This window comes from Chelonoidis abingdonii, chromosome 19 (genome assembly GCF_003597395.2).
Source record: "Chelonoidis abingdonii isolate Lonesome George chromosome 19, CheloAbing_2.0, whole genome shotgun sequence".
In the NCBI taxonomy this organism is placed as follows: Eukaryota; Metazoa; Chordata; order Testudines; family Testudinidae; genus Chelonoidis; species Chelonoidis abingdonii.
The window spans coordinates 8,530,836-8,602,924 of record NC_133787.1 but is presented as its reverse complement, the minus strand read 5'-3'; the positions used below and the strand labels follow the sequence as shown (position 1 = coordinate 8,602,924).

The following is a 72,089-nucleotide window of genomic DNA, read 5'->3' as shown; positions in this document are numbered from 1 at the left end:
AGATGTCCTGGAGACTGATTTCACTGCTATTCAAGCAGAGGCCATGTAACTCATCCAGTCCCCTTGCGTCTCGGGGGAAGCTCGATGCTCTGTCACCCCTCCCAGCTACTGGTTCACCTCTGGAATCCTGTGGCTTCTTGCATCATTTGACCTAAGGAATGGCAGAGCTGCTGAGATCACCTGTACAGTCCTCTCCCTCAACTCCAGAGGCCCAGGTCTCCATTGCCATCTATGCCTTTTGCCAACAAGCTGCTGGCCTAGTGACTGGCTCTGGCGAGAAAAGCAACTCTCCCCAGCAGTTGTCGTAAACCATCCAACCTCAGGGTTATACCTTGAATTTGCATTCCCAGGGTGAAATCTGGGCCTCACGGAAGTCAATGAAAGTTTTGTCATTGATTTCGGGGGGTGAGGGGTGCTAAGATTTCACCCTTGATAGGCAACACACTTTGCTGGTTGCGGGAAATACAGCCAACCCCATACCATTTAAACAAATGCCCCAAGATGCCATCGAGAAATCCTACACCAGATCTGCTGATTCTCTTCCAATGCCACCCGAGGGGCAGCAAGAGGGCGGGCAAGGAGGTATCCTTGCCCTGCCTTTTTCACAGCAGTGGTAGGGGTGCTGTAGGTCCAACAGCCTGTCTGGTGGGACCCCCAATCATCTATTTCAAGATTTCACATTCACTTCGGGGACGAAGGGTTGCAAGAAATCTGACTGGGCAGAACTTGGCAATGAACCCTCAGGCTTCTCTAGCTTTTCCAGCTAGCCACAGAGGGCTGGAGGGGTCTAGTTTTGTTGGCAGAGCAGCCTGAGTGATATAAAACCATCCCTACTGTCATAGCTTGAACCTACCAGCTTCAGCTAGTCCCAGGAGTGAGACGCTGCACCCAGATAGCAAAACTTGCTCTTCCAACACAGAAGCACATTGCACTATTAATTCCGTTACCCCACAGCCACGCTCTTGCTGCAGGCCTGTGTACCTAGGGGTAGAGATTTTCTGCTTGCTTTGATATCACCCTAGTTTTTGCTGATGCTGACTGGTGATGAATACTCAAGAAATATAAAGGGATCTGCAGGACTCATCAGAATCTTGTTGGCCAAGTTCAGTAACAGGACCTAGAGAGCTTTTCCCACACTGACAAATTCAAACAGAGCTGACTCCTGGCTAATAGCCAAGCCAGGATGAGTGCTGTAAAAATATCCAATATTAACACAAAGGTCCATCTAATTTGATATAGGATCAGGGCTAGCAAATTCCTTTTAAATTAGAAGTTTATATTCAGCATTAATCTGTTTTATTGGAGCATCATATTGCTGTATCTCAGAGTCCTTTCCTTCAGTAAATGAAAACACAGAGAAGGATTGGGCCATCAGCCCATGCATGTAACAATCCAGGATTTTTTTTTTTGGCTCCTTCACAAGGATTCTATTGCCAGACTCCACAGTTTTGGCAGGATAAATCTGTAAGTCATGGAAATTTCTAGCTTCATGACACACACATTTTATTCCAACTCCTAGTCGATAAAATTAAATGCAGTAAAGAGCCAGCTTTTTGTCCAAAGTCCTTAATTATCATCTGGAATCTGAAAGCTGATGTAAGATCAGACATTTACACAAAAGAAAAAAAATCCTCTCTCAAATGGGGAAGGAGACGGGATTTTATGAAAAACACTGCCAGCTTTTAACTTGATCTGAGATACATAATCACTTGCCAATATATCTTGGATTTTCTCACAGAGGGACCAATCCTGAAAGGCACTGAACAGCCTTAACTCATTCTAAAGTCAGTAGTTTTGGAGCTTAAATCCCATTGACAGTCAATGGGGTTTAGGCACTTTGGAGCCTAAATCCTTTTTAAAATAGGTAGCAATGCCTAAGCACCTTCAAAAATCTGGGCCTTCAAGGCTTAGAAGTCAGCACTGGCACCTTAAACGGTCCCTGGAAACCCAGAGGCAGCCAGTGCAGACCTCAGAGCACTAGAGTAACATGTTGACAGTGAGATCGCCAGTGACAGGGTGACAAATGGGCTGTGGCTTTCTGCACCAGCTGCAGCTTCCAATTGTAATTCAGGTTTCGCCCCACACAGAGCACTTTGCAGATGTCTAGTTGGGTGTATTGAAAATAAATCTTGTCATATGAAATTGACATTTGTTTTTGATCTGCTTACAAGTTTGGTTGATAAAAGATAATGTTGATGTAATAGACTTCTGTAAGACATCTGACTTGGTATGCACAACATTCTGATTAAGGAACTAGAATGAGACAAAATTGGCATGGCAAACACTAAACAGATTAAGAACTGGCTAACTGAGAGGTCTCAAAATATAATGTTAAATGGGGAATCATCACTGAGCAGGTGTGTTTCTAGAGGGATTCCACAGGCATCAATTTTTGGTTAAGCAGGAGGTCAGACTAGATGATCATTCATAATGGTACCTTCTGGCCTTAAAAATCTATGAATGTAAATTAAGGCAATTATAGGATTTGTGATCAGATATCACTTTAATATTGTGTGCGTGTGAGTGAAAGAGTGTGTATCAATCATAACGATCTTTTAAAAGATCCCACTGGTGTAGATAGTTCTCAGATTCTGATCACCACTTCCCCCTGGGTGTGTAGGGCTTAAATAAATAGATACACCCTTCTCCGGGGAGAAAGGGAACCAATTGCTCCTAAGGATAAGTTGGAACAACTCTCGCCATCAATTTGCTTCTGTTCCACTTAGTTATTTAGCCACTGTGGGAAACAATGTGGCTATATGTACTGCGGTGAAAAAGGATCTGTGTTTGTTCCAGCTATAGACACATGACCAATTCTTTCCCTGGACTATATTTAGATATTGCTTTCTGCATCCTTGTAACTCTTATTTTTCTTCTTGCAGTTTAGTTACTAATCTAACTGAATAGAAGAGCGGTTCTCAGACTGAGAGTCGGGACCCCAGAGTGAGTCATGACTTCGTTTTAATGAGGCTGCCAGGGCTGGCATTAGACTTGCTGGGGCTCGAGACAAAGCCAAAATCTGAGCCCCACCACCCGGGGCTGAAGCCCTCAAGCTGCCTTCAGCTGCCAGATTTGTGTCTTTGCTTTTGAATGTCATGGAGGGGACTTAAGAACTAAAAAAGCCACTTAATATTATCAAGGGTTTTATTTATATGAGACAAGAAGAATGGTTTTGATAATAGTTTTGCTCTCTGTTCTTCTAGGACACAATGGCAGGATCTTTTGTGGTTTTGGAGGGGCACGAATCAATCATGTATCAGCGGAAAAGTTGGGTTTCCCATAGGTAACTTGAACAGCAACATGGTCTAGAGGTCAGAGCAAATGACTGGAAGTCAGGCCTTCCTGAGTTCAACTCCTAGCTCAGTTACTGGTTTGCTGTCTAGCTCTTGGTAAAGCACTTAATGGGTCTCAGCATTGCCACTGGTAAAACAAGAACATTAATACCTCCCTCCTGGGTGTCTTGTAGTTATTAAATTAAGTTTTTACCAGAGTGCTCTGAAGATGTTAAGTGCTCTTAACTGATGTATGATGTGTTTATTTGCAGATGGACGTGGGTTTTGAGCAGCTCACCAGGCACAGCTTTTAACACTCCTTACAAGAAGTGCGGAGACAATGAGAGTTCAGCTCAAAGGGGATGCAATCTGCACCCTTTTCCTGGTGGTAGTGCTTTGCTCTTTACTCTATTCCCAGTTGGAGCATACTTCCCCAACAGGAAACAAGGAGCAAACGCACAAGAAACCTTCCCCAACGCAGAAGATCCTCCCAGGACCCGAAGCCCCCAAGTGGCATCCTCAAGCGGAGGTGACATTTGGCCGACCCAGAATCATTTCTATCGCTAAAGATGCAGAGGTGGCAAGTAAAAAGGCCCAAACTACCACTTCCCCACCACTGGCTCATTCTGCCTTTGACTTCAAGCGCTACCTTCTAAACAAGGACAATCGGAACTTTGATCTTCTCATTAACCAGCCCAAGAAATGCCTGAGAACACCCGAAGGTCCCTTCCTGCTTATAGCCATCAAATCAGTGGTTGAGGACTTTGACAGACGTGAGATCGTCCGTAAGACCTGGGGCAGGGAGGGTTTCGTGAACGGGGTGCAGGTTCAAAGAGTTTTCCTCCTGGGAATACCAAAGAATAAGACAGCACTTGCAACATGGGAGATTCTTGTCCATCAGGAGAGTCTGATGTACCAGGATATTTTACTCTGGGACTTTCTGGATACTTTCTTCAATCTGACCCTGAAAGAGATCCACTTCTTGAACTGGGCTGATGAGTTTTGTTCCAGTGTGAAGTTCATTTTTAAAGGAGATGCTGATGTTTTTGTCAATGTGGAGAACATCATTGACTTCCTCGAGAGACATGACCCTGCAGAAGACCTCTTTGTTGGGGACATCATCTACAATGCTCACCCAATCCGGGTGCAGAAGAGTAAATACTACATCCCAGAAACGATGTACGGGCTAGGCACATACCCACTCTATGCAGGGGGAGGGGGCTTCTTATTGTCCAGGAGCACCATGAAAAAGCTCTTCCGGGCTTGCAAAGAGGTGGAGCTCTTCCCCATTGACGATGTCTTTTTGGGCATGTGCTTGCAGAGAATCAATCTCAAACCTGTTTTGCATGAAGGATTCAAGACGTTTGGCATCGTGAAACCCTCAGCTGCCCCACACCTGCAGACGTTTGACCCCTGCTTTTACAAAGATCTCATGGTAGTCCACAGTCTAAAAGTAGCCGAAATCTGGCTAATGTGGAATCTGCTTCACAGCCCACGGCTTTCCTGCACCCAGAAGAAGCAGGTGAAGAAGCCTTTCCAGTGGAAGAGGAAAAAACCTGAAGCAATGACGGACAGCAGCCTTCTGATAAAGCAGACTAAGCATGGCAGAAGTAGGTGATGAATGAAGCTCAGAAGAACCTTGGGGGGCTGCAACCCAACAGGCTGATTTAGCGCATCTCATATAAACTATTAGGAGATAAGGCCACCCTATTGCGGACATTTGCCAGAATTCCACATCTGCACACACTATATGCAGTAGGATTTTTCCCCTTAACCTGATTCCAAATAATTCACAAAACTAGATTTAATTTATTGTTATTTATTAGTATCGCAGTAGAGTTTAAAGACCCCCAGCTAGGACTATTCTGCTATACAAACATACAGTAAAAGACAGCCCCAAAGACTTATAATCTAATTTGAGACTTAACGTGATAAGTGAATGTGACATAAAAGGAGCAGGGTAAGGGGGGAGATGAGGACAAGGATCGTGAAGATAAAAAAAAATCATTGCTACATAGGTCTGGGATTACTGAAAGCCAGCAAGAACCACCAAATTGTGCAGTAGCTAAAATAAAGAAAATCAGCTCTCCCCAACTGATGCACAAACCAAACCCACAATCAGCTGGCTCCTTGGAGGTGTTACAACAGAGGTGGGTTGTGAAGGAGAAGAGGGCAGTGGCATTATGGATTAATTCAGGGAGGGGGCTCTATGCAGAATGGGGAAAGGAGAGGAGACAAAATTGGAAGCGGGCTTTACCAGCAGACCAGAGAATGGGTGAGGGGGCAACATGATCAGAGACCTGCAGGTAAATAGGAAGGGTCAGAGCTGTGAAGGGCCTTGAAGGTGAGGATAAGAAGTTTCATTGTTGCCCCTCCCTATGTACTGATGTCTCATTCATAGCAACACGCCAGTCAAACTCCTGCTAAACTGATGCTGAATCAGGATACAAGTTGGGCGGGTTCATGGCAGCTTTCAACTATTTATGTTGTAAATTGATTTACAGTCAATGGAAGCTGAAAATCATCTGATAACAGCTGATCATCTTCTCACCTTGATGGTCCAGATCCCCCATTTCAGACCTCTGCTGGCAAGCAGAGCAATGGCAAATGCATACTTCTGCCCCATGTGTGTCTCAGTGTGCTCTTTGATCTGGAAGAAATTACTGACATACGGGACTAGTTTATAGAGATTCAGGCCTTTAGTATATTGAACGCAGTCTAATATGAGAAGTAGCTAGGCCTTCTCAGACACGGGGGGGGGGGGGGGGGGGGGGAAATACCCTTCAGACACAAAGGCTTTGAAATAAAAGCTCTTCAGGACATTGCAGCAAAACACAAGCAAACAAAAACAAACAACTTTCTGCCACTAGGTGACATTCCATTTATCATTCAAAGTTTTTGAATAAGCATTTAGACTTTTGGAGAGGATCACTGGATTGCTTGATTCAACACAGCCTGGACAGCATTTTAGCACTTAAAGCATTATTTTCTGATCACAGGTAACCTTAAAAATAAGTACTCACTGGCCAGCACAAGTAGGAAGTGAATCTCTTAAAGAGGATTAGGAAAGGCCTTTTGATCCAGGAAGTTATAGGCCCCGATGCACAGCTGAAAAGCCAAGACTATGATTGTTAATTTAGGCACCTAACTCTTTGAAATCAATGGAAGTGAGGCCCCTAAATACCTTTCACAATCTGAGTCTAAGCCTTAAGCATATACTTAAATCCATCCTTATTGAGGAGAGAATTTAAGAACGTGCTCAAATCCCATTGACTTTAAGCTGATGTGTAAGGGCTGTCCTGCAGAGGGCTGTTTTTCCTGATTTGGGGCCTATCCCATAGGTCCCTTTCACAGCTGCAGGATAGTGCACAGTACCAGCTTTTTTTGTTTTTCCATTTGCTATACCATGGTCTCAATTCTAACTTTCACTCTGCTGCACAGTTGGAGGGGAGGGAGTCCGTTAACCTTTATTGATGCGCTGTAGCACTTATTGATGAAGTGCAGTGATGTGTTATCTCTTGGTTAGAAAGGGACCTTATGTACTTTCAGGAGAATTGTCAACTGTGGATGATATTATGATCCTTCTGTTTCTGTGATATGTTGGCAATTCTGAGAATACATACCTTCTGCATAAAAAGTGTTGACACAAAAAACATTGATGAAATATACGGTAGTTCTGCAGAGACTGGAAATCAACATACGAGGTTGGTAAACGTGCCATATGCATGTATTTATGAACTGTACAGAAATGCTTTATGTGGTGATCAATTTGCTAGTTGGGCAATTATTTCTATTGCAATTAAAAGACAGTACATGGATGTGCATGTCCACTTATCAAAATGAATATGGGGTGTGTGGTTTAGTAAAACTAATATACGCTTGCATTTCTGAGCAGAGAAAGAACCTGACAACATTGTTAGTGGTCTTGGATACCACAGCGAATTTTTTCCAATGGCAGTTTTTCATGCTTACAAAAGAAAACTGTGCTTAGCTTACCTCATGATTTCTTACCACATAACTAGTCAGGGTCCAGCAGTCCTTTACTTCAAGCTAGGGTGCAGAAGTAGACTGTATCCTTCCTCTCCTACACGGTTTCCATAGCCGCAGCCCACTTGTAATGTAGTGGCACAGAATCCATTGGATTCAATGTAAACCCTGCCCCCTAATATGATGGAGGGAGAATTATAAGGAGGGTCTTGCAGAGGAAGGAGCTAGGGCACAGCCTTGACGGAAGGGGTCTTGTTTTGGCCCTAGCTGAAAAGGAGTGGGAAACGCTGCTAGAAGACTGGCAGAGCTGCTTGCGACAAAGAAAGGCTCGCATTCAGCAGCTGCACACATGCCCTGAGGGCTGGCAGGGGTAGAACTGGTACATTCTCCTGGCCTCCATTTTCCCAGTCTTTGGAATGTCTCATTTCTTCACTTAAACACTAGGGCTGTTATCTATAGCAGGGCCAGAAAGTCCCTTTTATTTGTCAAAGCTTTCTGGGTCGCCCATTCAGACTGGGTTTAAAGCAGTCCATATGCTTGTAAAATGTCAGCATCAAGATACAAATTTATAGCAAAATAAAAATTGCCTTACCTGTGTAATTGTCACAAATTCCCTCATGAAAAAAATAGATCCAGTCATCCAGTATAAAACACATCTATTAACCCCCACTGAGGCTGTAACTCTCTTACTTTTATCAGGCTGATAAGCCTTTCATAACAGACTGAGATCCCAGACCCCATGATTTGTCTCTGTCAATATTTTGCCCTGCAGGCTACCTGGAAGGGCTCTACTCCCTCAAGGCAGTCTAAGGTCCTCAGGTTGAGAACTGCTACTAAGGAATCTGGGGGCCAGTTTTTCTGAATGTGAGGCCCTAGGTCCACACGTAAGGATAGATTCAGACTCATAGACCATAGACTTTAAGGTCAGAAGGGACCATTATGATCATCTAGTCTGACCTCCTGCATAACGCAGGCCATACAATCTCACCCATCCACTTCTAGAACAAACCCCTAACCTATGTCTGAGTTATTGAAGCCCTCAGATTGTGGTTTGAAGACCTCAAGCTGCAGGGAATCTTCCAGCAAGTGATCCATGCCCCATGCTGCAGAGGAAGGTGAAAAACCTCCAGGGCCTCTGCCAATCTGCCCTGGAGGAAAATTCCTTCCTGACCCCAAATATGGCGATCAGTTAAACCCTGAGCATGTAGGCAAGACTCACGAGCCAGCACCCAGGAAAGAATTCTCTGCAGTAACTCAGATCCCATCCCATCTAACATCCCATCACAGACCACTGGGCATACTTACCTGCCGATAATTTGGCAATTGATCTTTGATCAATTGCCAAAATTAGGCTATCCCATCATACCATCCCTTCCATAAACTTATTAAGCTTAGTCTTGAAGCCAGATATGTCTTTTGCCCCCACTACTCCCCTTGGAAGGCTGTTCCAGAACTTTACTCCTCTAATGGTTAGAAACCGTCGTCTAATTTCAAGTCTAAACTTCCTAGTGTCCAGTTTATCTCCATTTGTTCTTGTGTCCACATTGGTACTAAGCTTAAATAATTCCTCTGCCTCCCTAATATTAATCCCTCTGATATATTTATAGAGAGCCATCATATCCCCTCTCAACCTTCTTTTGGTTAGGGTAAACAAGCCAAGCTCTTTGCCTCCTTTCATAAGACAGGTTTTTCATTCCTTGGATCATCCTAGTAGCCCATCTCTGAACCTGATAATGCACTGATGGAAGCAGCTTTAGGAAAGGAGACCAATTTTTGGCTATGGTAAGTAAAGAGAATCTGTTAGTTTGAAGGCGCCACACATCAATAGTAGAGTGTGTGACACTTTGCCAGACAGCTGAGATTCTAAAATTTAGAAGAGGAATGTGGGAAGGAGGAATTAATAAAACCTATTGAATTTTATATATCTATCTGCGCATGCCCCAAAGTTTTTAAGCTAGTGAATCTACCTAAAATCCATATTTAGGTGCTTTAATTTGGCTCAGTTTCCAGAACTGCTGACTGAGCATCCACAACTCCCACAGAAACTAAAGGGAGTCTAGAAGTTACTGAACATCTCTGAAAGGAGGCCATTTTCTTTAGGTTTAAGATTTCAGGTGCTTACCATCAGGCACACACGTTTGAACATTTTAACCATACGTTTCCCAAGAAGCCAGTTTCTTTCTGGTGTTCTCCTGAAGTGCTAGAGCCCTAACCCCCTCCCCCACAAGGTGCATTATGTGCACAAGAATCAGAAACTGACCCTTCCACTTTCCCTCTCCAAGCAAAACAAACTGCAAAGAGTAAATTAAAAAACATACACATGGTGAAAGACAACATACTTTTCCAAAATACCATCCAAAATTAGACTTGCAACATGGCTTTGTTTTACTAACAGCCACTTGGGTCTCTGCAAATGGACTGAATGCATTAACAAAGCCTTTCCTCACACATTTGAAGCCGGGCCTGACTCTTGGCAAGGAATGAAGAACACGGTGAGAGGGGGGTTCTAACAGTAGCAAGAGATGCAAGTTGACTTCCATGAGACCAAGGCAAACATCTGAAGTTAATATAGTCCAAAGGGTTTTATTGAGTCTCAGGGGTCCACACAGACCAACCGTTTTCACACTATACGTTAAGTATCCAGGCTGGGTTGTTTAGTGAGTAGAGTGGGGTTGGACTCCACATTCAGCACCTCTAAGTCTGCCTGTCTCCAGGGTTATAAACTGGATGTGGAGGCGCATGCCAAGATCTAGCACTGGGTCGGGTTGATGGTTGCTTAGCTATCATACAAAAGAAAGCCAGAGAAGTTTCTGAAGCGAGCTGGTGTTATTCTCTGCTTGGCGTCTATTGCCTATTTTCTAACTGCTGGGCTGTCTCAAGCAGATAGAACAGAGCAGCCTCTGGAGAGTATGAAAAGGACAACCCGGTTAAAAAAAAATAAATTTAAACCTAAAACCTCTGTGGCCCAATTTTCAGAGGAGCTGAGCACCTCAACTGGCACCTGCTTCAGGTTTTGAAAACCAGCCCAGCAAGCTTCCTTCGGTATGTTACTAACACTACATTAAACGATAAAAACGGCAGGACTTGTAAAACCTAACTTGATTTTCACTACTTCTGCTGTTTATGTCCATTGTGCAAGCTGAATGCAATGCAAATATGAGTTAGTCTCAGGCACAAGCAAAGTGCTGCTGGGTTTAGGCAGCAAACTGTAAAGGCAACTGGGGAAATAAAAACAAGAACTGCTTTCACTGGAATCCTTTGAAGAACACCACTCACTCACAGCGTCTCCTTTGGTTCTATACTGCCTAACACTGTCCCTTCAACTCACTCCCCACTAGGCTCATGGACTGTGTCTAACAGTTCCTTCCTGTCTCCCTTTGGCAAGGTCAACCACCAGGCCAATGGCAGAACCAAGTTGATGCACGTCCCGGGGGGATGTCCAGATCTTAGGGAGCCTGCCAGTGTCCAGGTGAGCCACTCCCACAACCCTCTTTGAGACAGGAGGGCAGCATGGACCTGGTGGCAGTAAGATCCCAAAGGACAGTAGGGTAGAAGTGGCTTAGAGTGGCCATAGCAAGAACTGCTTAGGAGACAAGAGTGACGTAGGAAAGGACAGTGGAAGTGGGGCTGGGAGGGGGACTACCAGTAGCCTCAGAAACTCTTATATGAGAGAAGGGGGAAAAACCCTGCTGGGTATGGGGCATAAGTAGCTTTGTGCCTAACACAATGGGGCTTCAGTCCTGACACAGACAAAAGTGGGAGTGGGTTAAAGCAAGCAAGGGTTGGCCTGGGGTGGGCTTGTTCCACCAGTCTAAATTAATTTTATTAGATCTGTACAAACTCCCATTCTAGAACTCTTAAGCCGATTAAAAAAATGCACTTAAACCTGTTTAATTTGGTAATTTATTGAATTAAACTAACCTGGTATAGTGTCTATGTTAGGGAGTTCACACTGGTGTAGTGAAAGCTGTTTAGTTACATCAGCAAAGGTGTTAGATGTCTACACTGAGGTGGGGTGCGAGTCCCAGCTCAAATAGATGTACTTATGTTAGCTCTGATCCAGTTGGCATAAGAAAACCAGCGTAGCTGTGATGGGACGAGCAATAGAAGGGTCTAGCCACCCAGAGGACGTACCACCCAAGATGCTAAGTATACACTCAGAGCAGCAAGCCCTTTCTACCACACCAGCTACGTTGTATTTTTAGCACACTAGCTCCATCCCAGCTAGTGCAGGCACGTCTCCTGTGCTGGGAATGACACCCTCAGCTTGAAGTGGAGACATAACCTCAGGGCTTGGCTTTCTCAGGGTAACTCAGAAGCAGGGAAACCAATCGTTCAGGAGTATCAAGCTCCACTTCTATAAACTGGTGTCGCATCCTGAACATCACCCATAATTAAGGCTAAGTTTGTGTCATGGATAATTTTTAAGTAAAAGTCATGGACAAATCACAGGCAATGAACAAAAATTCACAGAAGCCTGTGACATGTTCCTGACTTTCACTAAAAATATCCCTGACAAAAGTGGTAGGTGGGTTCAGCACCCACTGCTGCTGGGGCTCCCGGGTCCCCCACCGCCATGGCTGGGCAGCTGCGGTATCCCCCAACAAAACGGGGGCTGGGAGCTCCAGCCCCAGGGCAGAAAATGTCACAGAGGTCAAGGGAAGTCACAGATTCCATGACTTAATTGTAGCCTTACCCATAACATTTGGGATGCCTTTAAAAAACAAACAAACAAAAACATGGAAAATTCTCTGTTAAGTGTGTTAATTGTGGAATGAGACTGACCATACTGATCCATTCAAGAAATTCCAATCTAGATTGGAACCTTTTGAACCCTTACAGTAGATTCCAAGACTGTAATCATACATAGTGCTTTAAAATGGTTAAACTGAGTGTGCATATATACACGGATGTAGAACTGGGAGGAAAAGAAGAATTAAATTTAGGGCATACATTTTGACCCAAAAGCAGAAGTTTAATGTTTTAACCTCATTTTCAAACAGGGGTAGGTCTGTAAGGGAAATGCCACGCTGCCTTTAAAATAGTACAGTCCATGAGCTGGGAGGAAATGGCTGTGACCCATCAAGAGAAATAGTTTGCTGCTGAATAAAGGATAGATTAGTGCAGGGATAGGCAACCTATGGCACGGGTGCTGAACGTGGCATGTGAGCTGATTTTCAGTGGCATTCACACTGCCTGGATTCTGGCCACTGGTCCGGTGGGGCTCTGCATTTTAATTTAATTTTAAATGAAGCTTCTTAAACATTTAAGTTTAAGTTTAATTATATATTATAGATTTCTAGAAAGAGACCTTCTAAAAATGTTAAACTGTATCACTAGAACGCGAAACTTTAAATTAGTGACTAAATGAAGACTCGGCACACCTCTTCTGAAAGGTTGCCTACCCCTGGATTAGTGTCAATTGGGGATGTGGAACTAGGTTAACAGCTGGGAAGCAGCTTTACATTCTTTTTGTGGCTGAAATTCACTAAGGTATAGCAGAGAATGATGCACAACTTAAGTCATACCAGAGTACTCGAAATAATGCATAAGTTTCCTGCAGGCCACCACAGGTGTACATTTCATCACGTGAATCAGTTGTGGCTTGGGATTGATCGAAGTCCCTCTATCTCATCTGCTCTCTGTCTGTTTTAACACTGAAGACAACTCTTCTACTTTCCCTTCCCCTCTTCCTTATTTTAGGTGATTACATTTAACTCTGAAGCATCTTGGAACGTAGTTTGTACTAAGGGAATGACTTGGAATGGAGTTGTATTTTATTGCAATTACCTCAATATTTATGCTTCCACCACAAAGAACCATGATATTTTGCTCTGACTTGGTTGAAAAGCCTATGTGATCGCACCACAATAAACAAATAGAGTATTAGTCTCAGTGCATAAGATGCAATACTGGTGCTTATGAAAAGTGATAACCCTCAATTTCAAGCACTAAACGGTGTTACAAAGAACAGCTTTTTCAATAAAAGATTAGCAAAAAATTCCTCCACTAAAGAGCTGTAAAATGTCATCAATCTGTAAGTGCTTTTGCTACATTAAATAGTGTCTTGGAGCCAGTCTTCATATTCTAGAGCAAAAAAACTTTAAAGCGCAGTCTTGGGCAGATCCAAAGGCAAGACTTCAGATGTGCAAGCTTATGCTTGTGCACAGTTTGTGGACTGCTCAGGCAAGCATAAAATCTTGATAAGGAAGGCAGGCTTGGATTTGCAAAGGAGCCTAAATGAGTTAGGTGCCCAAATTCCATTGAATTCCAACAGGAGTTGGGAGCCAACATGCACAAGCTCTCTTTGAAAATGCCAGCTGGAATCTTTGTCTTTTGAACCAGGCTCTGATAATGATGAATCACCATATGACCATGATGCTGAGCTGTAGGAAACATTTATGCAGTTCTGAAATGGGAGCAATCATTAGTGCATTTATCAGTTAGAACACACTGCTGATATGCCATTTCAGCATGAAATCTGTTTAGAACTAAAAGTAAAATGGTGCTTGGTAACAGAAAGTTGGATTTTCCCGATGGGAAGCACATTGCTGGAAACAGTGCACCCAGATCTATTAACTCTACTTGTCTTAATCATGTAAGTAGTCTAGTGAAGTCAATGGGCTGCTTGCAGAAGTAAAGAGAGTAGGATTTGGCCCCATATCTGATGACGAGGACAGGAGGATCAGCTTTATAAAGAGAGGGGGAATTGGGAAAAGGTCAGCACTGTAGGAGTTGCAACACACACATCAGGCAAAAGCGCTACTCATGAAACAAGGCAGCAACACATTCTGGAAAGGGCTGCACTTGGGAACTGGTTGATTAGAGAAATAAGATTGTTTTTCACACTATTTTGCCAAACAGAAAATATACACAACTAAATAAAATAAGGGGCTAATTTATTTCTCTTAAGCAGTAATGTGCTGTGGGGGCCAGAGAGTGCAAGGCTTGTGTAAAGACATAAATGGCTCCAGAGGCACCAGGGAGAGCAAAGCACAAGATGGACTTTGACACACATTTAAGATGTAGCTGTTTTCTGCAGCACAGCCATCCAGCTGCTATCCGGCGCTCAGGGGTGACCCCTCTAGGTGATTCGGAACTGCCAGAAGCTCCAATCCCCATATACTTGGCACACCAGAAGATAAATTACGACAAGATGCCATGCCATCTCCCCTAATGCACTTACCTTAGGGACAAGCATCTTTTGGCCCAAGACAAACAGCAGCAAATAAAGAAACAGATATTAAAGAGAAAAGGGTTATAAACAGCTACTACAAAGAAAGTAACCTGCTTCATTTTTGGCCTCCCTCACACCATTTTTAAGGCCCCTCTCTCCCCATCCACCCAAACATCCTCAACTCAGCTGATCAGCGGCAGGCGTCTGATAAAGCCAAGAAAGACAAGTTGCTGTCCCCATCCCCACTCATTTTAACTATTTGGTGTGAGCTTCTCTATAGCAGATCCCTCCGCCTGCAGATCAGGTCATTAAAAGCACTCCTGATGAACCCGTATTGGCCTCTTACTACTCTTTCTATTTTCTTCAGGATTGTTTTCAGCTGTGCCTTTAATATTGCCTCCTTGAGAAACTGCCAGCTGTCCTGAACTCCCATGGAACCTAACCTACCAGTTCTTGGAGTCTGTTAAAGTCTGCTTTTGGAAGTCCATTGTCCCTATTCTGCTGCTCTCTCTTTCCTTTCCTTAGAATCATGAAATCTGTCATTTCAAGATCACTTTTGCCCAAACTGCCTTCCACCTTCAGATTTGCTACTGATTCCTCCCTGTTGGTCAGAATCAAGTCTAAAATGGCTGTCCCCCTGGTTACTTCCTCCATCTTCTGAAACAAAAAGCTGTCCCCAATACATTCCAAGAACTTATTGGAAATTCTGTGTTTTGCCTTATTGTTTCCAACAGATGCCTGGCAGTTAAAGTCCCCCATTACTACTACGTTGTCTATTTTGGGTATTTGTTATTTTTTTTAGCAATATCTCATCAACCTCCCTTTCCTGATTTGGTGGTCTATAATAGACTCCTGCCATATTACCCTTCCTCCTCCCCCCATTTTTAGCCCTTTTATCTTTATCAGAGACTCTCTAAGTGGTCTGCCTCCCACTTCCTTCTGGGCCTCAGACCTAGTGTACATATTCATGTATAACATAACACCTTCTTCCTGTGCTTCCTAAACAAGCTATACACCCCTATACCAATATTCCAGTCATGAGATTTATCCCATCCAGTCTGTGACATGCCAATTAAGTAAAAATGTGGCTTATGTACTAATATTTCTATTCTTTCTGTTTATTCCTCATATTCCTAGCATTTGCGTATAGACATTGAGCAGTTTCTCCCACTGATTTCCCTGTTGTGGCTTATAACCACTGTGATGGGGATTGTCACCCCTGGGGTGCAGTTTGGGAGCCGTGGGAACCTCTATGTCCCTCTAACCACCCAGCTGGGCTGGCCCTGCTCATGCTGCTTTGTTGGAGATAACAGGGCTGGGAAAAGTTGGCTGTATCACCCAACACGACAACAGGTGGCGTCACACACCCAACTGAGTTTTCCAAGTGCCACTCAAAGACAGGCAGCCAATTTCCTGGCTCCCTGAGTATAAATCCAGAATTATACTGTCTTACAGTGCTCAGAGATCTGTACAATGTAAGCTCATTATTAAAGTTTGCCTTTCCCTCCATGTGGGAAGGATACGCAACAGCCTTTGCTCACAGAGCTGAGATTTTCCCCAGATACTTACTTCTCTTAAAGGCACACTGGTTTAGATAAAGCATAAAACAAGTTTATTAACTACAGATAGATTTTAAATTATTATAAATGATAGCAAACAGATCAAAGCAGATTACACCTAGCAAATAAACAAAACCGCAAACTCAGCCTAAAGTACTAGATAGGGTGAGAAATTGCTTATTCAAACCCTGATTGATGATACAAGCAGTCCACCAAGTTTCCATACACAGGCTAGAAATACCTTTAGCCTGGGTCCAGCATTTCCCACAGTTCAGTTCACCTCTTCAGGTTCCAGGAATTCTCGTGTGGGAAGTGAAGCCAAGAGATAATGTCACACCCCACCTTACATAGCTTTTCCATATGGTGGGAACCCTTTGTTCCAAACTCAGTTTCCAGTCCAGCTTGTGGAAAAATACAGGTACCAAAATAGAGTTTAGTGTCATGTGGTCTGGTCATAAGCCCTAGCATGCCCTGCTGAGTCATAGCAGCCATTACTCACAGGCTAGCTGAAACATTTACAGGAAGGCTAACCAGGTGGGTGATATGCTTCTCCTAAGGCCTATTGTTTCCCCTAATGCCCCATTACCCTGAACAGGCTGTCTAGACTGGAAGCACTTCAACAAGTGGGTGTCATCCAGGTGTAACCACATTGAAATACAGATACATAGTAAATATTCATAACTTTAGAAACAAAAATGCACACAAATAGAATAATTATATTCAGCAAATCACAACTTTTCCAATGATACCTCACAAGACATATCTTGTACCTGATATATAATTATATCATAATCATACAACTATGATGAATATGGGGTGCAGTGTCACAACCATAATATAGTTTCTTGTGCTCCCTTCCCCCTCCCCCTTCTGTTAAGGTCTTTTTTTATGCTTACCTGTGGTCTGCTGTCACCTGCCCCCTTTTAATCTAGTTTTAAACCCTCCTCACTAGGCTGGCAAGTTGGTGAGCAAAGAGGTTTTTCCCCTTTTTAGTCAGGTGGATTCCATCTCTTTCAGCAAACCTTCTCGGAACAGCATCCCGTGGTCAAGGAAGCCGACGTCCTCCCATTGACATCATCTGTGCAGCCACGCATTCATATCCAGGATGTGCGTGTCCCCGCATGGGTCCTTACACTCAATCAGGAGGATGGATGAGAACACAGCCTGTGTCCTCCCATCCCTCTTGCTCCCAGAGCTCAGTAGTCACTGCTGATCTGCTTGTGGTCAAACTAGGTAATATCTGATCATGTGGATGAGCAGCATGGGGTAGTGGTTAGAACAACAGATAAGCCTCAGCAAACTTGCTGTAACTTCTGGGACTTGGGCTCCAGGCAGGCAGCACATCTCCTGAGACATGTCAGGTTGGCAGAAGGATGCCTTCATCCCTTTCAGAAGGATGAGCCACGGAAGAGCGAAAGTCTGTATATTTCTCTCTAAGATGGTGAGAATTTTGCTAACACCAGGACAGAGCTTCTAATCTGGAGTCTCATGCAGGTCAATTTTCAAAAGAGATTTAAGAAAATTAACAAATAATTAGCAATCATATTTTAGCTTTATATTTAGAAACATGTATGAATTTATACAGCACCTTTTATTCTAATATCTTGAAGTGCTCTAGAAATACTTACGTTTCAAAACTCTGTGAGGTAGCTAAATTCTGAAATTAACACATTTTCATAAGGTTAAACTAAAGCGCAGATACTGACTTGTCCAAGTTTACACAAGCCAGTGCTAGAGATTGGAGCAGAATCCTGGAGTCTTTATTTCCAACTCCCTGGTAAAATTATCCTGCATACGATAAGTAAATGACATGAAATAAAGCAGAAGCATTCACCACTTTATTACAAAAACACCCAGCAACTGTATGCAACACCAAACAGTAACTGAGAGTCGCATTTTATTTGTCTTTCAGTGTACATGCTCATTATGTATTCTGTTTAATTTACAGAAGGGCTATGTAAACCAAAATGAAAATTTGAAAGGAAACAAAGAAATAGACGGAGGTGTAGAATTTTCTCAGCAAGCAATGACCACAGGAAACAGCACAGATTGAACAGGAATTCAACAGGAGTAACACCTAAGAATAACGAAGGTAAACAGTAACTTTTTCCTTAGATAGATTCTCAGCGGGGCTTTTTTGTTTTAGTAAAACACTCTAGAATGTCACAGTATACAGGAAGACTAAATGGCAAAGAATATCATACACACAAACTCTCACACTCACACAAACCAAATCACATTTATCCTTGCTACTGGTCCAGGATCCAAAACACTAGTTAACATTCTATTTCCTATCTCCCATTCATTGATAAACTATACAGGATTACACTGTACATGGCGTTAAAATTACAAAAATGTCATATTTACAAAATCTGTACACACATTGTAAAACTCACAAAATTGTTGTCTATGTATCACAAGTTGCTACACCAAAATATTAAAAATGGGACAAAATTATACATTTCTCTTTTCCATTTTTATAAAGGGTTAATATTTCAAAGAACACACGCTATTTTCCCCAATAAGACTGTAATAGAACTACAAACCCAAAGCATCCACTTGAGATAAAATGCAGTGAGCAGCATTTCCTGACTAGAGAAAAGCCTATATCCTGTTTCCTGGGGGTGGGGTGTGCAGTTAGATTATATACACAGAGATGGTGAAACTAGACTGAGGATATCTTTGGCTAAAACTTTGGCATTAAATAAAAGTTAAAGTTTAGGAGACATGGGAAGAGGTTTCCTGGTGCTGGATGAGTTGGGGAATTTTTCTTTCAATAATCTACATACTCACCACAAATTCTCTTTCCTTTTTCCTTTTCTACAGGAAATAGGGAGGAGCTAGGGGTTTAGAACAAACATATTTCAATATGTTTGTAGATGAGGCAACTGCATTTTCTTTTATGGGATGGATTTTTTATTTTTATTTTTAAGTACAAAGAAAAATGCTGTCAAAGAAAAACCTCTTTCAGTCATAGGAATAATCTCTTCCAGATTTTTGGGGTTTTTTTGGAAACGGCATATGAAAAAAAGTTAGTAAACCAGGCATGGCAGAAAAACAATTGCTTCAGCCTGTCAAGTAAATATTAGTGCAGGAAGGTGGACTATTCATCAATCCACCACATAAATAAGCTTAATGCGCAGTGTACATTAAATAACCATCACACCCCGTACACAGATGCTCCTCGGTGAAGATAATGTTTATCAAGTAATTAAAGTGTATGTAGTGCAAATGTTACACAACCAAGTATTATGCACATGCTACTTGCTTGTTCTGAAGTTACACAAAGATGTGGTGCCTGAAATCATGGACATATATACACCCTTTGTCACACTTGGTACCATGTCCTAAGCCACAGAACTATCTATGTGTTTATATTTGTGTGTGTGTGTGTGTGTGTGTATGTGTATATATATATATATATAATGTATGTATATATACTTGGTTTCTTAAAACAGGACCACCACATCAATACAGTAACACAAACACAGACTAATATCAATACCTGTTTCCAGATGCTCCAAGGCTCAGAATGTTTGTGCTTCTAATTCTTGCAGTCATTAATGCTCCTTCTGCCAGCTCAGGAAGGACAGACAGTCTCTTCGGGTCTGTACTGTGCAGGAGACGGCCAACCGAGAGGAGTAAAATGACAACACAGGCATCTAGCTGCTTTCCTCCATCACTAGTTCCATGCCTTATGATGAAGGGTTGAGAGAATTTTCCCTCCGCACCACGCATGGACGGGAGGAATTTTATTTTGAAAAAAAATCATACCATGCTTTCCATATAAGTGGCAGTAAATCAAGGCACGCTGTACTAGTTTTGTAGCATTTAGATTAGCTGATTTTGAAGGTAATGCTTCATTGAGGAAGGTCTGATGTTCTCAACTGGCTGCTGGGCCTTGCTGGCCCGTACAAAGTAACAGATGCTATGTGATTATTCTGCATCACCTGCAAAAGGAGGGCAGAGAAAAAGAGAAATTAAAAAAAAAAAAAAAATCCCATAGGCCAAAGGGAACTCAGAAAGTTGCCAGTGACACAGTTACAGTATTTATATGTTTGAAGTGTAGAGATATTAAAAAAAGAAATTTAAGCAACTGATAGGTGGAATTAAAACACTTAAAGATCTTTGCCAATTCTAAAAAATTACTACTAAATTTCCAGGTGTCCTTTAGAGTCACATTTGTTGTTTAACATGGGCACTCATCACCACCCAAAGTATTTAGTGATAACTAAGCAGGTCTTCCAATAGCATGAGTTATGGATGACAAGGCAGATGCACCAGCCTTAAACACAAAAGATGGATTAATCCCAGGGAGAGGGTTGGTAAATGTCCCGCTTATGCCATGTTCCCTGATATTACAGCCGCTCTCGAATGCTAGCTCTCATAGGTATATAGGAAAGACAAAAAGCTGCATTAAAACCCAGAAGCAAACTCCACACCATCTTCTCCCACACAAACAAATTTGTAAGTTTTTTCCTAACCTCAAAGATCATTCGTTGCAGTCCAAAACAAAAAGTTGATCCAAATGGGTTAGTATTATTTGGAGATGATGACCTTAAAAAAGAAGAAAAAAAATGGGTGCATAAGAGGTTGGAATTTCTTAATGTGAAATAATAGCCACCCGTGATTATGTGGCAAGTTTGTCACATTTCTCTTATGCCAAGATTATTTAAATGGGGAGGGATTACATTTATCTGTGCTATGATGCTATGCTGCTTTTGGATTTCAAACGGGTCACTCCTCAGAGTGGTGCTGAAGTATGGGGGGATTTAGTGGGACAAAATAAGCAGTTATTAGTGACTGCAGGAGATCGCTCCCATTCAATCAAGGCTGGAAAGGAAAAACTGAGTATAAACCAAGTAACAAAGAAGAAGGAGCTCAAGAAAGAGAGGACTTTTTTAACTAGACCTTTTTGTGCATGCACACGTATGCATCTCTCTCCCATGCCTTTTTCAAGTAAAAATGACTAGGAAGCCTATTTTTAAAGGTATCTTTTGCACAATGTATATTAATCTAGTCATTTTAAAACACTGAATCTCTAGCAAAGTAGTTATTTATGTCTGAAGTGACATGCCTAATTAAATTTAGTTACCTTTAAAAAAAATGCATTTCTTGACTTTCACATATGCTTTATAAACATTTAAGTTATACAAGAACTAAACACTGTTTTGTTTTTAGGAGAATTGCAGCAGTTAGTCAATATGGGCCCAATCAAAAGCCCCTCTGAAGTCAAAGGAAAGACTCCCATTGACTGCAATGGACTTTAGGTCAGATCCTTAAAACACCTGGAAAATATAAATTTTAAAGACTTGTTTATACTGTAGTTTCAGCATAGCTAGGACTGGTTTCTATTAGTAAGGTCTGGCTTCCTCTACAATTGGTGAATTTCTTTAACTGAATGTGACATAGCAAATGGCACATCATCAGATGGTAATGCATCTTATATTGATCTGAACCACTAACTTATGATGAAAGGGTCCATATGTCCATATGTCATCACTAATTCCCTGAGCCATCCAATCTCTCAACTACTCATTTTACACTGGAAAGACGTGATTGTATCTGAGTTAATTAAATGTAATAGGGGAAAGTGTCTACAAAGAGAATAGGTTCCTTAATTTAAAAAGACAGCTCCAATTTTTTCAATAAAAAGTGAAGTCTAAATTACGATGCCTACTACTAAAATGCTTATATTAGTGAATACGCTGGATTACAAAGAGATATTGTCAAATGAATACTTCTATGCACTTTCAGAGACTCAAAAAGTGTGTAAAATTACTCATATTCCAGAACTGGATGAGAACTACTTAAACTGACACTATTGTTTAGATTTATGCAGATTTACAATTGAACATGTGCATTCATGCTAGACTGCAAGCTCTTGGGAGCAGAGACTGTGTCATGCCATATGTTTAGTCCAGAATAGGCTGCTGCTCTTGATTAAAGTTATTTGGGCACACTCACTATACAAAAATAATGTATGTTATTTGTTAACATACACACACTCACAATGTTCTATATATACTCTCCACTGTGCAACAGAGGATGGATTTTGGCATTTAAAAGAATTGCTGGAATTCCATTGTTACATATTACAGATTCTTGATTTCTCCAAATGGTAGTAAGCTTTCCTAGCTAGAGGCAGCAGAACTGATGCTTCAGCAGCAAAGATGTAGCATAAATCCTGATGACAATTACTACCAGACCTATCCTTGTGGTAATCATCTGTCAGCAGCTCACTTCCTGCCAACCATACAGGATAACAAGACACACAGCATCTTTACCTATGAAGTACCACTGGCTTTTCCACAGGATGTCCCAGAAGATCCTGAATACTATCCCACTGTAATCATATTAAAAGGGTGTTAGAATAAGAGAGTCACATGAAAACTTTTCTTTATACAAAGGAGGAGGTTCATGCACATTTTGGTTGTAGTGTTGCTACAAACCACAAGGCAGCACAGAGTGCCATGAACTATGAAGGTTATGTTTAGAGAGTGTTTTGTGATTGGAGCCAGCTTTACTCAGCAGAACCTGCAGCTAGGAGGCTGCTCTTAGTTTAAAACTAGTTTTCATTTTAGGTGGAAAGTGGACTTTAATTGAATTAACAAAAAATAATGAAATACTATTGTAACCTCTGTAGGCTTGATGGCAGAAACACAAAGCACTGTGTCCATCATTTTAAGGAGATATTTCAAAGAATAAGGCATCTGAAATTTCCCACAGGAAGGCACTCTCTTGGAACTTTGCTGAGATCAAGTTCAGCATGCAAGACAGGCACTGTGTTTATTTGACTGAGAATTCCCAGTACTATCCACTCCTGTAGTATGACAGCTTATGAAGCTATTGCTTTATATTGAAGGGACGTAACAATGCAGTGAAGCACTGCAGTATATCAAATAATTCAATCAGAAAGCAAAGGAGGATACAGGCCTCCTGCCTTCAGTAAGCAGTCAATGCTCTGCAGCGGCATTTAGATACTCCAATTACCATAACACCTGGGTTCACCTCACAGGCCCAGTCTCATTCCCTAGACTGGCAGGAACCAGAAGTGCTACAGGGTAGAAGTGTGTGGTGTTGTTGAACAGCCCTCACTCCAGAAGCCAACTGAGTGGCATTTATGCCCACCTGGATGTCAAAGGCAACTCTATATGTGTAGTGGAAGCATTTTACTTAATGTTTCTCTTGCCCTGTTTGGTAAAATACATGATGTATTTAACCAAAAAGATTGATTTACTGTTATCTGTGGATTTTTTTTTTTTACACTATTTTCAGAAAGTTTGAATGATAGGCCATTCTTTATGCAATAGAAACCACTGTCAAAAGTTCATTACAAAGTGCAGACAAACCCCAAAACAAGTGCTAAAAAAAAATTCAAAGGTGCACCCTGAAACAAATACCTGGGTAAATGAAACTCCTAAGAGTGCAGTTATCTTGTCACTACTCTAAAAATATTTAATTAATCTGTAACAGTTATTGTCAAATCCATCCATGTAAAATTATTTCTAGCTAAACTCCTGATTTCCACCATTAATATTACATTTCAAAGGTATCTCTAATCTTTCTAACTCTTAGGTGTCTTAAAATTGGAAACAAAACATAATTTACTGGAAGACAAAGCCCAAGGTTTGACTGCACTATATTTCTGACTGTGTTAAGAGTAAAAAGTTTGAACTACAACAATTTAACTGAAAAAATCCAAATCCATAAAAAAATTAAAATTAAATTTTGGTGGGAGGAGAGTAATTTGAACTCCCTTATTTAAAAAACCATCTTTCTATATTGCTACTATTTCTGCAACACATAGTAAGAGTTCCGCACACTCATCAGCCAAGCGATTTATACTGGCCACTGTTCTGGTTGTTTTTATGAAGACTCACCTTGCTGTACGTTGTGCATGTTTCAGTCTGTGAATCCGCACTATCTGAGGAAGGTAAACAAAAAATGCTCTTCTGGAAATTCCATTTGGTACTTTCATATTGGATACATTTCAAAAAGAGTTTGAAAAATGATTTCAGGGATCACGGAACTTGAAAGCATCACACAACGTGGTCAAAACAACACAAAACAAAAAAATCCCACTGATTAAACATAAATCCACTAGATTAAACAACAACACCGGAGACACAGATTTGCCCATTCACTATTTTAAAAAGTAACCTTTAAAGACTAACTGGCTTCTAAGCAGGGGCTGCTCTAGACATTTCACCATCCCAAGCACGGCAGCATGCCGCGGGAGGTGCTCTGCCGGTTGCCAGTGCCACAGCTCCGGTAGACCTCCCGCAGGCGTGCCTGTGGAGGGTCCGCTAGTCCCGCGGCTCGACCGAAGCCAGAGGACCTCCGCAGGCATGCTGCCGAAGGCTGGCTGCCCGCCGCCCTCCCAGCGACCGGCAGAGTGCCCCCTGCGGCTTGCCACCCCAAACACGCGCTTGGCTTGCTGGGACCTGGAGCTGCCCCTGCTTCTAAGAAAAAAAAAAAAAGGAAATACAGGAGTGAAAGAAACAAGACATTATTTATTTCTCTGTGAACTGAACTGACTTGCCAAAACTGTAGTGTCAGGTAATATGCATAGCGGTAGCAACAAATCAACTCTTGTGGATGAACTACTTTGCAAAGTCTAAGCTCTGTATGCATTTAAGAAGCCGACAAACCCTCAGATTTGACCCAATCACTCCCAAACCAAAACAGTTTAAGTAATCCCTACAAGGGGGGGGGAGGGGGAGAGGGAAGAGAGAGATAAAAGATAAAAACCCCAAGCCACACCTTTGTGGAACACTCCTCCCCCAAAACATTATGAATATATGGGCACAAGTTGTGCCAACCTCTGCTTTCCAGGCTGGCTCCATTTGTATGAGCTGGTAGAACTGAACGCCGCTCTTTGAAGAGCAGAAAAAGCAAGAATCTTGGGAATTTTAATTCCTTGTTTCTCGAAAGAATGAAAAAAGACAGAATGGAGGAACAGCATCACATATGGTTTGCAGTTCCAACAAACCAGGCACTCCAAATTGCTTGCTCGCCATTTTTCCAGCCTATGCATGTATTTGCTTTCATCTCTGGACTTTTTAAAATGGAAAACGTCTTCTCTGGGGGCAACCATGAAGTGTTCTTTAATCAGACCAAAGACTCATTTATATTGACACTCACCACCAAGCAAGTGGTTCCCAATACAGCTGGGTTCAGTGTTTAAGTAATATGCCCACTGTACCAATGAACTGCCAGTGACAGAATTACACTGCACACTGCTAGCCCATGGAAGGGTTTACAAACTCTTCAATGGGCTTCATACTATCAAAGTTTCAGTGTGGTGGGTGCGTATTGGGGAAAGAAAAGGATGAATAAAAGAAACCAAATATATCCATAATAGATGCACAAAACAACTTGGACTGAATACAAGTACTCAGAAATGGGAGTGTGAAATACTGCACAAGAGCCTTAGGAAAACGTATTTAAATAGGAAATGAAGGAAAGTAAGTGCTGGTACTCTCAAGTACATCATAAATTTGACTTTCATTTAAACACACATGAATGTACACCCCATCCCCCTTCCTTTCCCTTATTTTTAGCCCAACTCAGATTCTCACTGATGTTACTTCCATCAAAGCACTGTCCTTTATGCAGGTAAGTACTTTCAAGGGAGACAATCAATGTTGTCAATGAGTACAATGACAAAGGGATCTCTGGCAGCAGTTTAGCAAGCATCCTATATCTCTGCTAGGATATTAAAGCCCCAGTTCAACAAGGAACTTATAGGCATGTCTAGCTATGTTATGCAGCAGGTTAAACTAGACTATCATAAAAGACCCTTTTGGCCTATGATTCTTTAAGCATGCGAGTATTCCCGTACTTTAAAGAGATTAATCACATGCTTAAAAGTTAGGCACATTTTTAAGTACCTTGCTGAATAAGGGTCTGTGTGCAACAAGAGACTTAGGAGGCAAAGTCCTAAACTCTTCCTGAGCCTGGAGATTCCCGATGATAGTTACATAGAGACATATGCCACATACTGTAGGGGCATAGTTATTCTTATGAATAATTCAAATTACATTAAATATAATAAACAGACCTTGTGGGTGGTGAAGGGAAAGGAGTTTTATGAGTGATCATCAAGATAACAGTTTAAAAATTCAACAACAAAGGTAGATTGGAAGGATCAGATCAGATTCACATTGCCCTACAACTTTTGGGCCGTAACGAACCACATAATTCATGTCGACAAAGATGCAGCAGCACTCCTCCAGGAAACTAGCAATGCTATGTTATAGTCACACACCTGTAGGCATGGTCAGACTAAAAAAAGTTCACCTAAGAACGAAGCTGGAGTGGCCAGAGAATTAAAATCTTTAAATATTTTCCTTACTACACATACTAGAAAACTGTTCAAAAGATTTCTTTCCTACTATCGTCAGCACTTCTATTGTTTGAGACTATATTTGAAGTGAAAACTGGTCCACTCTTTTGCCTTTTGTATTTTCTTTTAGAAACCCGTGGAGCAGGAGGATTACTGACCTCGCTTAACGGCTAGTGGAATCTTGAATTCACATCGATGGTATCTAGAACATTGAAATTTGTAATTTGTTACAAAACATAGGAATCAACAAACTAGGTAGCACAAATTGACGTAGAAATTCTTTAGTGAGCAGTTTACTGTGACTAAGGGCACATCCACACTGCCCCACAGTTCGGACATGGCGTGCCAGTAGCAGTGCACACCACAGTGCTGCACTGTAACACTCCCATGTGAATGCTGCGGGCATGAACCTGAAGTTCGCACTATTGTAGTCAAGATAGCTACAGAGATTAGAAGTGTGGAAAAAAACCCCACACCACTAACTGAAACAGCCAAATCAGCAAAAGTCCTAGCCATAGTTATAACTGCAAAAAAATCCTTTTGCTACTACAGCTTATTTCATTCAGTGAGCCAGTATAAGTTATACTGGCAAAATAACTCTGTTGATATAAAGTGCATGTCCCCAAGAGGGTTTGCTGGTATCACTATACCAGAAACCCTTCCTAGGGTAGATGAAGCCTATGAAATCATAGACTGACGTAGAAAATATGTCAGAGGCTTATATCATCAGATGAGGAATAAACACTGGGAAGTTTTAACAAACAGCATTTGCAAATCATTCTCTTTTGTCATACAGAGACAGGGAATGAAAAATTCTAGAAAAAAGTTACAAATAAAACATACCCATTTCTAAACAACATTTGCCAGAAGGCATCACCAGCTCTTCAAAGAAGGAAAAAAAAAATACTGGGAATACTTACAGGAGAATACCACGTTATTGGTTAGATTATGTGACCTCACTGTTCTCTGTCCTCTTGTGAGCAGACACTGAACTATTTACAGGCTCTCTACAGACTATTGCAACATCCACCACAGACCAGTGTATTTGTTTTTATAGTTTTAACAGTTAAAACTGCCCAAATGTTGTTTTGTTTCTAAGTGTCAAATATACAAAGTCCACCATGTACAAGCAATGCTTATAATGAGTGAACCAATAACTAAGCTATTTGGAGTTAAGTTTAAAAATTTGCTGTCGCTCATGACTATCCTCTCTAAAAATGTATGTACTGTATCCTCTATCTATGCTGTGATGTTTTATTATTAAACATTACATGGAATGTGACTTTGAAGTACAGCTTGCTGTCCCCTCATAAGTCTCTTTCTAATGTATACTTATTAATGAACAAGAGTTAAAAACCAGAGCTAAAAAGTGTCCTAACAATGGTGGCCTGAAATCCTTCCAAGTTCCCACTAGATGAATCGAAGCTGCTCAACAGAAACTACAGGAACTATAGAAGGTTGACACAGGATTTACTACTTGCAGATTTTGCACTTTCACAGACTACTTCTCTATACTCACATGTTAAAGTTGTAATGACCAGGATAATTTGTATGCAGGACAAATTTCTTCACTTTGTGAGTATTTGCATCAAAAAGAATATCCTGTAGAAGACAAAGGAGATAGACATGAGCAAAACAGTTTGGTGGGGGAATGTAGTTTTTCCTCAATATGCAGTATGGAGGGTCTAACTATATATTAAAAGTAAAAACAAACAAACAAAAAAAGCCTTTACAATATAAGAGTGACATTTTTATATATAAATTCAAATCTGTATTTCTTCCAGCAAGTGCATATGCAGCTATAACTATATGACTAGTTTGATGCTGTAACTGCAAATGTTAATAGACTTGCTCAGAGAAGCTGCTATCAGCCTATTACAGTTCACTTTACATTGATGCAAGATGGAAAGCCAACATCCTTATGATACAAATTACTTGAGATGCTAAAATGAATATGAACATGGGAGGAAAATTTGTTACAAACGCCACAGCAATATAAAAAAAATTAAAGTCAGGCATGGGAATGGTGAAATAGTTATCTGGTGGGGTAGAGAAGGCTAGATTTCAGCAACAAGGCCCTCAGCTCCTACACATTAGGGGTAATACGTGATAAGATTGTTGGGGAGGATGCCAAACAAACACTCAAGAACCACTCCATGGATTGTGGGAAAATGGTAAAATATTGTTCAAGTCTGACTTAATTTGAGCATTTGCAATCCCATTTTTCATATTCAAAGATGCCTGAGGCAGCCACTGAGAGTTTTGCACAATGTTAGTACTTATATCAAACACTAACTTGAGATACTCAGTCATTCTAAATAGTACATTGGATGGCTGATTCAAATTTAAAATGGCTTACTTATGGAAGTCTTCAACTTACCACTCCAAGCGTGAAGTAATTAAAAAAGTAGTCATTGCACTTTGATGGAACCTGCTTATGGGGGGAGGGCGAATGAATTTTCATCTGCAAAGAAACCCACACATAGATTTATCAGTGCTTACCATAGCTAAGGTATTATCAATATGTTTACTTTAAAAACAATTTTCCAAGATCTGGTTTCACACTAGCATCCACACATTTTCCCTCAGATTCAAATTCTAAATTATCTTTGTGCAAAAGTATTTTAATACTGTGAGATGTCTATACAATTGGGGCTATGTACAACCCACACTACTGAGGGGTTCCATTTCAATTAGGAGATAACGGAATTTTATCAGAAGTCAGCTCCTAATGTCTTCAACAGGAGCTGCTCGGATTGCCTAGCACAGAAATAAGATTATACTACTGGCATTATATAAATAGCAAATAAAAAGATTACTCAAAATTAAAGGAATCCACCTTTAAACACTCTGTTCTCATCGTGTTAACATACCATATATCCCTGCACCCAGAGGTGAGAGATGGACAAAGACCACTGAAAATGACTCCTCCTGGCAGTAAAGTGAGAAGAGTATATACCAAAGTCCTCCAGGTATCTGTGAAAAATGTATTCTATTGCCTAATACTGAAAAAGGTTCATATGCCTCTATCTACACCTTTCAGTGAAATAAAGGATGAGGCAAGAGGAATCCACAAAAAGTTTAATAGTGAAAACTGCTGTGGACATAGCTTTAAATAAATAAAAATAATAATTAGTTTAAAAATGTAAAGCCTCATGCTTACTGCAGGATCACCAGCTGCTGTCAATAGTTGGATCTGACATGAGGCGTGTGTGTGTATTATATACATAAATAGTGAGTGTGTTTTTTCATATTATAAACATAAAGAACACACACATGATTTACCTCAAAGTTACCTTTAATTTTCATTAATAAGAAGAAATTACCCAGAAACCAGCATACAGTTGTTAGGACTTGTCTATACTCAAACTTGCACCAGTTTACATTGGTTTTTAAACAGATTAAGTATTCCAGTGCAAGACAGTGTAGGCACCTGTAGTTTGATTTAAATAAGGTTTATACATCAATTTAAATAGATTCCTTACTAAATTAAACTAAACCCATATAAACCAGGTTTAAATCAGATTAAGAGAGTGTCCAGCCTGCATTTTTCACCTGTTTAAAATCAGTTAAAAAAACCCACAGCACCTTTAAACTGCAGCAATCCTGAATACAGACATGGGCCTAGAATTAGGAATGCCTTTTTTGTTAGTCTCTAAGGTGCCACAAGTACTCCTGTTCTTTTTGTGGATACAGACTAACACGGCTGCTACTTTGAAACTTTTCCTACCTTGTCTTCTGACTTGTAAAAGACTTTGTGCGGAGACCCCAAAGTGCTCAGAACATCTTGGCATGAATCACCAAAGTACACACAGCGCTCAAACACCCGCATCTTGGCATCAGCTAATACACCTGGGGCACAGCCTGAAGAATGAGGAACAACAGCCTCATGTTCATAACTCCTCAATCACAAAACTACACAAAGAATGAACAATCACAAATCCCAGCACCTAGTTAGTTAAGGGGATGGAATGCCAAGAAGTTCCTGTAAGACATTTTTGCTGTACTGAATTCAGTTCTTAATTCTGATGGCAGTTTACACACAAAAAGGTCTCATCTAGGTAAAGTGGTTAACTTTCATAGACTCTATCTTAATGGCTAAATTCACTGAGTGCTATTCCCTGAGAAGTAGATTAAGTATTCTTCCCCTAGCTCTCTTCATTTTACAAAATGCAGCTTACTTATTTGCACTGTCAGTCTCAAATCTGATCAATTCGTAACAAGTATAAGTGCCAGCAGTTAGCTATGTCTGTAACAAGTTTAACTGCAGTACTGGAAGCACATTGGGAGTTGTATGGTTTTAAAGGTTATAAAATAGTGTGTAATCTGACCAGCCAAAAAGTAAGGCCCATGCAATAGAATTCTTTGTCAATACTGTTTTAGGCCAAATAAATATACCGTATATACTCGATCATGAGCCGGTTCATTTATAAGCCAACCCCCCGCCACCACAATGGATAAGAAAAAATGGAAATTCTTTATGACCCGTTCATAAGCCGACCCTATGATTCAGTGGTCAGCAAACTTTGGCTCCCAGGCCATAAGGATAAGCCGCTGGCGGGCTAAGATGATTTGTTTACCTCAAACATCTGCAGGCACGGAAGTAAACCTAAGTAAACAAAGTGTCTCGGCATGCCAGCTGCTTACCCTGACGGACCAGGACAGCAACTGATAGGGGAACTGTTTTGGGTGGAAAAGATGGGGGTCAGGGTCGTAACCCCTGTGACCACCCCCCACACGACTCCATCCCTAACCTGGGACACCCACACTCTCCCCATCTCATCCCTTCCCACCTTATCTGGGGAGGATCTCTCTGGCCTGGTTGGAGTTGCTCTGGTAGGGTGGGCAGCACGGCTGCAGCCTGCTCCGGCGGGCCACACTGGGTGGCACAGCCTGCTCTGGGGGGGCGGGGCTGAGCGGCACGACTGCAGCTTACCAGTCCCGGAGCTGCAGCTGCTTCGGAGGCTGGGGGGAGAGCAGCATGCCAGAAGCGGAGAGACTCTGGCCCGCCTCTTCCCTTCTGGCTCTGCTGCCTCTCTTTGCCCCCTCTGTTGGGGGGCGGGAGGGGAGGGTCTGTGTCTCACCTCTCCCTCTCTATACCCATTCATAAGCCGACTCCCTTCTCCGGTGCTTCCCCTTTTTACTAAAAAAAAAAAAAAAAATCGGCTTATGAACGAGTATATACGGTATATTACATTCTCACCTGAGAGTTTCTAGTTTTTATTTGCTACGCAGTAAGTAAATTCGTATATACACAATGCTTATTTAAATAAGTGCACTGAATCACAGCTACATAGATGCATGGGTGAAACACTGTTTGAAATTATGAAACGAGTGACTGTATGTATAATGTTCCATTGCTCTACTTTGCTGCATAGGCATTACAACTCAAGGTATTTTCAACCAAAGTAGCTTAAATCCAAAACAAACAAACAACCTCCCCCGAACAAAAATCAGATTAACAAATCAGGAAATTAATTTCTTTATATATTAAACGACACTAAAGTGCAATATACAGGAATTAAAGTTTTAGCTCATCTGGTTGCTGGATAGGTACAAACAGGCAATTCACAAGGCAAGTTTAATTGCACTATGTCGCCAATGGCTCCAACCTGAATCCCATGACCAGAAGTTCTCTACAGTTCTAGCCTTTCACTGCCAACAATCACTTAACTAAGGCAATCATGGCGTGAAAGGGTGCTGAACCACAATACAGAGGCCGTAATAGTAGTATTTGCCTATTTGACTATGTCTTCACAGGCCTCATGGGGAGCCTAAGATACAACATGGCCAGCTAACATGGCTTCAGAAGTACAAGGATGCAACCTAACAGGGCTTTTCAAATGTGCTAACATGACACTCTCTCTCTCACACACACACTTTGCCCATTTTGACATACTTCACAGGGCTTTTCAAATGTGTTAACACGACTCACACACACACACTTTGCCCATTTTGACATACCTGCTATGTCTAGCTAATGATTGGGCAGTGATATAAGTTAAGGATAAACATGCCTTGCCTCTAAGAGAAAAATTTTAAATGTAATGCTGAGAGGCTAATTAGTATTTTTATTTATGATTTCCAGAAGTGGTTTTTTCAATTCATGGAGAATTCAGTTTTTCTTACCAAACAGCTCTCTCACTATAATTGAGAAAGTTTTCCTGAGAGCCAAGAGAAGGCCAGCAAGTGCTGTCTCCTGGTCTGGGATATCTCATAAGTGTTACAAAGAGAAGGAAACCCAATCAAGCCAGCTTTGATTTCTTCATCAAGGGTTACTGTAAGTTAACTCGCTTACACAGGAACTAATTCTAGAAGGGGTGGGGAATGAATTAACTGAAGAAACTCAGTTCAGCTAGGAAAGAATGACACATGGCAAGTTTGTCCTTTATCAAGTTCTAGAAGTCTGACAACTAATATAACATTTGAATGAAGATTTTATTTGTTGCTAACATCATTTCCTTTAAATCTCAGGTATGTATGTTATCTAGACATGACACTCTACCTTAAAAGTATCCAATTTTTCAAAACCATTTATATTATCTGGATAATATAGCTAACTCCTTCCCTACTACACCAGGATATATGATCCCTGTCCTAGGCAGCTCTCCATTATCTTCCTCTGTAAAGACAGAAGCAAAGTAACTTTAACAAATCTGCTACATTTTTATTCATTGTTTCTTACTCCTCATTTTTTTAAAGCTTTCCCTCCCCCCATTTTTTACCTTATGAGTACTAGGAATATATGCGAGTTCTCTCAACATGACCATGTCTGAAAAAGTCATAACACTGAGAAAATAAACCCTGCTACTTGAAAGAAGAATTTGAAATAAACGGAACATGTTTTTTGACAATATTTTAAAGCCCTTTAAAGGAACAGTCACCTACTGGCATCTCTTAGCAGGCAATAAACCTTTCTTCTTATTCTGTAAGTCCAGCCACCAAGAGAACATGGGGTAAATACCTAATCAACTTATGTCACTTGTAATGCCACCTCCATTGAATTCAGAATGACAGTGGCATTGTGTAGTTCTGGTGTTACAGTGTACAGGGCACAGACCTACCTGAGGTTTCTTTGGTTTTGACAGGGTTTTCCTATGACAGACAGCAACTGTTTATTTTTCTGGGAATATACACAGAATAAAACAAATTCCACTGCCAGCAAGAAACTCCATGAACTTGTAATTGAAAGAAGTTTCCACAGCCATCTGTGATTTCTCCATGGGTGTGGATATGCAGCAACAGTAAGACACTATTTTATAGAGGGTTTAAAATAAGATGTGCAAAATATTGTGAAACCCACCTATGAAAATACAATAAGCTAGCTAACACATATTTCATTCAAATTTGCCCCTCCTTTCCTGACTAAAAGTGAGGACAACACAACATCTGTTCTTAGTAATACCTGCAGTGAGTAAGCGGAGCCGTAAACCTGAGGGTCCAGTTCCATCTCTCAGAACATCAACGTTCTCTGCATACACGTTACCAAGGAAACAGCTGAGGGGCATGAGAGGAGCCCTGGAAGAGTTAGATCAGATATAACAAAAACAAACACTGGAAATGCTTAAGCTTAAAATTTTCTGCTAACTCTCCAATGACAGAAGCTAGTACAAAACATTGAAGCAAAGCATATTAGCATTGACATGGGAGAGCCTAGCTCACCTGGAATGAAGGGGCTGAAGTGACTTTTGAGATACTCAACTTTAGACAATGCGAGCTTTTTTAGAGCCTTGTTAAGCAGCACAATAAATAAAAATGCAACATGAAAGATTGGATCCTTTACTAATTAAAAACCACTTCAAAAGGATCTCGAAATTACAGCAGCTGCATCCAGTCCTTGGACTTTACAATTATATATCTCATATTATACCAGAACATATTGTTTCAGACAGTTTTTGGTTTCAAATGTATTTCTTGTGAAAATAAGAGCCATATTGTGCTTATACATGTTTAACTCACAGCTGCTGCTAGAACTAAACAACATCTGTGTGCAATGGGGAGGTTTCCAGACATCACACTGCCAGCACCTCTCACTCTTCAGCTCTAGTATTCCCGTTAGTCCAGTCCTGGACCATTCCTGAATACAGATGGCCGATCGTTCTGATTTCTGCAGTGGTTTGTTGATGTGAGTTAGCATCTAAAGTCTATTTTAAGATCATAAAACACATGTCTCCTAGTCCATAGATTTTAACTGATTCATGTTGTCATGTGTCACCATTTCTAAATTTCAAGGTATCTGAATTATTTTAAAGGGGCATCATCAGCATGAACTCTAGACAATTAACATTTTTTGAGGGAGTTTAAGCTGCACCATCTGTTCCTCAGTTCACTTGCCAATTTTCCTTTTGAAATCTCTTTCAGTTATAATCACCTAATTAACTCAACAGTAGCAGGTAAGGAATTTACAGAAAGGCAATATACTTTTAAGAGAGTATGTGTACTCGCCTTAAAGTTATTTTTTCCCAATAATGTGAATTTTTCTGTGCCTGGGTGAATACATAACTTGCCTGTGAGCTGAGGCTTTTACACATGCACGCATATATTAAAACCCACCATGCCACAGATGGGTGCAGGAAACCTTTTCCAAAGCACTTGATTCTAATTAGACTACAATGTCCATATGAATAAGGTTCATTATAACGTATCCCCTTCTTTTGCTCATTAATCCACAAGTGTGTTAGTCTTCCCCTGGCATTAATAACAATACTTTCTTTAGCAAAACAAATGGCGTTATCTGTGTTGGTATGTATATGTATGCGGAGAAAGCAAAAATTTACAGAAATCCCTTTGTTTCCCGTCTTGTCTAAGAAATCCCCAGGAAGAAAAATACTTTCAGAAATACTGAACCTTGAAGTAATGGTAACAGTACGATATTGCTTAACATGGAACAATGAAATGCAATGTCATATATGAATGTAATAGTTCATTCAGATAGGAAAAAGACACAAGGATTCATTCTCCTGTTGATAAGGGATTTACACAAGTAACTCCCATTCGTACTCACGGGAGTTAGACACACAAATCCCTTGAGGATCAGTGGAAAGGAAATGGCACATTATTCATATGCTAAATGAGCACAGAGACTGGTATTTTATTATTTCTATTGCAGTAAAGCTTAAGGGCCCTCATCAGAAATTGTGGTCCCATTGACCCTACAAACAAACAGCAAAAATCTTGTTCCTTGCCCCAGTCAGCTTGACTTAGCTAAATAAAGGGCATTAGTGTACAAGCAAAGTGTGTAAGTACAGTGGCTTTTCCAAATACAGCTCATATCCTCATCTTGGAGCATGTAACCTCACTCTTGGAGAAGAGTTTCCTTCAGTCTCACTTGTTTCTTCCATACTACCCCACCTATCCTCCGAACTTAATTTTGATCTTAGTTGATTTAGGGGTTGTCTACATTGCACCGAAGTGAGGACTATAAGGGGTGTGAATTGCAGAGCGGTGGGAATTGCTTAGCTCTAAACTGCCCCATATGGACGCTGCTGGCGTGAACTAAAAAAGTACCTAGTTCATGTTAACATACTCCTGTTTGAAAGAGGATTAAGTTAACGTGAACTAGGTACGTTTTCGTTCATGTCAGTAGCATCCACATGGGGCAGTAAGTCCAACACTTGCATGCACTCTGCAGTTCACATCACAGTAGTCTGCACTGCAGCACGCTGTACACATAGACTTAGATTAGTGCAACTAATCTAAATGGATTTACACCAGATTCACACCAGTGTAAATCAGATCAGAATTTAGCCTTGTTTCATAGGACAGTATGGCTCTGTGCGCAACATCTAGAAATATTTGAAGAAGCATTACTACAAAATGATGTATTTGGCATCATCCAGAAAAAGGAACAAATGGAACTAGACACTGCATTTCTTATACATTTGGCATTCATATAAGTCTAAACAAATAAATACACGTGAAGGAGAAAAAAACATTTTAGATATTGGTTAACCACCTTTGATAATTCAGCTATACATACTTCGTATCCTGCAGGCTGTTTCCATTGTAGATGTACATACGTTTCACAGTTGCACCATGGGGAATTTGCAGAGAAGCTAGGCCATGGGCAAAGTTAGGCTGTGGATATATAAAAACATTCTGACTATTATATATTGTATAATAAACATATACATTGCTCTAAAAACACCCATTTCCATTTAAAATATTGCACCACACAACTGTATTTGTAAACACAGACTGTACATCTCTAGTTATAGTTAACTTGAATGTCTGTACACTACAACTGCAGGAGAAAAAGTCACTGGAAAATACTTGCTTGCACTGCATTGTTTGTTGATGCTCATGGTGGGGTGGAAATGCTCAATTATTTTAACTACCCTCTGCAAGATAGCTGTAATTTTTCAGTTACCTAACAGAAGCCACACATATACCCAAGACACTCTAGTTCAAGACTAGTGTTTGAAAAAGTTTACTGGCTCTGAAAGCATTAGTTCTGGTATGCTACAGTATTTATGGCACTGGAAAATTGTACATGTGGGTGACACATTTTTTTTTTTTAAATCTTATCAATCTTTTATATTATTCATGCTTGCTTTCTGAAACCTGTTAATTGTTCCCCAAAAATTTAAGAATTAATGCTTGTACCTCTGCTGGTTTTGAGAATGCCTTTGTCAGAGAAAATACTTTGACTTACCTGGTTCTTTTCAGTATTCTTTTCTTATCCAACCCTTCCAACACAATTCAATGTTATTTATGTACGGATAATTTTTACAATGATTTTAAAATCTTGTTATTAAAAAAGAGTGGTGCGCAAGAAGGAAATCTGATACTGTCCTAAGTGAATCTGTTTATAGGTATGCATACTGAACATACAGCTCACCTATACAAGAGTCCTGTGGCACCTTATAGACTAATAGACGTATTGGAGCATGAGCTTTTGTGGGTGAATACCCACTTCGTTGGATGCATACAAGGTTGTCTCTGCAACACTATTCAAACACACACTACTAACTTTGGAAAGGAAAATAATTTGTCGTGCTACTTTGTTCCCTGGCATAGCATACAGACACAGAAACAACACACACTGAAAAAATAACTATGCAAAAGAGTCTCCTACTTTAACTGGTTTACTCCAATAGGACCTCACCTAAACTAAACACATCAACGTTTTTTAATATGAAAAAATATTTTGTAAGAAAAAACAGGAAACGTAACAGGAATAACTGACCTTCCACTATACCTCTATTATTTCACACACTGTTTCCTTTCTAGCCTAATTAGTCCTAACAATCTGGAAGTCTAAGACAAGGGGAAACCAAATTAATAGTATTTAAGGAAAATGACAGTCAATGTCATTTTAATATGTTCAGTCTCTAGTCATTTCTAAATACAAACAAACTTCTTGTTTGCCTTTTGACTATACTGAGCCGAGGTTTTCATTGTGTTTTCCCACAAGGAAGTTTACAGGTGTTTTTTACCCAACGTGCATCAAAAGTTAGAAGTGTTCTTTACAATATGTAGTAGGACTTTGCAACAGACATAACATTCATTGCTTTGTGAGGTCTTTCTGGATTTCCACACAATCATTCCTAATCTGCAAACAAACAACTGTCAAGTGCAGATTTCACTACCTCACTGTTCAACCACTTTTCCAGGATGTTTCAATGGGGGGACTCCATTGTTGATCTCCTTCCATGCTGATCATTTTTGTTTTCTATCTCTACAACAATTTATAATCTATGGAAGAACTTTACCTCTTATCAGAAGAAAACTTAGGAACCATAATAGCCTCTCGTGAGTAACTTTGTGAAAGGCTTTGAAAGTAAAAATCAATTCTAGCTTCTATTTTGGAGACTCCTGTTAAAGAACTCTAATAGTGTTGAGAGGCACAATTTTCCCACTCAAGACATGCTCTTATTATGTGTTTTGTAACTATCCTTAATTATTTTTCCAGTCAGTCAGCCAAAGTTGGTACTGAAATAAGATGCATAGGTCTGCAATGGTTAAGATCTTTCCTAACAGCTCTTTTTAAAAAAAATATAGGCACAACATTGGCTATTCTCCAGTCTCTTGGTATAATACCTGATAAAAATAAAATCTTTCATTAAGCAGTTCAGACAGCTCATTCTTACAGAACTCTTGGGTGAATACCATCCGATCCTGCTGGCGTACTGCAATTTAGTTTCTCAATTTGTTCCAGTGCTTTTTTTTGACACCTCATTTGCTGACACTATCTTAATTATCTGCAAAGAATACCTTTTGGGTAGGTATCTCCCAATTCTCTTACTTGTTGAAGACTCATACAAAAGTCATTAAGCTTCTTGGCAATGCCCTTAACCTCTAAATCAGGGGTCTCAAACTCAATTTACCTTAGGGCTAGTGCCAGTTCTCAAAACCTCCCAGCGGGCCAATAATGTCACTCATGCCAACCAGAACCTGCTCTCCAAAACTCCCCCCGCAACTCTGCCTCCGCCTGCCTAAGGTTCTGGGAGGGAGTTTGGGTAGGGGAGAAGGTCTGGGGTAGGGGATTAGGGTAGTGGCTCTGGGAGGGAGTTTGGGTGCAGAAGGGCTGAGAGGTTGGGTTCTGGGAGGGAGTTTGGTCAGGGAGGGGGTCTGTGGTGCAGGCTCTGAGATGGAGTTTGGGTGCTACATGCAGGTTCTGGGCTGGGGCAGGGGTGCAGGAGGAGGGGGTGGAGTTGCAGGCTCTGGGAGGGAGTTTGGGCGTGGGAGGGGGTGTGTTGGAAAGGGGTGCGTTGGAAAGGGGTGCAGGCTCTGGGAGGGAGTTTGGGGGCTGGGGGTGTAGAGAGGGGGTGAGGCTCTGGGAGGAAGTTTGTGGGCAGAAGGGGGTATGTGGGAAGGGGGTGTAGGCTCTGGGAGGGAGTTTGGGGGCTGGAGGGGGTATGTGGGGCAAGGGTGGGGGTACAAGCTCTGGGAGGGGTTCGGGGGTGCAGCACTTAACTGAGGTTCCAAGGTGGGGTGGGCTGGGGGGTCTCCGTGCGCTGCTGCCCCCAGGCACTGCCCCTGCAGATTCTTATTGGCTGTGGGGGTGCTCGGAACAGGGGCAGCCCATGGAAGCACAGCCCCTCCCCAAGGCTGCAAGGAGGGGCCGGCAGCCACTGGAGCGAACAGGCGGATGCCGCTCAGCTCCGCTGTGCTGTTGGGGCCCTTGGGGAGGAGTGCTCAGGGGTGGCAGGTGGGGGCAAGGGAGAGACCCACGGGGGCTGGGAGTTTGAGACCCCTACCCTAAATGCTCTCTCTACACATAGCTGGCCTACTGATCTAGGAATTTGCTGATATAATGAGAACATATGCCACTATATTGGCTAACCTATGCTCCCCCTTTTCCAGTTCTTGTCACGGAATCCAACACTGTACAATATGCATTGCCTTTAGGTGATGAGAATGGATCACACAATAGAGGGTATTTTCATTAACACAGAAGTGAGTTATACATATGCCTCCATTAGCATTACCACAGTAGGTCTGAGCTTGCTTTCGGTGAAGTCAGTGTTATATCTGCCACCAGCTTCAATGGATATAGGATTAGGCCCATTTAAGCATTTAGTAACCCATCAAAACATTTAGTGAATAAGGAAACCTACATAGCATAACACACGTAATTTTGATGTCCAGACTCTCCTATCTAGCAAGTGTATTTTATGCACTCTGTTCTAATTAGCTGCACAATCACTTTGGAGGAATTCAAACAGAATTTATAGATCGTTTGAGATTAACTGAAATATTTTAGATATTAATTGGGTGTTCACATTTGAGAAGCAAACTTTAGAGATTCTGCTCAATAATGAAAATGCTATTCCCTATTAGTTTTGGAAGCAAATCTTCCAACCACACCCTTCTGCTAAAAGCCAGGCATGATCTTTGGCTCTGAAATGATTACGCTCAAGGTAAGAAAATGGGTCAGAGCACAATTTAAGATTTAAATTTCATCCAAATGAAGGTTTTGTTTTGCTTGCAGGCAAGGCAGACTATAGATGACATTTTGCAATGGTTACAAAGACAAAAAACAAACAAGCAGAGTATCTATTAACTAAGAATGATTCCTAACCTCGTACTTTGGAGTTTCAGCCCATGAGTCCAATTGAAAAGAAAAAGACAGTCCTCTGAAATTGAGGTGGAAGAGTTGTTCAGCTGAGTTGTACACTGCAAAAAGAAAGAAAATGGAATTACAGAAACAGACAGTAATTTCTCTAGTTCAGATCTAGCAGCACTATCTATCACTTCAGTCTGCTGTTTCTGCACGCTCCTGATCCAGCAAAATATCCGAGAAGAATAAAATATCATGACATGATATGGAATTTTAAGGTCTCACATCGCAGCAACGTTCCCTGTAAACCACTTGCACACTGAACAACCTTGAATATATCGTATGTCACAAATCTTGCTGCTCAGCCCCCAGGTCAGGGGACAGGCACTCAACTACACCCCCTACAACAAACACGATGGCAAGAGGGTTGACTCCAGACCATGTAAATTCCAGGCCATGGCAAGGAAGAGGCTTCATGTGAGATTTTGCTCACTATCATGAGAGGAGGAAGGTTCCCATGGTTACAGGGTACATGCCAGTGAGAGGCAGCGCGTCACTTGCTTCTTCCCCTACTTTGCAAGAAGACAAGTTCCCTGTCACAGAACAACTTCAAGTCCATCTGGGCCTGCTGCCCTCAGGAGCTCCAGAGACCCCAGGAGCAGAAGCTGTATCCTCCTCTTATTTTTCCCAGGGACCCTGCCAACCAGAACCTGGCCCCATCATACACATTCCAGGCAAGACCAACGCCCTAGGAACTGTCCTTACAGCTCCTCCTACCACATTCCCCCTTAGTGGCCCCTCACACACACACACACCCAGCTCCCTGAGAATCCTCCCTAAATTACCCAAAGTGACTCTCCTTGGGTATCCTCCCTCCTCTCTCTCAAACACTCTAAATACTCCCCACCATATACACTGGCAGCGCTGGTGGTGGGGTTGATTCCGCCTCCAGGATCCCTTTCGTTCCATGGGGCTGAGCAGAGAGGACGCGCCCTTCCTACCCATGGCCCCCCAGGCTCTCCCCCTCTCTGTGCTCCCCCCACTGGTGCTCAGGCTTATGTGCTCTCCTGACAGTCTATATCATGCAAAGCCAGAAGGTCTTGATCTCTAAGGTGGGTAGGGACTGGATCTTCCTCATTGTTCTGGGGCTACTCATGGCACTGGTGAACAGGAATTGGCCCTGGGGTGTGCACTGTCAGGTATGCTTTCAGCCGGGGAACAGAGTCTGAGGGGTGGGAGGGATAGGGATACAGATGCCAGCCAGGGAATTGGCCCTGGGGTGTGCACAGTCAGGTATGGTTTCAGCCGGGGAATAGGGTCTGGAGGGGTGGGAGGGATAGGGATACAGGTGCCAGCCAGGGGAGCAGGGCCTGAAGGAGGAGGTGGTGCCTGACTGTGGTGTCCCCCATATTTTTTTTTCAAGTCTTCTTACACTGAACTAACTTGCTGCTGCGTTGCTACAACTGTATACAGCACATTCCACGTTTCCAGTTGCCTACTCCTCTGGCTGACACCATACCAGCTACCTCACCCAGCCTCAGGACCTGCTCCCTAAAATGCATCCATTTGCCCAAGGACAAAAATATTGTGCAGTGGTGTTTGTAGCCCACTCAGGCCAAAGACAATCTACAGGGAACTCTGCATCACAGTAAACAAATAAGTGAAGTGTCTCAAAACAGGGAGTGGAGAAGAAGGTAATGCTTTAATAGGGAAGTCAAGACATCTTAAGTAGTAATATATAAAGATAAATAATTAAAGAAATGGCTATCCAAGACTCTAAGCACTCTAACACATTAACAATACAAATAAATCTCAATAGCATTAAAGTAGTTCATTCAACAGGAACTCAGCCAGTCAGTCACCAGTCCCAACCCCCCCAACATCCGCCTTCCCATCCCTTCTTCATTAAAGGAAGCATGACCGTGGCCCTCTACAAAATCTCTATTAAACAGACATTTTTCACTGGGCCCAAATGGTTATTAAATTCACTACGTTGAACCAGGGATGTGCGTTTGTTTGTATACACCCATTCTAGAGTCTCAGGGCCTTCACAGTGTTACAGCTTGATTTATATACAGAAAATCAAGGACATTCACAGTGTAAAGGCTACAACTCTTCCAGCCTTCACTTACTCCAATTTGGTGTATCCAATTACTGCAGGGTCTCTATCCAATTATATCCCTGGCACCATTACATGGTTAAAGTAATATAACTCAATACAGATCCTGTAGAGCCTCCAAAAAGCTGCTGGCAGAGCGGTAACACTGCAAGAGATGGGGATATACATCCTCACACACCACAGAGTGTCTTGGTACTAGCCAATGGAGAACCAGTCTGGAGTGTGGCCAAAAGAGACATGAGAAAAGATGCCCAAATGGTATTTTGCCTATTCTGACATAAGCCTCAGTCCCCAGTTACGGGAGGAATTATTTCACAGTTATGGCTGCACTCGGTTTTGATTGTCCAAGGCCTCTCCCCAACAGGTAATTCAACTCTAGTTACCCTTTGCCCTGGGAGTTGCAGGAATCATTGTTTCTTTTCATCACCTATCAAAAACACTGGGTAATATACTTCTGTTCTCTTGGATTTCCCTTTTCTGCAGTGATTCTATACAGTAGAAGGTTGGGTAAACAATCAAGAAAGGAGCAAGTGAGAATAAACTATCAAGAATACAAAAGGGCAACCTTGTGAGATAGAAGTTCTGAAGTGGGTATTGGGTCCATTTGGGGAATCTGTCTGTTTATAGCCTGTACTTTATTTCTCCCCATTTCTTCTGTACACTGATTGTGTGGGAATGGGTGACAGGGGATGGATCACCTGATAATTACCTGTTCTGTTCATTCCCTCTGGGGCACCTGGCACTGGCCACTGTTGGAAGACAGGATATTGGGCTAGATGGACCTTTGGTCTGACCCAGTAGGGCCATTCTTATGTTCTTATGTGTTTGTGTTAATAAATTAGAATGCCACACCTTGAAGTCAGTGAGATTCATGCTGGGAGCGCTGCGGATCCTGCTGACCACATCACATGACAATGTGGTCTGTTTACATGGATCCAGTGACACCTGTGCAGGTGCTCAGAAGGTCTGGCTGCTGTTCCAATCTCCAGACTGGAGAGTTGCCATAATGAACTACTGAAACAGTCCGGTGTTCTTATCCTGGTTTGGGGGGCATCTCACTCCCCACCGACTTTTCTGTATTTATCCATAGTCCAGTTAACCAGGCACTGAGACTTAGGACATAACTACGCAAACATTTAGTGAGTGGCAAGCTCAGGTATATATATCTACAGCACTCCAGCACACTGCCTGCATGGACTTGATGATGCACAATAAATGTTCGCAACGGAACAGTGACATACTGTTGCTTGAAGCTTGTAGTGTGCATCAGCAGGATGGCCACGGACAGTTAGTGCACGGTATGCCAGAGCTTTACACCCCAATTTGCTGCACAGTAAGCGTTTGTGTAGACATGGCCTGAGAAAATTCTCTCTCCACCTAAACTAGACAAGAATAAAAGAAAAAACCTTAAAAGTTCCTTGTTATTGTGGGTTCAAGTGAGCCCATTAATGCTACGTGAACATATTATTATCAGGCCACATATATTTCACATTATTTTAGTCACCTAAGTAAGCCACCTTCAAATTTAAATATAATGGGAATATCTTGTAAAGTATAAGAATGTGACAACTCTCTGAAAAACAACATAATTCATTTCAATTAAGATCAGAAGGCTTTATCGGCTTCTCATATGAAAACATGGCATATTCTTTAGAACAGTTTGTCATTCTTAATGTTAACCAAGAGATGAATTCATTCGGATGAAGCTAGTAAGTGAAGTTTACTTGTGATGATCTCAGAAATACCACAGCCTACCTCCTGGATGTGTTGCTCCAAACGATTGATCAATCTGTTCTATGGTTGGAGCAATTGCCTGAGAGTTAAAATGGACACCACTGAAAAAGAAAATGAAAGCCACTGAATCATCATTAAGGAGCGGGCTATTAGTTGGAGTTCATTAGTTAAAATCATTTAACTACAAAAATAAGAATGCTCAGAAAACTCATTTTTCAAGGGAAAATTATGTTACATTTATCTCACATAGCAATCTAATACCAGAGAAAACACCTCATGTTTTAACAAGATAAGGAGAATTAAATCCTGTATATACTCGTTCATTAGCTTGTTCGTTTACAAGCCGACCCCCCAAAATGGTTAGGTAAAAATAGCAAAAACTGTATGACCCTTTCATAAGCCGACCCTATATTTCAGGGGTTGGAAAACTTTGGCTCCTGGCCCATCAGGGTAAGCCACTGGCGGGCCGGGACGTTTTGTTTACTTGGAGCGTCTGCAGGCATGGAGCCCCTCAGCTCCCAGTGTCCGCAGTTTGCCGTTTCCAGCCAATGGGATCTGTGGGAAGTGGCACGAATCGTGGCCACAGGGAGCTGAGGGGCTCCATGCTTGCAGATGCTCCAGGTAAACAAAACGACAATGTATTAGATATTCAATTCAGTGATTCCATAGAGTTTAAAATCAACAAACTTTGGTGTAGACCCATTTATAAGCCGACCTCCACTCTTTGATGTGTCACTTTTTTACCAAAAACATTTGGCTTATGAATGACTATATACGGTATACTTCGGGGTCACTCACTTTGTTGCTTCTGTCAGCCAAGCTAACTGCACATACTAGGGGCTCCCTCAAGCCACCCTCCCATTTCCTTCTATTTTAGGAGGTTCCCTGCAACCCTCTATCCTCTCCCTCATGCCAGGGGCTGTGTGTGTCCCCATTTTCCCCCAGGTAGTGTTACTTTGTACCCTTCCCCCATTCCCCCATGTCAGTGTCCACCATTCTCATTCTCCTTTTTTCTCTTTTTCAGGATGTCAACATTTGTATACCACCTGGGAGGATGGACAGATCTAAGATGAGAGGTTCTATTCAAGATTCACTGTAACGGGAATTGATTGGAGGCTAAGTTAGTGTTCCATCTAAACAGAGAAATGCCAGCAAGTTGAGTTTTTGGCCTCACAAGCTCAGCCAAAAAACTATATGAATTTTTTGTAACAGAAGGGAAATAATTCTTAAAGCCAAATTCTATTCTTTGTTACTCCTTCATAACTCTACTGATGTCAGTGGAGTTACTCTGAATGAGTATCAGGAGTAAGGAAACAGGGTTTGGCCCTTAGACTTCTATAAAAAGATAATACGAGATTTATAAAATCAGACTCTGCCTTCATACACATAATATGAAAACTTCCCAAATCCACGAATTGCAGCTATTTTAAGTTTTGCTCTGTTGAGAAGAATTTGACCCTGCTTTCATCATTTGATACCACTGCTTGGGGGTTAGACTAAATTTCCCTTGCGGTCCCTTCTAACCCTATAATTCCATGATTGCTACAAAAAATTTGGAAAGAAGGGTATTACAGCCATTTTCCATAACAAAGAGGTTTTAAGGGACAGCCACATGGGAAAGCGAGCACTGATCTCTTTTCAAAAAAGATCTTTCAGTTAAATTGAACTATTGCAAACATCTGCGGGTATTTCTACAATCACTCTGTGTACGCAGCTTCCCAACCTTCAACTCCCATTACAAAAAAGTCTTGATAAATTCTGTTTCAGGTTCAGCCCTGGAGCTCAGAGGAAAAATATAGACAATGACAATTCCATACTCATAAGGTGGGCTTTTGAGAATAAGAAAAAGATATACTTTTGATTTTATCAAAGAAATTCTGCCTTTGGCTTGCATAAACCATTTCAATAGTATGTCCACTAAAATATTTCACAAGGATCATTTTTTATTATAACTAACCTTTGATAATTATGGGATGCAGGCTTTCTAAAAAAAACTACATATAATACCACATACTGTATGTGGCAGTGGGTTGCTGTTCAGTTTATTTTACCTAATTAACATTCCCTACTACCACATTTACACTTGCAAAATAATCAGTGAATAGAACACACAAGATGAAAAATGGTGGCAACCAGAAAAAAGCGATTCCCAGAAAAATGGGAGTCATTGCCAGTCACTAACACAAGCACTATATACCACCCAGACTTCTACATTCACCTAATACATCTCCAAATAACTCTCATAATGCATGTCTGTGTGGAATATAAAACCTCAACTGTATTGTGTAAGCCTTCTTTTCTCTCCCTTGCCTGAAGTCATATCTGCCCCTAGATTTTACGGGTCCTTGAGGGAGGGTCTGAAACTTTATTTGTAAAGGTCCATGTCCATCTTTCGTGCTACATATACATGTTTAATAATATGATAAGCTGAGAACAGAAAGTCTAAAAACCTTAGAAGAAACAGGGGATTGGTAATGTACACAGGGAATATGCTTAGAAATGTTATCTGAATTTTGTTCTCACTGTTAGAGTAGCATATAAATAATTGAAAGCTCTTCCCCAGCTAAACAGAATAATTATAATAAGCATAAGCAACAAAATACAGTATAACTGACCCAAACCAATCCTACTGGCACCACAAAACTAATGATCCAATATGCATCATGCCTACCAACCTTAAATACTTGGACTCTTGTTCAAAATGTACCCAAAACTCATTTCTGTTAAGAACATGTTCTTTAATTTGATATATTATGAGAATATCACCTATAATTTTTACTTCTAAATAATTAAATTAACTTCTGATGAAAAAATGTACAACTGTTTTCCTGAAGAGAAATTAATGAGACAAAAATTCAGTGCAGTCCAGTAATAATTATGACTGGAGTGAAAAAGAGATGGTAACTAATATATCATGTGTGACCCAATGGTACAAAGTAATCTTAAATCACTTACCAATATTTTAACTTCACCTTAGTCAAGTCATAAACTTCAATCACCTGAAAGACAGAAAATAGAAAAAATTATTGCAGTTCCACAGGAGTTTGAAATAGGATATTTAGGACAGACTACTGACCCAAGTTATTTCTGCAAGTTCACCTTCTCTAGTGGAAGTCTGTTTGGTTTTAACTGAATCAAGCCAGATTAGAGCAGTGGTGGGCAACCTGCTGCCCGTCAGGATAATCTGCTGGCAGGCCACAAGACAGTTTATTTACATTGACCGTCACAGGCACGGCCACCCGCAGCTCCCAGTGGCCACGGTGCACCATTTCGGCCAATGAGAGCTGGAAGAAGATGCGCGGGCTGCAGGGACTTGCTGGCTGATGCTTCCCGCAGCTCCCATTGGCCAGGAACGGTGAACCGCAGGCGGCCGTGCCTGTGGATGGTCAATGTAAACAAACTGTCTCGCAGCCCACCAGAGGATTACCCTGACGGGCTGTGTGCGGTCCGCAGGTCGCAAGTTGCCCACCACTGGATTAGAGACACAAGATGGGTGAGGTAATATTTTTTTGGGGGGCCCAACTTCTGTTAGCGAAAGAGACAAGCTTTTGAGTTACAAAGAGCTCTTCTTCAGGTCCTCAAGTTGGTCCAGTAAAAGATATTACCTCACCCATCTCGTGTCTCTAACATTCTGGGACCAAGATAGCTATAACAACACTGCAAACAAATCAAGATAGATTAGTGAGCATCAATTTTCAGCGTTTACCACAGTTCTAAAACAAGCATCAAAAAACCCCCAATCCTGTTAATGACTCTGCAAAGGTGGATCCCTGCACCTGCATGGAACCTGCTGACTTCAATGGGGATCTGTATGAATGGATCATTCTGGCAGATTGGGGGCTAAAGTAGTATCTACAGAGCAACTTCTTTTAAGCAATCTCTGAAGGAAGTGACAGTAAATGGTTACCGAATGCAGGTGGTCTCCTAATAGAAGTGCAGCAGACGTGCCACCAACACATTTGAAGATTCTTTGGGCTGGACTCCTCAGACTGCCTAAAAATGATGGTTCCTTGTACAGCTTTCACTATATTCAAACCTCTCTCATTTTTTCACTCAGCAAAGTGATTTGTGGCAGATATAAAAGTTTTAATTTTCAAAGTAAACACACAAGATGCCTAACCAAAGGCTTTAGGTGCTGTAACAGACACTTAAAATAGCCATCCATAAAGGGTAACAGCAGACCAGAGGCATAATAACTCTTAATATTTTTGTTTTATGTACATATCTTGTTTTTATTGAATTTAGAGAAGATCTCCTCAGAACCTCCACTATGAGGGCCTGAGCCTGCATATATTTTTGCAGACTCTTGCACCTAGATGGATTCCTGTTGATCTTGATGAGTCTCCTTGGGGAACAGGAATCTGCACTAATGGCTCCTGATGCTAGATTGGGCCTAAAGCAGATTTTCAGGGAATAAAAAAGGATTAAACTTGGCCCCCCTTCATTCCCGCAGACTTTCTCCTAAATTTAGATACCTTTCTTCCTGTGCCAGTAGCTGCAGAGAGAAAGAGAGAGGATGGTGTCTAACTGCTGTCGGAAAAACAGGGAGCCTTGTGCTGCCCTGGATAATCCTTCATGAAGCTTTAACAGAAGCCCTCCCTCTGTGGCTGGAGGAAACACGGCTGCGGACACAGGGTCATGGAGGATAAAGGGGAATCGCCCATCATAAGTAGTACTGAGAATTTTGGAGAGACTTTTAAAAACTCTACATATTGTGCTGCATATTAACTGAACACACATGGTTTTAAATTCATATGAATGCCACCAACCAAGAAGGAAGTCCTGTTTTAGTAATTTGTTTGGTGAATATCCCTGTATAAAATATTATAATGTACATTTAAAACTACATACAACATCCTGTATAATAAGTACTTCATGTTTAATTGTATACTATTGACACTTAAGAAAATGAAAATTTCCCCAAGCAAAATGACAAGTATATAGGAAAAAGCCAATACACTTTAGACAACTAAGAAGCTGAGTAGGAAACACATTTTTATTTGGTAAACTCAACTTCAAACAAACAAACAAACAAACAAACAAACAAACAAACCCCAATGAACAAGTATTTCTCTTCTGTCCATTAAAGCAAGTTTATATATAAATATAGTCATCCTAGTTCTGCTTCTTAAAATCCTGGACACTTTGTATTATTAGAATTTGGTTCAATTCTTCTAGATTGTCTGCTACGATCTAACAGATGCCCCAGTAAGAATGAAGATCATTTAAATGGCGTTATTGTGAGTCAGTACTGGTCCTATTTTTTATTTATTTTTTTCCAGATTCCATTTTCTTAAGTCCTCCACATGCTCTTATTTTGCACATGGACATCTCTGGAAGTGAGGGGAAAAAAATCTAGCCTAACCCAAGAATGGAAAAAACTCAGCAGCTTTTTATGAGTGCCGGAATCAAAGGCTGCTGCCTGGCTAAAACAATTCACGATCCAGGAATATAATAAAGGATGAATCAAAGAACACAGAAAGAGCACAGTCAGCTAAAGGAACTGTGTGTTCGGTAAATGAGCTCCAAGACAGCAAGAGGCATTGACAGCAGTCAAAAAAGTGCCAATTCATCATAAGTAGGTTTGACATGATTCAATTTTTTTTATTATTGCAATGGATGGCATTGATGTTTACTTTAATCACTTTTTACTTTTATAAATTTAAATTCTTGAAGTTGGGCAAAATTATGGCTTTGAAGCTTTTTCTCTTTTTTATTGATTTAAGTTTTCCCATTATGGGAGGAGTCAAACAATTATTGCATGACAGACACTGAGAATCAACAAGTTAAAGTTTTATAACCATTAAAACACAAGTTGTCAACATTGCATGTCAAAATATACTAAGTAAATATTCTTAAAAATCAAACTCCAATAAGATCTCAAGCAATATTTCTACTATGCCTCCGTAAATTTCAGTTATCACTGATGGAAATATTTTTTAACTGGTTTGTATGTTTACTGTGAAATTGACATTTACCAGTAAAAATCCAATTCTTCCAAGCCTAATCAAATTATCATCCCATTATTCAAACTCAAAATCTATTCCTGTCTAGCACACAATTATTAACTACAGGTAAGAGAAAGAAACAAGCTCTATTTTGGAACGTTTATAGATAATTATGCAGTCCAGCAATACCCAGTGCATTTACATAAACTCATAGTCATTGCAGACACACCCACTGAAGAAATACTGCAATAAGCCATAAGGCTAAGGCAGGACTTTTTAAAAACTAGCTTAGCTACTATTGACAAAACAACCATGGTATTTATTCCACTGCTCATAAAAGCAAATGTGTAATCAGCAGCATTCAAACCCAATTATTGATCAATCTCTGCATAATCAAGAAGCTTTTGGCTTGAATTTGAGAAAGATCAGTAGTTTAAACAATTTACTATAATCTAATATTAAAAGAATTTTAGAGCATTTACAGGTTGAATATTTAATACTTTACAGGGCTTGTAGAATTTGCAAGGCAACAGGAAAGGACAGCATAGTGGAAGTCTAGCTCCTTCCCTAGCTGAATGGGAGCGGGGGGTGGTGACAGGAGGATGGTACTTGGACTCATATTAGAGTGCTATCCCTAAAAGTTGGTCCAGGGCACCATGTTTCATTTCAGCCTCTGGGTAATACATGCAATAGACTTAAAGACCCCTGCATCCCTTTGGCTGCTGGAAGGTACAGAGAGGTCTCTTCCTACCCACACAGGCACAAAAAGCATGTCATGGATATTGCCACTATTCCCTTGGCCTCCTAACTCTGCCATTCTAACTTCCAGAAGCCTTTATTTCTTGTCATCTTCCGCATGACCAGCTCTAATAGCTACATACTATTCAAGTAACAGCAGAGTGAAGTGACATGATTTTTGTCAGTTTCACTGCTGAACTTAGGGTTCTGAACCATGGAGAAACTAACATGAACCATGCCATCTTTACAGCAGGTTTTAATAATCCCCACCTAAAACAAATTCTTTTTAAAACAAGTCTGATCACTCCACTAAGAAGTGATCTAAAATAAATGTGTGTGCACACACAGAATATGTCCCAAGTAGCTTTATAAATATCAGCTAAATTTCACAAAATATTATTATATCCTTTTATAATTGTGCAGTTTGCACAATTTACAACAGAACTGTTGACCATCTAAGATTAGAGACCAAAATGCATTTTTGCTGGACCACTAAACCAGATCAGTTTGTTTAACCCTGCTAATTTTAAACAAACAGGCTGTAGTAGGAGAATTTAAACACGTAAGAGTGAGGAAGAATAGCAGGGAAACTCCTGAATATGTGCTATTGGTATCCAAATGACATTGATCCCACCCTCTCAAAAACTGAAGTGAGAGATTTGGGGGTGGCGGGAGAAAAGGAGCTGCTTTATTCATTAAAAATGAGATTCAGAGGCTCAGTAAATGGCAGGAAACGCGATGTATAATTGAAGTGATTATTTCAGTCTTATCAAGCTCAGTTTCTTTAAAGAAATAATGCTACTGAAAAGAGTTTCTACGGTCAAGCAACAGCCCGCACTGGGAAAACGCAGCTCCTTCTGAAAAACAGCTTTAAAACATCCTGTTAATAACCCTAACGTCACTTTCGCTGTTTGAATATCAATAAGACTTCTGTTTTAAAGACAGCAAGATCCCATTAATACAGGAAGGATTTCATAAACAGAAGCCGCCACAATTCAATTATAAACTATAATCCGGCCCATTCTGAAGGAGGAAAAATATCTGACCACGTCTCATTTCATTTCCGTTGGCTCTTAATGGAAAATTAGTCTGAAAAATGCACATATTAACTTATTTTTAACATTTAAGGTATACTTCTAACAATTATAAAATATATGAATGCATAATGGTATTGAACTATAAAGAAATCTTAAATTTAGTTAAAATTAACAATTCAAATTACGTGCAATTCACAAATATTTAGTCCATTAGAATATCTTTTGCATTTCAATTGATTAACTTCTTCCCCTCAACCCTCTGTAGTGGCTTTACAGTGATTTTCTGTGCTCATGGGAAGTCTAAATTGAAAGCTGGGAGAGCACACTGTTCTACAAACAGTACAGCCATAGGTAGAAAAAACAAGGATCCATAGAGCAGCAGTTCTCAACCAGGGGTCCAGGGGCCCCTAGGGGGCCTCGGGCAGGTTTCAGGGGGGCCTCCAAGCAAGGCCAGCATTAGACTTGCTGGGGCCCAGGGCAAAAAGCCCAAGTCCTGCTGCATGGGGCTGAAGCCCAGGCCCCTGAGCCCCTCCACCCGGGGTTGAAGCTGAAGCCTGAGCAATGTAACTTCATGGGGGCCCCTGTGGCGTGGTGCCCCAAGCTTGCTACTTCCTAACGCCGCCCTGGCTTTTATATGCAGAAAAACATTTATTGCGTCACAGGTGGGCCATGGAGTTTTTATAGCAGTTTGGGGGGTCCTCAGAAAGAAAAAGGTTGAGAACCCCCGCCATATATCACCCTTAATCGTGGCTGGAAGGGTGATGTGAGGCACCCTCTCCTGGAGGAACCATTGTCAGAGTTGACACTGTAGATCACTAATCATGTTCACACAGTACTTCTGTTTTGTACAGGTGATGCCAAGTAGCATGTCAATTTGTGCCAAATGGGTAGGGGTTTTCTGTCTACACCTTGTCCACTAGAAACAGGATGTGGTAGGGTGTCACAAAGCTGTTTCAGAAAGACTACTGAACAGCCATCACTGATTCTTGGTCAGAATTTGGAACAGAACTTGAACTGGTGACTCAGTGAACGGCTCAGTACCCCACAACCAATACACAGCTACGGTGTTTTAATTAAGAAATCCTTTTTATTTTGTAATAACCTAATCACATCTCTACAGTTGCACACCTGTACTTGTCCATTTGCTTCGCTGAACCATGTCACCTCAATAGCAGCATTTTCTCTGTTTCTCTTAAATTCTATGAGTAGCGTAGATGTAACCAGCCTGTCTTCTAGCAAATGTGATGCAACTGCAAAGCATTCGTGGGAGATGCACCTCTTTGAGCACAGCATTACTTAACAGATACTGCTGGGAGCACTGTTAGAATGATGATCTCAGTCTTTGGTACAAATGCTAATTCAGTGTAAGCTAAACTCCATGGAGGAGTACCTGTTTATTTGAATTTGGTCTTCTGAGATGCCACATGACTTCAGGTGCACTAGTGGCTACATGAGTATATCATGAATTTAGTTCAGCTGAAAGCAAGAATTAGAGGATAAAAAAGTGTTTATATGGATAAAACGGAAGCAAAGAATAAAAGGGCAAATGGAAAAAATCCACCACCACCACACATTCCCCCGACTGCAAAAATGCAGGATTAAGATATTCTGTATTTACAAACAGAAACACAGCGATAGTCTTGTACTGCAAGAGTCTGTTAGAGTCGGCATATAAACACTATGTAAAAAAAATAAAAGGATTTGTTAACTAAAGTATTTGCAAGACTAGGCTAGAATCTATTTTAGTTACTTTTTTGGTACCTTAAGTCTCTGATTGAAAGCATCAAACAGCAGTTTGATTCCGTCCTGAGTCAGGTTAAGGATGAGGTCATGGCTAAGAGGAGACTGTAAAACAAAAACAGTAGAAGCATTCAGATGGAAAGCTGATTGTTGCCACATATATAAAAAACAAAGAAAAATATTTTTCCCAAATGGTCAATTCAATTGGCACAGCAACCAATTGTTTTGTTCTATGTATAGGCTTAAACCGAAGTACATGTAGCCTTCAGTTTTCCTATTTAATAAAACAGAAGTGTTGTTGATAAGTTCACACCTTGCATGAACTCACAACCAAGTAGGAATATAGCTTTCTTGCTGCTTTTACAGATGGAAAAAGGGCAACTGAAACTGACATTTTGGGCTTAGAGTGAAAAATTGGAACACATCATGTAGGACAGTTTGTTGCACTCGGCACTGGTGGGCCCATCTTATGAAGACTAAAGAGCCTCTCCTCAGCAATGATTACATATTAGACTTAAGGAAGTGGTATGCACGTCAAATACCAAAGAATATCATAAACAGTCTGGGTGAGGTTCTAAATGGAATATTTCAGACCGACTGATGCAAATTTACATTTCCTTAGTTACTGTGAGTCATAATAACTAGGAGCCTAAATAAAAGCCCAGTGATGTGAACAGATATTTGACTGGGTTCAATCAGTTTTGGATCAGACTCTAAGGCTGTCTCTATTTTCAGTGGTATATTGTGATAGCAGTTCTCTACTGCCAACATAGTCCAGGCATACTCAGTAAATTGCCTCTAGCACAGCCAGTCTGACCACATACCCGTCACTCCCGCACGCGCATGCACACCCACAATGAAACCCACCTTTCCAACTTTTCCCTGCAGGGGGAGAAGGTTGGTAGGCAGGCAAAGGCAGCCAACGGCAGCCAACAACACTAGATTTCACAACCTAAGATAATGTCCAGCACTGTAAGTCTTGCTGTGAATCTTACCTCTCTGGAGGAACTCAAATGGGAGAAGTTGACCTAACATGAACAGACTGTCATGGCAGCAGAAGAGAGAGCTATAGCTAGAGCATATCTATGATTTTTAGTCAGATTCAATAATTAAAGTAAATCAACTCCAGGTGAGAGAAATTAGAACTGTTTTTGTAAAATATAAATAAGGTTTACTATACATCAAAATTTCATAGTTTTAAAGCCAGGTTTCTCAAGAACAACCAAGGACAGATGCTTTATGCCACTGAAAAACTTCAGGGATACACTTTCATTGCTATCCCTGATTGATATTTTGTAAACGAATCTGAAAACTGCTATAGGTCCACAACTGAATAGACCGAATCCTGGACCTCAGAACAATGTGATTTTAAATCGCTTTGCCTATTTAATCCAGGCTCCTATCTAAACCACTTTTTAAATAAAAGGAAGTTGAAGGTGCAAAATAAATGCGGTTTATTCCAGGATTGTTTGTAGTTAGACCAAAAGTGGTTTGAAATATTGTATGTACTGTATGTTTTCCCTATGATTTGATTTAACTGCTACTATAACAATATACAAAAGTACTCTCTCCAGAAATGCCGCATAGGATTTGTTTTCATTTATGGAGAGTACATTTTGGGGCCTTTTTATCAACTGACAAAGCTCCTTTAACTATAAGAAGGGGAAATGGAAAATACTTTATCACAGGAGGGGGGGAGAGAGACTCAGAAATGCCATCAGAAACTCCAGCAGCAAGCATTCTTGCTCTTCACTCCTCATATAATCAGAAAAATAGAAATGTCTTTATAGTATCGTATTTCCTGAGGAAAAATGTTTGATAGGTACAGTACCAAAGATAAAGATATTCTGAGTATTGGGAATGGTGCTAAACACATTTGTGTTTAGATTATAACCACTCTATACTAAGTATCTCATCCATCCTTACAGAAAACCAGTTAAGTTCTACCCAAGCAATAAGGTAGCTGTGAGAAAGCAAACATGCAAATATGCAAAGTCGTCTAGAATTAGGAGATACTTAAGCATGTCATATATCAACAGAAAAGACTATCAGTGCTAGTATTAGAGCTTTTCTGATGTCTTAGAAAATTAATTCAGAGCGCTTATACACATAGTTAAGAACATCCATTGTGTTATGCCGAAGACATACTACATAACTTTTCCGAATATACGTGATGCGCTCTGCATTCCACTGATTTTAGAAGCTCATTATCCAGGAGATTAAGCAAATAGAGTTCTAAGGTTCTACGCAGGATGTTTATAAATTTAATTCAGGCTTAGTGTGAAAGTTGAAAACATTATTAACGAGGGAAAACAACGATCTGAGAGAAGCCTTGGTAATTACCACAGTCTGCAGGTCATCTTCCCTTATGACAGATTTTATGGCCAGAAAGAAAGAAAAATTTGAGGGACACAAGTTAAATTAATGGGATTTTTAGTACTCAAAGTGAAACTTCAAATATGACAAAAAATTCCAGGAGGTGGTTGAGATTAACCCTTCCCAAAAGGAGGGGATTTCTATACAATACCACTCCACGTAAGTCTATGGGAAATGGAAGGTATTACTATATTCTGACGGTATAAGATGGAGGGGGAGATTTATAAAGGCACAAATGGGAGTTAGGTGCCCAGCTCCCATTGACAGTTTAAAAATAAAGGTATTTAATATCCATAGATTAAAATTCACCAGCAATAAAACCCCAGAATTAAGCTTTTCCCTCAATTTACAGTTACAGAGACAGGTTCATAAAGCTTTTCTGCAGCATTTCAGGCTTCCCATGTTTGTTAAGATCAGACCCTTAATATGAACAGAGCTGGCTGAATTTGAGAAGTCTTTTTAGATACATTTGTAAAGAATTAACACATACTCTTGGAGTTTCAGGATAGTAGTCTAGATGCTCAAATATTTTAAGCTGTTACGTTCTATTGTTCAAACATGTTTCAAAAAACATCATGGAGCAGAGGAGTTATTCTCAATGTTTAAATTCAGGTATATGAACATAACTCGTTTTGACCAGACAACATAAGACACACTTCATTAAGGCCCTGAAACCAAGTGACCACACCAGCAGATCCCTGCACCCACAAAGCCCAACTGAAATCAGTGAGGATCTGCCCGAGGACAAGGTTGGGCCCACATGCAGTCAGTTGCAAGGCTGGGGCTTAATTAATAGGCTTAATTAATATAAGTGCTTAGTATGGAATGGTTATAATCTAAACACGTTTAGAACCACTCCCAATGCTCAAAATACTTTTATTTTTGGTACTGTATCTATCAAACATTTTTCCTCGGGAAACATGATCCCACAAAAACATTTCTATACTTATGATCATTTGAGGAGTGAAGATGAACGATGGTCTTTGAGGAAAGATCTCTAGTCAGTCTCAGCATGATCCTTCTAAAAGCACAAAGCTCAACGAACAGTATGCTATGTTTTCTAGCGCTGGAATATTAACCCTTCTATTATACCACATCATAGAATGAAACAAGGACTACATTATTCTTCTAAATAAATCCAGAAGATATTCTGCAGTGCACTGTACTGACAGGGGTTGAGAAAATGTGGGACACAAACTAATGCTGTTACTAACCACTGTCATACAAATGGTCTAGTGTATTATTTGTAATGGGCTACATTTCTAATTTGCAAAGTAAATATGCAGACATTATGAAAGCCATAAATCTATATTACCTGGAAAGAAAAAAAGGATAAAACTCATTTAATTAATGAGATATGTATCTGGCAGTAAACCAAAGAGTCAGGATTCTCCCTTGATTATTTTTGTACTCCTATGTCAGAGGATCTCTTGCTCAGCCTTTATATTGTTGATACAAATTCAAATTTTAACAGATTTAGTTAAGGACAATGTGAAAAAGTCTTCTAATCTACTGCTTCCTAAAAACAACAGGACACAATACAAGTTTATTGTAGCTGAGAACAGGCAACTCATGTATATTTTCACGGTATTTGGTATCCCCACCTCCCTTCCTCACACTCCCCCAAAAACTAGAGAAGTTAAAAAATGCATTTTATTACACCTAGTTAATAGATTTTGCCTCCAGTACACTACAGTGTGCAATGCAGGAGGGACATCAAAAGCATAGGAACTAATGTAACACTGGATAATGTTTAAATCATGCAAAAGCATGATTAAGACATCTAGGTGTTTTAAATTATTGCATCTGCTTTTGAAAGCAGAACTGCTGATGCACAGAAGAGTAAGAAAGTAGCACTTCCATGGGCTCATCATCACTGCATCAGACAGGACTTGAGAAAGTGAGAAGCATTTCACCGTTACAAAATATTACAACACTTGACAGAAACAATGCGAAAAGATTAGAAGATCACTGCTCAGCTATTTAAAGAGCAGAGCTGCAGAAGTCCTTTCCTAGACTATAAAAACTAAACTCAGCTTCAAAATAGCCATTACTTGTTTAAATCTTTTTATATCAAGAGAGTCAGAACTACTCAGGTTAGCAACCTTAGCAATAAACTCCCCTTTTTCAACACACTATTTTCCAGAGCTCCCCATCCTACTAAAACATGTCAACATAAAAAAGTAGCATTCACCAAAGAACGAATTATTGGTGCCTGAAAATTCCAAGCTATAGCAATATCATGCCATAACAACGAATCGTAGCAGCTGATAAAATATTTTGATTACCCTCCTCAAAGAGTTATTCAAAAAACACACATAATATTTAACTAGCCACTTTTAAAAGCCACACACTTCAAGATGAGTGATATTAGACAACAGCCACAACATGTGGCTGAACTATACACAGGGTGTAGTATTACACAACACTGACACACCTTCGTATCTTATTGCTTAGTTATCACAAAATTATTACTTTAACAACCTGGCCTGGTCATTCTCTACTCACCTGCTCACTGTACAGAACCTGGACGTTTTTGATAATACGACAGTGTTTCTGAAGAATTGCTACAGCTTGAGCCAATGGCATTCCTGTAAATAAATACAAGTCATATTTCTCAAATTTGTCCACACAGATAATAAATTTGGCCCAATAGGTTAAAGGTGAGGTAAAATTGGTTCATCACCTAAAAGTAGTAAGTTGCAACATAAGGATTTGCAAACAATAACGAAAGCCTACTTCACTTGTGATCTCAGCAGTGTTTCTGGAACAGAAAGGTCTGTGCTTATCCACCAAACAATAAAGTTCTTCTACTCAAAAAATACAAACCAATTATCTCCAACAAAGGCAAAATAACAAGCCAAAGTTTATGTGGAAAGAGTCCACGTTTTTCTTATGTGTATACAGCAGTTTTCTATTTGAATCACCTTTCTTGGTGGATTTAATTCTCCAATAATGTGTCTAAGGGCCTGATCCAAAGCCCATTATACACAATTATTTCTAAAATAAACTCTTTTTGCAGAATAAAGTAAGGTACACACGCTAAGGTAAGTATGTGGTTTAATAGCAAGATCCTGTTGCAATTCAGTTTCTAACAAAGCTCATTACAGACTTTAAAGTAGATGATCTCCTGTTTTCGCGTTTGATGTTACATAGCCAATACTACATAGAGAATAGTGTAGTGTCAGCTCCTCTTCAGCAATGTGGTCAAAACTTTTGTTGTATCTTTTAATGAAATGTGATCATGTGTAAAGAAATTGTATATATATTCCTGGTTCCAACACCACAATTCGACAGCTGAAAAAGGCTTATAAACCCATATAGAAATGTAATTGATTGCTACAGGTCAATTTAGCTTTTATAGTTCTGATTTGCTATTTATTTTAGCTTCTTGCCTCTTTCTAAATTATTTTCTTCTTTCTAATTTTGTAATTTTAAATAAAGCAAAGTGTCCCTATTCTGGAAAACATACCATGGTATGTGTTATTTTGGTCAGATTATATCTTATATTCTAAATGTAAATTTTTAATTGATTATAAATAAATTACACCTTAAATTTAAGTAAGGCACTATTCTTGGTATAAAATCAGCTATGTAACATCAACTCCTGAAACAAGAGATGAGACCTTGTCTATATTAGAAAAAAACTATATCTACAGTAGAACGTCAGAGTTATGAACACCTCGGGAATGGAGGCTGTTCATAACTCCGAAATGTTTGTAACTCTGAACAAAACATTATGGCTGTTCTTTCAAAAGTTTACAGCTGAACAGTGGCTTAATACAGCTTTGAAACTCCACTATGCAGAAGAAAAATGGCGCTTTTTTTTTTAAGCTTTCCCTTTTTTTTTTTAGTAGTTTATATTTAACGCAGTACTTTAATACATTCCTTTCCCCTCCTCCCTTTTTTTTTTGGTCTCTGCTGCTCCTGACTGCATACTTCCAGTTCCAAATGAGGTGTGCAGTTGACCAGTCAGTTTGTAATTCCGGTGTTAGTAACTCTGAGGTTCTACTGTAATTTGTTGCCAGGACAGTTCCACCATAGCAATAGTGGAAGCTATAACAGAGATGTGATGCCAACATTTTTACCACTGAGTTGTCAAACGCTTTGTCTCAGTCCTCTCCTCACTGCTGCTTTCCCTGGTGGAGAATTATGGGTACAAGCTTTTCCAGAAAAGGCAAATTTGAAGATGATTGTTCAAACCTAAGTACTGGATATAAATTTTGCTGCAAAGTTGTTCCCTGGAGTACACATCAGTGAGAAGAACAAATTTCTTTATAAATGGCAGATTGTACTCCCAGGAGATAGAGAAAGAAATACTATCTCACTTTTAAATTATTTTAAATAAGAACAGACAAGCTGACCCACAGTGGCAATGCTCTCAGCTGCTGTGTGGGATACTCAGATTGAACTCCAAACCTCATGTTCTCTCCTATGATCATCAGAGGCTGGGTGTGCTAAAGAGGCTGCATAATGAGTCCTTGCAGGGAACAAATACACTCTTCCAAAACTTAATGCACAAAAAATTAGTAAGTTATAAGGGGGGTAGAGTGGGAAGAAATTCTAAATCCTCATTAAGGGCAAACAGGAGCACAGGAGATGAGTAAGAGTGAGGTGAGGAAGCAATATATTGTTGTGTACATTTCAATGTTAATACTGTATCAACATCCACTGGAGCATGGCAAAGCTATAAGCAGCAGTAGTGTTATGTACACCAGGAATATTTTGTAGGAGGACCTAAACAAAGGTGGGGAACAGACAGAGTACCTTCTCCTCTCTTGCAACAGACAAGAAAGCCAAGGGAGGGCCAGATTAACCAAATACCTCCACCCCCAAAACACCTACAAGCCAGAAGACAGTCCAGTGTCAGCACCCCAGCAGCTGGGACAGCAAGGCTGACTTCTCACAACCCACTGCCCATGGATAGTGGGCCCCCTCTGGCTATTAAGCATCTGGCCCTACCTGTGTGTGTGCTGGGAGGTGAGGTGTGGGGAGGGAAAGCAAAGATGACAACAAGAGAAAACAGACACTGAGGTGGGTGCAGGAAACGATGTAACATGACTGATAGAAAATATATGAGTGAAACTAAGAAAGGAAAGAAGTATAGCAAAAGAAATGTAAGTGAATTATTTTAAGTATATCAAATAGAAAGCTGATGACAATATGGTACCATTATATGCAGTACACCCAGGAAGAGAATCCAAGGTCTTGTGTACACCAGGAAAATTGTGTCGACATCTCACACTAATCACCATCACTAGTGGATTAATGATCAGAGCCCAAGTCATCAGCATTTCAAGAACCCCGTAATCTAATTTTGCCCAGAACAGGTATAGACAACATGGTGCTCAAAGTATCAGAAGCAGCCAGCAATCCATTTACAGCAGGGGTCCCAACATTGCTACAACTGGTGGAACTGAAAACAATTTTTAACAACAGTGGGAAATTTGACAAGATATCCCTGAAGTAGACAGAGCTTAAGTGTCTTGACTGCCAATTAGTCCCCTACTCTAATCTACTTGGCCACACTAATTATGTTTTACACACTCATATGGCAGAGCTATGTTTACATTAGGCACTGTACCGGTGAATTTCCTCTTGCGTGTGCATGTATCTGTAATCTCAACTTTAAGGTGGCATTAGCAGGTTTGTTTGCATTTTTTGGTGAAGGAGGTTGAAGGGCATTTTATTTTCTTGTGGTTGTTTGTTTTTATAAAGGAAAGAAAAACAATGAGTGCCCATACACCAAAATAAACCTGTGCAGCGTGATAACTATTTTGAAGTAGCTTTTTTTGAACTTCAGATAATACAAACACAAAAAGATCAGTTAACTTATGCAGGGGCGAACCAACAGTGAGCGAGAGCACTGACATCTGAGCTCCAACAAGGGCGTCTTAGTCAGAATACGTAGTACATAACTAATCTGAAAACGACAGCCATGTTTTTACTTTGTGATAAGATTCAAATCATTGCACACTGAAATAAATGCACAACAAGTTTATTTCTGTATTATCAGGCACATAATACATCAGTGTCACCAACCAGTCGATCTCAATCGACTCTAGAGGATCTCCCAGTCGACTGCGATCTCCGGTGGCATAGCAGGGCAGCCGCTAAGGCAGTCTCCCTGCCTGCCCTGGTCCCATGCCACTCCCGGAAGCGGTGAGCGCAGACCTTGAGACAGGTTGACAGGGGTCTCCCTCCACATGCTGCTCCTGCCTGCAAGCACCACCCCCACAGCTCCCATTGGACGGAATGGGGAGCTGCAGCCAATGGGAGCTGTGGGGGTGATGCCTGCAGAGAGGGGCAGCACGCAGAGCCACATGTCCCCAAAACATCCCCAGGGGCCGCAGGGAGGCATTGGCCCCTTCTGGGAGCAGCATGGGGCTGGTGTAGGCAGGGAGCCTGCCTTAGCCTCGCTGCACCACTGACCGGGAGCCACCCAAGATAAGTGCCGCCCAGTGAGAGGCTGCACACCAACCCTGAGGCCCCTCAGAGCTAACACCCCATACCCCCTCCTGTACCCCGAACCCACTCCTGCACCCCAAGCACCTGCCCCAGCCCAGAGCCCCCTCCCCACACCTTCTCCTGCACCCCAACACTCTGCTCCAGTCTAGAGCACCCTCCTGCCCCCAAATTCCCTCCCAGAGCTTGCACCCCCACCCTCTTCTACACCCCAACTGCCTGCCCCAGGCTCAGCCCAGAGCCCCCTCTCACACTGGGAACCCCTTGGCCCCAGCCCAGAGCCCACATCCCATCCTGAACTCCAACCCCCTATCCCACCCTGGTGGAGGAGAGTGAGCAATGGAGAGAGGAGGGATGGAGTGAGTGGGACAGGGCCTCGGGGAAGGGATGAGGTAGATCCTGGGCTGCCTTTAAATTCAAAAAGTGATCTTGAGCGTAAAAAAATTGGAAACCGCTGCAATACATGTAACTACCCTGAACTGTGTGTGTATATGCATAAATAGTCCTCCATTTATTTCAGTGATTATTTGGATATACAGATATTGGGTTAATCAAATTAGTTGTACAATAAAAATAGTAAACAGTGAAATACTGCACAAGGTGCTAGTTTTCAGATGTAAGAATTCGAGCCTTGCAAACTGAAAGCTAAGTATACACCAAATCTTTGAGCTTTTCAAGGCTCACATCCTGCAAAGAATTACACATATTTCATGCAATGCAGGTCTATTCACAACTCATAAAATTAAACATATGCATAAGTCTTTGCAGGATCAGAGCCAAAATGAATTAGCTTTTGGCTTAGAAGAGCAAATATATATATATTCTACATCTTTTCTTCCCCTCACCCCATATACTAGTGACTTCAAATGGTCAAGCAGAATTTTATGAAACTTTATAAAAAAAGAACTTCACTCTTTGGACTGAGAACAAGCATGGAAAATGTCAGCTTTCAAGAACAATTCAGAAAGACAGTGTATTGAGAGGCAAGTGTGGCTCTGAACAGGCTTAACTGCACTGCTGCTACCATAATCATAAGATACCCATTTAAGAGCTGCTTACCAAAAAGACAATTGCCTAATATAGACCCGAAACCAAAACCTTTTCCGCTTATCAGTTCATGTATGAAACAACAGCTTCTGCATTGCTTAGATTAAAAATGGTGCCTATCTGCAGCTCTCTCTATACCAGTACTCCCACCATTGTTACCCCAGTGGTTCAGAACCATCAATAGCAACGTTGGGAAATTACAGGCAAAGCAGTATGGTGCAGAAACTCCTAACCCACACACACACAATTGTAGAAAAACCTCATAACTGCTTACAATTAGGACAAACTGTAATAATGTTTAAATGCTGATCACTTATTACTACAATACAAGTTTGAAGAGTCAATCATTTGTAGGAGGACCCACAACATATAAAAATCTACTGCTACACTTAAGTGCCTCGAATTAGTTCTGAACAAAATCAACTAAATTTGGATTGGCTGCAAGAGTTCTCTCTGATACACTGCTGGGGGCGAGGAGGGAGGGAAGAGGAATCTACCAAAGACATGTGGTTTAAGGAAGACTGTATAGAACGACTGGAAGGAGAAAGGCTTATTCTGTGACCTTGGGCAAGTCATTTAAACTCTGTTTCCTCATTGGTAAAATGGAAATGCCACAATTCAGTTACCCCAATGAGGATGTTGTGACATTTAAATAGTATTTGTAAAGCGTTTAGCGATCCTTATACAAAAACCACTCTATAAATGCAAAGTATTAGTAAGTTTTTGAGCAGGCTGATGTCACTTGACTGATATTACCCAGACTATGATCAGTACATTTAGGTCACCTCCTCTAGGTTACTCAAAATGACTGGTCCAAAATAGCAACAAGAGGTTTGGGAGGAAGTATGAATAGAAGGAAATGCAGATGATAAATAAAACATGAGTCAGTCTAAGAGCATCCTTAAAAACAAACATGAAGTATTCTTACATATGTACATCAATATTCTCAGTATTATATAAAAGTTAGCATTACTTTGCCTTTTTAAAATAACTGCCAAAAACAAAAGAGACAAAAAAAATAGTCTTTAAGGAATTTCATTTTCAGTAATTCAGAATAATGCTAGAAGCATTAGGGAAACCTCTGGCCGTCGTTACTTCTTATTAACACAGCATGGAAAAATGTGATGATAAGACAAGTGCCAAGCACAGGACCTACCCAAGGTGAATTCCCATTGTTCATTCCCAAGAGATCGCTCGGGAACCACTTCCAGATCTAGCATTGGCTCTGCCAGAGTATCGGCCCAGTAGTCACACAGCAGATCACGATGTTACTGCAACTGGACCTGTGCTGGAGCATGACAAAAACACCTAATTTACAATCCTCATCTGACTCTCAGGGAACAACCCAAAACAACAAGCATTTATTCCCCTCCCTCCTCCAAACTCTGATGGAGAAATCACTGCTCATGTCTGGCTTTGTCTCCTCTTTGGGATTTTATTCCATTCCCTCCCTTGTCTGTTGTCACCAGACCCCATGCAAGTCTAGCTAAGGGCTGGTCCACACCTAAAACTTAGGTTTACTTAGGGTATGACTACAATTGCAGCCATACAGCGCTGCCACGGGAGTGCTCCCGCAGCAGTGCTTTGAAGTGCGAGTGTGGTCGTGGCGCCAGCGCTGGGAGAGAGCTCTCCCAGCGCTGCAGGTACTCCACCTCCCCATGGGGTTTAGCTTGCAGCACTGGTAGCTGTGCTCCCAGCGCTGGGGCACTGTTTACACTGGCGCTTCACAGCACTGTGACTTGCTGTGCTCAGGGGGGTGTTTTTTCACACCCCTGAGCAAAAAAGTTACAGCGCTGTAAAGCGCCAGTGTAGCCAAGGCCTTAGCTACATCACTCAGGGCTGTTAAAAACTGTGTCCCCAGCAACACAGTTAGGTCAACCTAACCTCCCATGTAGATGCAGCTAGGTTGATGGACTTATTCTGTCTATCTAGTTATTGCCTCTCAGGGCAAGTCTACACTACAAAATTAAAATGACCTAGGTTACATCAACATAGAGCCACTGCAGTAATTGAATTGGTTTTATACATCCACACTATGCTCATCAGTGGCACATGTTCTCACCCACAGCACTTTCACCAATTTAACTGCCAGCGTTGGGCATTTTGAGATGGTTTCTGAAAGGTAGTAAGATTCGATATAAGCAACACAGTGTCTGCATAAATGCTGTATCAACCTAACTACATCAACTTAATCATTACGCCTCCCAAGGAGGTGGAGTTATGATGTCAGTGTAGTGGGCGAGTTATATCGGTGGGAGCTACATTTTTAGTGTAGACGCAGGAATCATCTATGCTGCAGCTATTCAGAGGCACAGTGGTGCTGTAGAGTGGACATACCCTTAGATTGAAAGCTTTTGGGGGCAGAACTGTATGGACAGTATTTTTATTTCACTAGAGCACCTTACATACCTATGACACTATATAGCTATTAAATAACAGATACTACAATGAAGTTCATAAGAAATTCACAGATAAAAGCTGCTGGAAAACAGATGGGCTGTCTCATTCCTTCTGGTTTTGCTGCAAGGATGAGAAGAAATCCAAGTTGGGTCCCTGAATCGTAGCCAAACCACAGGGCTCCCACAGATGCAAGACCCCAGTTTTAAGGCTACCCTGCTGATCCTTCTATGTGCCCCATCCCCAGAGTCCTTTCTGGCACCCTCCACTCCCCTGATGGGCCTTTGCCACTGGAGAACAGCCTTCCCCCAATTATTCATGGGGGCCCCCGAAAACAGGGCCATGACCCCACCACCTTTCTACACCGTAAGCGTGCCCAGCCGGCTTATGGCCTTTGGCGCTGCCGTCACAGAAACGTCGGCCAGACCCACAGTCATATACCCCCCCGCCGAGCCCCCGCCACTCCATGCCAGCCCCCCAATCTCCCCCCTCTACACCAGCCCCCCAACCCCCACTCGCCTCTCCGCCCGCTACAGTAGCGCCCGGGAGACCCTCACACCGGGGCCAAGAGCCCCCCTCCCCTGGGGACAGCGGCTCAGGGGCCCCCACTTCCCCAGGGCCTGCGCCCCCCGCCCCGGAGCGGGCCCAAGGTCCCCCCGCCCGCAGCCTCAGCTCGCCCGCAGCGAGGAGCAGCTCCCGGCCGCCGCGCTCATCCCGCTCCGAGAAAAGGGGGGGCCAAGCCCCCCCCCCACTGCATGCTCGGGGATGAAGGGCGCCCCCGCCGGGGCATTAACACCGCCTCCCCCCGCTCCGAAGGGCCGCGACTCACCTCACTTGCGGCTGCTGAAAAAGTCGTTTGCAACGGCCGTCAGGCGAGACCGCCCCGGGTGGGCTGGGCCGGGGCTGGAGACTGACGCGGGCGGGGCCGCGGGCGTGTGCGCGCGCGTGCGAGAGGCGCGAGGCCGGGGGTTAGAGCCCTGCTCTGGAGCTGGGGATCTGGGTTCGAGAAGCGACTGTGCCACAGACGGGCTGTGCAGCCTTGGCCAACTCACCTAGCCGAGGGGCCGGGCTCCAAAACCAGGGGAAGGGGAAGGCAAGGCTGGGATAAGGGGGGCAGGTGGGGCCAAACAGGCAGGGACAAGGGGAAACAAGGTGTTGTGGGGATAACAGAGAAAGGGGGCCTGACCCCTCCAAGACTGGCGGGTGGGAAGGGGAACCATGTCCCCTCTAGGGGATGGTTGGACCAAGGAGGTCTATGGTAGGGGATTGGGGACAGCACCTCGTTTTAGCATTGTCAGCTCCCCAGCGTTCAAAAATCAGGGTTCTGCCCCCCAAAATCGTGAGATTGGTTTGAAAATCAGACAGTTTATCTGTTTGTTTGCCTTCTGTTTTCTGGGACTTTGGGGTGCAGTTGGGTCACATTTTCAAGCTTTCCTCAGCAGCCAGAAGGGCTAGAAACATACATCATTTTAAAATGCTGAGTCTTTCCTGCGCTTTCTGCTGTGCAGCAGCTGGGACTTTAAGAAACACCAAAAAAATAGCAGGAGACTTGTGATTTTGGCACCGCGGTTGTTCTTCCAAACAGAGCAGCTTGCTGAGGCTGCCCTTTATTTTAACAGAAAAGGGGGGTGGAGGCAGTGAGCCCCAGCAAGCAATGATCCAGCTTCAGGGAAGCAGAAGATTTAAGAATTAGAATTGCTCATGGGATCATCTTTAGCCAGGCCTGTTCTAATGTTACTGCTCCTTAGGGTATCACAACAGTGCATCCAGGAGTGAGCCTCCCAGCCTAAGGTTAGTGTGCTAAAGACAGTGGTGAGTAGATGTTGTAACTTCGGCTCTGAAACTTGGGGGAGTTCAGAGCCCGAGTCTCCAGTCCAAGTTGTGTTAGTTTTCTTGTGTTAGCTAATATGAGGAAAGAACCCATCTTTTTTCCTAAGGTGGATGAATTTTAGATTAGTTTAAGGTTATGCATTTAGTTAAACCTGTGCAGCTACGACTGGGTTTAGGAAAAAGGTGGTTTTTTATGAGAGCCAACCTGTGGTAGCTAAAATTGTAAAATCCTAGCATAGGCAGGGAAAGGTAAGTTGTATTTTGATGCAGCTGGTTGAGAAGAATCCTAGGCTCCCAACTTCCTCCTATATTGAACGAGGGAGGATGGATGTCTTCTGAGGACCCTCATTATCACTTCACTTTAACATGCACAAATAGCCTTTAGGGTGACCAGAGAGCAACTGTGAAAAATCAGGACGGGGGTGGGAGGCAATAGGAGCCTATATAAGAAAAAAACCCCAAAACCGGGACTGTCCCTATAAAATCGGGACATCTGGTCACCCTAGACCAAGGCAATGGAGAAGGGTTGCAGGCTGTGTCCTGATAGAAGCCCTATGAAAAGGAGAGTATCATGATATTATTCTCTGTACTTCAGGGGTCAAACCTTACCAGTAGATTGATCTCCAACCTTCACAAGCTCTTTCTGAAACAGCAAAATGTAGAAGGACCAAATAAACAAGGTTTCATTCTATCCTCTCAGAATGCAAGCTGAAAGGTGAAAACAAAACAGTTCTACGGCCTCGTCTACTTCTGTATCTGCGCTATAGAATGTATTTATAAAAATCAAATGGACTACAGGGACTAATCCTTCACTAACAGGGAGATGGACTAATTAACCTAATACTGTAGGTCTTTTCTGTTTCTTAATTTGCATGATTTTGTGACATCATAAACCGTTCCACAAAGTAATATGCATCTCACCATTCCAAGAACTTAATTTTTATAAAAAGAACAGGAGTACTTGTGGCACCTTAGAGACTAACAAATTTATAAGGTGCCACAAGTACTCCTGTTCTTTTTGCAGATACAGACTAACACGGCTGCTACTCTGAAACCTTAATTTTATTTTATTTATTTTATTACAGTTTCTTAGGAGAAAATACCCTGGAAGGATGTTGTCAGGGGCAGCTCCAGGCCCCAGTATGCCAAGCACGTGCTTGGGGCGGCGTGCCGCGGGGGGTGCTCTGCCGGTCGCCGGGAGGCGGCTCCGATGGACCAAAGCCACAGGACCAGCGGACCGTGGGACCAGCGGATCCTCCGCAGACACGCCAGTGGGAGGTCCACTGGAGCCACCTGCCGCCCTCCCGGCAACCGGCAGAGCGCCCCCCGCAGCATGCCGCTGTGCTTGGGGCGGCGAAATGTCTAGAGCTGCCCCTGGATGTTGTGCTTGCTGACCTCACGTTGACCAGAATTTCAGATACCCTGAGGCAGGACCTTTAAAATGTTCTTTGATATGCATATAGGGTAGTAAAGACATGCTTTTGGAGAGAGGTTTTTATTTTAATCCTTCTGGCAGTACTTAAAGTGGGAGGAGCTGAGCTCCAGGTTTTTTCCTAGCAGGTGCTAAGTAGCAGCAGTTTTAAAAAAACCTAACTAGCTCCTTTGAAATAAAGGGTAGATACTGTCTGCATTAAATCTCTGGGCCGTTCCAAGAATTTACCTTTCAGAGTTTTAGTCTAAAATCAAAACTTTGCTAAAAAGTGTTAAAAGCAGCTGACATTTCAGCTGTGATCAGCTGACTACCGGTGGTCCATGGTGCTTTTGTGGGACTTCCACCTAGCTGGCAGGTCATGTGATACTGACTTTTCCTTGTTTCTAGCAATGCTGCACATATCAGGTTCATCACTGCAAGAAAAAAACAGTTGGAAGTGGGTAGATCTAGGGGTTATTAATACAGGAGGAGGAGGGGAAACACGAGACAGGGACAGTGTAATCCGCGGGGTAGGAGTTGCTAGTGGGAAAAGAATGTCTAAGGGGATAAGGAACCCAGGCCTCATGTCCACGGTTAGGAGGAAAGAAGGGAACCAGGCAGCGTGCATAAGGGGAGAGGAGGACAAGGTGGCAAGGGGCAAGAGGAACAAAACAGATTTAAACGGGCTAAATGGGCAATTCAGGTTCAGTAAGATTATACATTATATTGCTTTGAGTACTATCCTCTTGTGAGAGGGAAATGCATAGGGGAAGGTGTCCTGGCATGTATTATATATATGCACATTTCTTTGAAAATCTCCCCCTTGTAGATAGTGGTATTACTCAGTGCAGTAACAGGGCTTACTGCATCGGGATGGGGGCTATCCTTCAGATGAGACATGAAACCATACTCCCTGGGGCTAAGAAGAAGTTAAAGAGCTCATCACATATTTTGAAATCGAGTAAAGTGATAACCCCAGTGTCTTAGCCAAGAGTTTCTTGATAAAACATGTATTAATGCCCAAGGCTGGAAGTTATTAATATTGAGCCCATAATAGCTGTGGCATTTGCTTCCACAGTTCTGCACTACCACCAAAACCTCATCACTTTGTAAAGCACTTTGAGAAGCTTTTGCATTAAAGGGTTTGAAGAACACAAATGCTCCATTCTTTTATTCCTTTAAGGAACAGTAGGCATGATGAAATACCTCTTCCTCCTTCTGTTGCATCAAAGTTACTCCTAAAACAGATTCTGCTGATGAAACCATAGTCTAGACAACAAATCATTAAATTAAATATAATAGTTTATGACACTCTTTCACCAATGGCCACACAAGGATCAAAACATTTGAAAGGGACTTACTGAACCAACCAAATAAGGAACATATATTGCCTATAAAATAATAATGCTGTAATTCATAAGCAAAGATTTATTGAAAGAAATTAGATGGTGACCAATAGTGGAATGGAAAATTCAAATAACTTTGCCTAAATGTTATACAAAAAGACCTCCAGCAGAGAGTGTAGGTTTGGCTATAGCAAACAAACATTGTTTATATTCCAAGAACATTTGTGTTCTTCAAACCCTTTAATGCAAAGGCCTCTCAGTCTTTTCTTCATGCTGGCATCTGCACTGCACCTGCCTCTTTGGTTCCAGCTAACCCACCTGGCTCTTGGGATACACACAAACACAGTTCCCAGAACTTCATATCTTTAAATAAGAATCTCTGCAAGACAAATGGTACATGAGTGTACCGTACATGCCTACACCTCTTGCTCTTTCCAATTCTTGACAGAGGCAAGATTTACATCTCGCTGGATGGATTGTGCCAAAATAAACCACAGTTAAACTTTATTTATTATTTAAAAAAAAGATGCACACTTTAATGTATAAGAGAAAGCGTGTGAGAGAGAAATTAACCAGAGGTGTTCTATAAAGTTACTGGAGCTACACTAGGAAAGAATCTTGCCAATGATTTCAGTGGAAGAAATATATAGATATAAAATAATATAAATATATAGTTGACAAATATATAGATAAAGTTCAGACCGATAATTTTTATCCTGATGGAGTCTGCATCTCCTGCCGCTGCTCATGGCAGCTCAGGTGAGACTGAGGCAACTTTCTGTGTCACTGCAAAGCTCTTACTATGGAGGTGTGAAGGAATACAGGCTGATACTCTTTACTGGCAATGCAGATAAAATTGGCTTATCCCTTTGCTTCTCTCAGTACAGAGCAAGGATAGGCAACCTATGGCACGCGTGCCAAGGGCGGCATGTGAGCTGATTTTCAGTGGCACTCCACTGCCTGAGTCCTGGCCACTGGTCCAGAGGGCTCTGGATTTTAATTTAATTTTAAATGAAGCTTCGTAAACATTTTAAAAACCTTATTTACTTTACATACAACAATAGTTTAGTTATGTATTATAGACTTATAGAAAGAGACCTTCTAAAAACATTAAAATGTATTATTGGCACGCGAAACCTTAAATCAGAGTGAATAAATGAAGACTTGGCACAGCACTTCTGAAAGGTTGCTGACCCCTGGTATAGATCCTGAAGAACTCCTGCCTTTCACTGTGCCTTGTTAGCAGTACCCCTTCACATCCAACTTCCTTCCTGGCATGATAGGATGAGACTGTTTGCTGTCTCTGGTAAGGCCATTTTCACTGGCCATTTCAAGATATATTTATTAGTGCTGGGCAAAATTTTCCCACTGAACATTTTTCTGTCACAAAACACTGATTCATTGAAAGCATTGTCTATGAGAAGTTATGAAAACATTTCATTTTAACGTTTTGTATCAGTGTCAACATGATATTGTCAAAACAAAATATTTCAAAATATTTCTTTACATGAATATGAAGAATTCTGTGATTTTGACTTCTCATTCCTGTT

General features: G+C 41.4%; 2 protein-coding genes across 10 annotated transcripts in view; one reads left to right on the top strand and one right to left on the bottom strand.

Annotated features, from left to right (window-relative positions):
- Window positions 1-5,117, top strand: part of B3GNT9 (UDP-GlcNAc:betaGal beta-1,3-N-acetylglucosaminyltransferase 9) — a 15,224-nt gene extending 10,107 nt beyond the window's left edge. The window contains exon 2 of the mRNA XM_032785753.2: window positions 3,545-5,117. Within this exon, the coding sequence (XP_032641644.1) occupies window positions 3,613-4,890 (1,278 nt within the window). The 5' untranslated portion in view covers window positions 3,545-3,612 and the 3' untranslated portion in view covers window positions 4,891-5,117. The remainder of the gene's footprint in view (window positions 1-3,544) is intronic.
- Window positions 5,118-17,811: 12,694 nt separating this feature from the next.
- Window positions 17,812-66,837, bottom strand: PHAF1 (phagophore assembly factor 1). Of its 9 annotated transcripts, none has more exons than XR_004374410.2 (18): window positions 65,965-66,404; window positions 64,712-64,843; window positions 58,552-58,634; window positions 53,689-53,772; window positions 47,160-47,203; window positions 44,226-44,305; window positions 40,373-40,467; window positions 36,326-36,423; window positions 33,752-33,864; window positions 30,077-30,210; window positions 28,727-28,810; window positions 27,866-27,948; window positions 26,505-26,548; window positions 23,879-23,922; window positions 22,283-22,341; window positions 20,480-20,552; window positions 19,501-19,945; window positions 17,812-18,072 (listed from the first exon to the last, which is right to left on the bottom strand). XR_004374410.2 is itself a non-coding variant. In XM_075073767.1 (18 exons), the coding sequence occupies exons 3-18, from the start codon at window positions 64,773-64,775 to the stop codon at window positions 19,856-19,858; spliced, it is 1,272 nt and encodes a 423-aa protein (XP_074929868.1). In that variant the 5' UTR covers window positions 64,776-64,843; window positions 65,965-66,075; window positions 66,630-66,779; the 3' UTR covers window positions 17,812-19,855. The 9 variants fall into 9 exon arrangements, 6 of the variants coding, with proteins under 6 accessions (XP_074929868.1, XP_074929870.1, XP_074929869.1 ...); XR_004374411.2 differs by having other exon boundaries at window positions 17,812-19,608; window positions 19,770-19,945; XR_004374412.2 differs by having other exon boundaries at window positions 17,812-19,603; window positions 19,770-19,945.
- Between the last annotated feature and the right edge of the window lie 5,252 nt (window positions 66,838-72,089).

Excerpts from the sequence above, each read along its gene's own strand:
- PHAF1 (XM_032785762.2), bottom strand. The coding sequence starts at position 64,775 with ATGCTAGATCTGGAAGTGGTTCCCGAGCGATCTCTTGGGAATGAACAA. Across the intron at positions 36,424-40,372 it reads CTGAAACTCCAAAGTACGAG|CCTAACTTTGCCCATGGCCT; the intron begins GTTAGGAATCAT and ends ATATATCCACAG. Across the intron at positions 28,811-30,076 it reads TTTACAAGTCAGAAGACAAG|ATGAAAATTCATTCGCCCTC; the intron begins GTAGGAAAAGTT and ends GTTTCTTTGCAG.